Source organism: Crocodylus siamensis, chromosome 5 (genome assembly GCF_052110815.1).
Source record: "Crocodylus siamensis isolate JL-2025a chromosome 5, ASM5211081v1, whole genome shotgun sequence".
Taxonomy (NCBI): Eukaryota; Metazoa; Chordata; order Crocodylia; family Crocodylidae; genus Crocodylus; species Crocodylus siamensis.
Window position 1 is genome coordinate 50221228 of NC_143399.1, and position 51424 is coordinate 50272651.

Below are 51424 nucleotides of genomic sequence, written 5' to 3' on the forward strand. Positions count from 1 at the left end.
TAAGATAGTGATGGTCTTGTTTTTTCTTGGATTCCTGTTTTATTGGAAATCTTTGCCATCATCTACCTCAGGATAGTACAGGCATGTGTGAACTCTAAACTCTTTGCTCCCTCATCAACTTCATGGTATTACAGTCTTTACTGAAAAAATCACTGGCCTCAGGGAATTAGCAAACGAACAGGCCTCATGTCAAAGTGAGTGGAGTAGGGCGGATGTTTGGGAGGAAACGGTGATATATTAATTCATTAGTACAGTGCTTTCAATCATCCCAAAGTGCTGTGTAAACTATATATGCACAAAAATACAGATGAAGCAGTTCTTAACTGGCTATGTTAACACAACAGAGGACTGTGAAATAAAGACAAAATATCATATTACATTGAAACTGCAGCTAGAATTTTAGGTCAACAGTAAGTCATCCCTAAAGCTTTATTTTGTCTAAGTTGCTCTGGCTGCAGGTAATTTCTTATCAGAAGTACCACAGTATATTTAAGGCTTCCAATTGCCCTGGACCTTTCTATACTTTGATATTTTGCTCAATGAACATCCTAGATGATGTTTCCCCAGGGCTCTGCGTACAGTGCTTTGCTCTCTGTAGATCTCATGAACTTGGACTTCCGAACAGTGCAGCATGTTTACTTCTGTCCTGTGGGAAATCATTGAATTGCTTTTGACATTGCTACCTCTGGAACATATAGAAGAATTGGTTATCTAAGTGCTGGAATGTTTTTCTATCTGTATCTTCTCCCAACCTCTAAATCTACATCTTGAATTCTTTGTAATTGTACTGAATTGTATAACCACTAGGTAGTAAATAAAATTATTGAACAATCATTACAAACTTTGAGAGGAAACATTATAAACCTGAACACTGGTCACGGAGTGAGGAAACATCATAAACCTGAACACTGGTCAGGGAGTCAAGAAATTTAACCCAGTTCAAATCACCAACCTCTTTTTTTTTTTTTGGTCTTGGGCAAGTTAATTAATCTCCCAATTTGCATTTCAGTTCTGCAGAGTGGGTGTTCTACAAAACATTTCTAGAAGTGCAAAATATGCAAGGCTGGAATGTGTTTTAGCTTTTTCACAAAAAGCTAACCATTTAGTTTATTGTGACAAAGATGCCATTTCTTTTTTAACCTTACTTGTCTCTATTTCTTTATGCGTATGATGGGGGAACAACAACTTTCCCTTGGGTGTTAAATGATGTTTCCTAAGCACTTCCAGGAAGTAAAGGGCTAAGCATTGTTCAATTATGTTAGTCCTAAAACGGAGTCCTTAAATCTAAGTGTGATTAGAGAAGACTCGAGAGATTCAATTTTGTCTGAGCACACAGCAGGATCAGACTAGCTCTGTTTTGGCTAACAGAGATGATCACAGCTTAATCACATGGGACCTGAAGGCCATAAATCAATACCCTTCTGTCTGGAAAACCTTTCAGTAATATCAGCTGGCAATCTGCCAGTGCCTCTTAATTCCTGCCCAGATGGTTTATTGGAGATCTTTCTAGCGGGTCATACTGGGCAAGAGTTGGCCAACTTGCTGTAAGATGGGGCTGGGTCCCAACAGCTTGATGCTGTGTTAAACATCGGAAGTGCGTCTTACATTTGATGTCTTGCATTCAAAAGCTTGCCTAACTCAAGCCCGCCTATACGGCTGGTCCAAGAAGTGTTAGCAGCCGAGGAACTCCTTGCCCCGTCTGCCTGCCTACAATATCTGCATGGTCACGGCTTCGCCATCCCTCGTACACCACTTTAAACATTAGCTCAAGAGCTGAAGAGCAGGGGCCCCAACTAGGCACTGCTGCGGCCCATCTGCCCGGGAGCAAAGGCTGCGTTGGCCTGCTCTGGGGCCGCAGGGGGCCCAGCCTGCGTCTGACCGGGGCCTTATGCTTACACCACTACAGCCCGCCGCGCTCAGCGCCACCGGGCGGAGTCCGGCCCCATGGGCCGCGCCGGAGCGGGACAGACGGAGGCGGGAGCTCTGCCCAGCCCCCGCTCCCAGCTCACGCGCGGCAAGCTCACTCGGTGCGGGCGGCTCGAGCGCGGAGCCAGGCGCCCACCACTAGAGGCCACTGCGTGCCCCGAGGGGCGGAGGGGGACACTCCAGCAAGCGCCCCCCACTCTATGATCCCGCTGGGCGGACGCTGTGCGCAGGCACAGAGCGGCGTGGGGGCACGTGTGGGAGCGGCGCGGGGAGGTGGGGAGGGAGGCGCGAGGGGGCTGAGGCACAGGGCAGGGGCTCTGGGTCAGTGGTATTTAGTGCTTGCCCCTTACCTGACTCGCGGTCGCGTCCCCCCCCGCCTGAGTGCGGGCCCTGAGCCTCATTGCCCCTTGCCTTGTTTTTTCCTTCAGCGCAGCCATGTCGGAGCAGGAGCACCTCATGAAGTTGCTGCGGAAGGAGGTGCGGTCACTGCTGATGGCTGTCAAGGAGGGTCTGACCCCAGCCCAGCTGGAGCAGGAGTACCTGTTGATGATGGGCAAGCCTCTCCCGCTGCGCTCGCTGGGCTTCCGCTCCCCCATGGAGCTGGTCCTTGATATGCCCGATGTGGTCAGCATCTGCCCCTACAGACATGGCAATGTAGTCCTGAAAGGTGGGTGCTCTCCTCCTGGGAGAGAGGAGAGCATGACTGGGAACGCTTGCCCCAAAAGAGCCAGCTTCTTTCAAGTGTCTTGAGGTGATTGTAGCACACGTGTAAGATATGAGAGCCAGAAAGCAGGAGGATGTAGATAAAGACAGGCAGGATGAGGGTTGAGAGCATTGGCTGCCTTTCCCTAGGGATGTTTATACATGTGCTCTGGTGGGGGGGAGGGGAGGAAGAAGGGGCAGCACTTTAATTAGAGCAGCTCTGAGAATCTCTGTAATTAAGGCATCCAGAACATTGCATGTATCAGTGTTCCTGTGTTGAAATATGGCGGCAAGGGCACTTTAAAACATTGCCATTTTTCAGCACAGGGTTGCTGATGCACGTTACCTTACCACACTCCAGCAGACTCAGTTAATTAAGTTTGCTCCAACACGCTGTAATTGTAGTGTGTTGGAGCAGCCTTGCTACACAGGTATAGTGCCCTACGTATTCCAAGTATTTGTTGGAAAATGTTGTTTATTTCAGGTCCCTTGTGTTGACATAGTATTGATGTCAGTGGCATTAGTGGAATTGCAGCTTAGTATCTGCAGTTAGTACTAGAGGAGAACAAGTTGATCAGGAGGAGCCAGTATGGAGTCACCAAAACCAAGTCATGCTTGATTAACCTGTTCTCCTTCTGTGATAAAGTGACAGGCTCTGCGGATGAGGGGAGAGCAGTGGATACGCTGTCCTGTGACTCTAGAAAAGCTTTTGACACAGTCTCCCATGACATTCTCATTAACAAGATGTGGAAATTCAGATTAGATCAAAGTACTGTAAGGTGGATACGTAACTGGTTGCATCATCGTGCTCAGCAGATAGACGTCAATGTCTCAATATTTAGTTTGAGAGGCGGTATCAAGTGCAGTTCCCCAGGGGTTGGTTCTGGGTCCAGTATCGTTAGTACCTTCATTATTTATTTGGATGATGGGATTGAGTGCCTGCTTAACAAATTTGTGGAAGACACCAAGTTGGGTAGAGTTGCAGTTCTCTGGAGGGTAGGACTAGGATCCTGAATGACCTGGATAGACTGGCAAAATGGTCTACAGCCGTGGTTACCAACCGGTGGATCTTGATCCACCAGTAGCTCTCGGAGTCTCTTGCGGTAGATCTCAGAGCCTCCTGGAGTTGATTCAAGGCTGGGGTGGAGGGGCCGAGTGCCTGTATACATGCACGAGCGTGCCCCAACCCAGCAGGTCAGTCTGTGAGGGAGGGAAGGGGCAGGGGCTAGATTAGGCCTGTAGTGAGGGACAGTGCTGCAGAGGCAGGAGCAGGGATAAGTTGAGTGGGGCCCTGGCTGGGTGGAACTTACCTGCTGGGGAGATGCACCCCCAAATAATTTTTTCTCCCTCTGTCTCGATCTGCTCCACCCCCTTCCTTCCCCACAGACTTACCTGCTGGGCAGGGGGTGAGGGTGGCAGTGGCATACGGTAGATCTTGGGTTGCTTTTAAACGCCCAAGGTGATCTCCTACTTAAAAAGGTTGGAGACCACTGATCTACAGTTAACCAGATGAAATTCAACAAGGACAAGTGCAAAGTCCTGCACTTGGGATGGAATAATTGCATGCAGAGATACAGACTGCTTGGAAAACATGACTTTTGAGGAAAGCCTGAAAGAGCTAGGGTTATTTTGTCTGGAGAAGAGAAGACTATGGGGGGATTAGATAAGAGTCTTCAAATACCTGAAGGATGATTATAGAGAGGATGGAGATAGGCTTTTCTCTGTGGCCATAGGGGATAGGACTAAGCACAGTGGACCTGAGCTGCAGCAGAGGAAATGTAGGTTGGAGATGGGAGGAACTTTCTGACTATGAAGGCATTGAAACAGGCTACCTAGAGAAGTGGAATCTCCATCACTGGAAATTTTCAAGAGCAGGTTAGAAAGACACTTGCCTGGAATGGTTTAGTTACTTCTACCTTGAGCAGGGGGCTGGACTAGATGACTGTGTGAGGTCCCCTCTCTAACTCTGTGTTCCTGTGTTTTGGGGAAACCTGTGGTGGTCATCTTCCTCCCTGAATCCCACAAGTGGGAAAATAAGTGACTTACCCAAGGTTACACTGGGTACAAATGGCAGGATAGGGAGCTGAACCTGGGTCTCAAGTTCCCTAGGTGTAGAGGATGAGGCCTGTGAGGGGACAGCCCAGGGACATGGAGGGGGACATGTATACAAGGGGGTGACTGGGCCTGCGCTCTCACTTCTGGGCCATACTCTGTTGTGCATGCAAGCTCCATGACACCAACCAGTTATTCAGAGAGACCACACAAAGCTAGTTATATGCTTCCTTTGCGGAGAGTAGCCAGGACTACTCCTTAATATTATTGTTGTTGCTGGTGGCATTAGCTTTTCAACATGAAGGTTTCCTCAGTGCTGTGCAAGCTGTCTAGAGGGATCACTGCACAGCTGAGCTGCATCTCAGGAGTGCAGTGCATCAAGAATACTGTATCTAAAACTGAAGGGCAAATATAGGTAGAGTGTAATTTCACAAACTGAAATATCGTGAGGATGCTGTTGTTGACCCTTCTGATTTTGCGTCGGATGCCATGGTCGCAAGTAGTTAGGGCCTTTGGTTTAAACCTGTCATGTAGATTATGTTTTAGCTCTGTTGTGGGGCTTTGCTACAATACTGGCTCAGAGGGCAGGGGGACCTTTACTGAATGAAACACAACTTCATATAACTTCTGGGTTGTTTTTTCGGATTTTAAAGTACTAAGTAGGCTCAGTAGCCTTCCCTGCTTGGTGTTTGGTTTGCTGAGATCATGATGCTGACAGGGTATGTGCTTGTAAATTTTAAACCCGTTCCAATCTCTTTTATAAGAGGGAGAATAAAAATGACAGGTTATTAATGCCTTTTGTAACGAATGTTGAAGCTCAGCAATAACTTGGTTAGTTTGTTTTGCTGTTTGAAAGAGGATCTTTCCACTTGAATGGGACTAGTAAAGGAGAAGGGAAAGAGAGAATGTTGTCCAAAAGAGTGCTAATTGTTAGTTCCTATTGCTTTAGCCATTGCAGATGAAGACACTGTACGGATTGCAAATTTGGTTGCCAGACAGAAGAACAAGCCTAAGATGCGAAAAGCCACATGTAGGGCAAATTCCTCCTCCTTCTCCAGCTTTGGTCCTAGCCTGCCTCGGCGAGGGCAGACCCCTCCTGTCCTGCCGGCTGTGGTGAAAAGCGAATTGAAGGACTTGCTGACGCTCTCGCCAGTCCTGCTTTCAGACTTTGATGAAGCCTTTTCGAGGCGCTTTGGACGGGCGTTCCAGTACGTGCGTTACGGATTTTTCTCCATGTTTGAAGTGCTGAATGCAGCCTCAGAGATTATTGCTGTTGAACAGACCAGGGCAGGCTCTTTGCTGACATTGAAGAAGAGTCCCTCAGTTAAACAACAGGAAAAAGTGTTAGAAGGTGAGGCTGAACACATTTAATTTGGAGCAAGCAGTTCCAACTAATACCTGCTTACTGCTTAAAGTAAACTTACTGTATTTTTGAGGGAAAGAGGCCACTGGCCTATCAGCGCATCTTTACACATGTTCGGGTCGGGGGGTGCCTTAATTAGAGTGGCTCTGAGAGCTGCTCTGATTAAAGCACCCTTAGCATCTTGTGTATTCAGCATCCTGTGCTTCAAAATGGCAGTGGGAGTACTTCAACTAAACCTCATTTGATGAGCTGTAGTTAAAATGCCAGTGCTGCCATTTTGAAGCATAGGGACGCTGCGTACACAAGGCACGGAAGTTGCTGGAGTGCACTAATTATCACAGTCCATGGCTGGCTGGAGACCATGGCTGGCTAGAGCATGTTAATTAGCAGCAGCACAGTCGACTCAATCAGTCTGCTCTGACATGCTGTAATTACAGCACATCAGGGCAGCATCTCTACATGTCTAGAGGCGCCCTTTTGAGCACCAGTTCTTGTAGGAGTCAGCATAAACATTTTATGGTGCTGCTGTTGAAGCTTGATGACACAGTTGCTATTACAAAAGGGTTCTGACTCTGACTTCCCTTTTCTGAGATGGAAAGCAAATGGCAGCATAGTATGTCTAACCCATCTGAAAGATAGGTTCTGTACATACAATTGATTGTTATGATAAAAGGTGCCTCTTTGTAGTGGATCTAGATCAGTGGTGCTCAAGATTTTTCCCCCTTGGGCTGGAAGGATGGTGCTCAGACCCTCTGGGGGCAGGAGCTGGTGGGCTGGAACAGTGAGGGGGAGGAGGGCCATGGCTGAGCCCTCATCTGGCTGTGTGGCAGTGCAGGGGGAAAGCCATGGCCTAGCTCTGATACAGCCCTGCAGGGGTGGGGAGGGGTCATGGCCTTGCCTTGATCTGGCTGTATGGGGGAAGGGGTCACATTTGGTCCCGTGGGTGGGGGTGGAGGGGTTGTGGGGAGGAGAGAAGGGGCATGGCCTGGCCTGGCTCCACAACTGCCATGCAGGAGTGGGGAAGGGGGCATGATCCAACCCTAAGGCTGCTGTACACGGGGCAGTAAGGGAGCAAAAAATGGCCCTAAGCTTGCTGCGTTGGTGGGGGTAAGGAAAGAAAGGGGGTGTGGCTCAGCCCCAATCTGGCTGCACAGGATTTGGGAATTTGGTAGCAAGGGAGGAGGGCGGCAGTATTGATTGCCACCAAATTTCCCAAATGGGGGGAGCCCCTTTGGCCGAATGCCATAGCTCCGCAAGCCACATTGGGCCTACAGGCCAAAGCTTAACAGTCCCCCTCTCCTGATCTAGGTAATGTTGGTGTTCGACCAACTGGGGAGACCAAAAGATAGGACTTGCATATTCTAGCAGCTTGTTTTATACATTCTACGTGTAAATCTTATCTCTCTCTTGCACTACCTTAAGGTGACAAGGTGGGTCAGCCAAAGAGAGCAAAGAAGCCCAAGTCTGCTTCTGTGCCTGCCTCTGCATTTGGGAAACCTTCTCCAGGATTGGGGACAGAGAAGCTCCTTCAAGCTCCAAAACCCAGTTCAGAGCCAGTAGATGCACAAGTACTGAACTATGACAACAGAATGAAACAAGTGAGTGACTGAAGAAATAATCTATGAGGTTTTCTTATTATTTGGGAGATTAATTTAGTGATGTCATTGTCTCTGAGGTCAGTATTCACAACATCATTCTAGACTTTAAAAATTGGTCTCAAGATTTAGTCTAGAAATGAACAACCTGATGTTAGTTAGCATCATAATCCAGAAGGCTGTCAGTATCTTGATCAGTTTTTTCTGTCTCTGTGCCCATGCTAACTGTCATCTATCAGCCAATTTCAGTAATGAATATTGGCTTGCCACCTGGTTTTCCTTATGATGCTTTTCATTCAAAGATCTCAGTGCTAATGTTAATCAAGCCTCAACTCCCCTGTGAGCACAGAGAATTTGAATTTTTGCCAGTTTATGTAGAAATCAAGGCAATCAGTGGTAAACCTTGATTCCTACTCTTTTGCTCAGCATACTAGATTAGAGGCCTATGGGGCCATAAAAGAATGCAGGGTTTTTCAGTTGATCCCATAATTGGAAGATAACGTACTCCTCTGCTGTTTTCTGCCCTGATAGGCTTTGTGGTGAGATGGAATAAAACTTGATAATTTACTAGTATTAGGAAAGGGCTTGCTGTCTTGAAATGTTCACTGTGTGTTCTGCATTGTACAGAGAAAGGTATTGTTTTGACGCATCATGCGTATATGGCTCATTGAGAACAGACATTATAGTATTGGCACATGGTAAAAACACATGGCAGCAATACAAGTGGGAAGTGGTGCAGATTTTCCATCGATCTTTCAAATACTTAATGGGAAGTGTGTTAAGGAGGATTTTAAAATGAATACTGTTATACTGTTTTACATCTAAATAGAGGGAGTGTCATTTAACAAATGAGGGGAAGAGTTCCAAGGATAGAAAGTAGCCTGGAGGGAGATGGAAAGATGTGGATGGTAATGGATACAAGGGGTTTACCAAGGAAGCTTAGGTTGAGAGAAAGGGCAAGTCCAGAACTGTGATAAGCTGATTTAGTTCCTGCTAAGAGTTCCATGTGATATCAGCAAGCAGGGAAGAAAGTTCTCTTTCAGGAGTTGTTCAGTAATCCTTACTTTAAGACTTCCAGAAAGCTAACCTCTGAATGAATGGGCTGCTTTAGAAAGGGACAACACACAATTGGCAGCATAATGGCAAGCAGGTATGAGATGCCTGTACCTCAGAGCAAGTCTTTATTAATGAGTGAACAGCTGGAATCACTGGAAATTAGGAAAGCAAGAGCTAGGTGCCCTAAATCCCCATCTAAGCTGTTTTAACTGCCCCCTGTACATTTGGTGCATTTAAAAAAAATACTTTGCTAAATGCTGGTGTACTGTTTTCTTTCACTGCTTTCCTAAATTTATGTAATTTCTACTGACATGTATCACAAACAAAATTATTAATCCTTAAGTGCAAGAGCCCACTGCCACACCTGATTAGCTACTTAATGAGAATTTTTTTGACTGCTAGAATTCACCATTTTGTTTCTGATATGACTTCTTATTTTTTCTTTCATTTGAAGTTGGAGCAGGATTTTAAGATGATACTTGCACAGAAGGGACCTGGCGGGACAGTCAGCTCCGAACTAAAAAGAAAACTCCAAATTGTAAGTATTAGTATCTGGAAATTTGGGCAAAAACAAGTATTTATTCCTTGTACATTATCAGGAACAGCAGTGCAGCTTCTAAGTAGATATCCTGTTGTTTCAGATGTGGGGTCTGTCTTAGCCACAGATTTACTATGCTTAGTCAGTAGTAAGTGACCTGCTTGTCCTGTTCCCATTAGACTGGGATGTGGTGTTTCCTTTATATTTTTGCCTTTATCTGGATTAGAAAATCCAGGGAAGACTAGAGTTTTAGTCTTTACATGTGAAAGGAGGATTATTTAAATCGGGGGCGGGCAATTATTTTGGGCAGAGTGCCGCTTACTGAGTTTTGGCAAGCCATTGAGGGCTGCATGATGGGCAGCCCAAGACAGATAAATGTTAATTTAAAAAAAATTTTTGGGGCCCCACGGGCTGGACAGAATGGCCTGGTGGGCTGCATCTGACCCCTGGGGTGCATTTTACCCACCCCTGATTTAAATGTACATGTGTTGAGGTATACAGATTCAGAAATTTAAGTCACACTTCATCTGAGGTTTGGAATGAATACCAAAACACTGGTGGTTTAAAATTGCATGCTGTTGGGGAAATGGTAAAAAATAAGCATGAAAAGCCAGACTATTCTGTTTTGTAGAAATTCATTCACTCACAACTGTACTATTTATGCATCTTCTCTGAGCTATGACCCTCTTATCATTCCCTTCACACAACTGTTTGTTTATGTGTCCTTTTATGTTGTTTAGGTTGTAGCCCAGTATCCAGAGGGTTTGTTTGTATCAAGGCTACCTGGTGAGTTTGAGGTAAGTTTTACCTCTACCAGCTAGGGCTTCTAAAAAGAACTTTAACATTTTTAACAGTGCGTACTTTGTTTGGACTATACTTTCTCTTAACTTAGATGCAGCTGTGAATGCTCTGCACTTCTACAAATCTGACCACAGTCAGGCACCAGAAAATGAGGTGCACAGTCAGTGACCACTGCTGAAAGATGTTGGTTAAATAAATGCCTTGTGCAGCATCACACTGGAACTCTGTGTTAGAGAAGCACAGAACTCAGTTCTCCAGGATCATATCCGCGCATCTTAAACAAAAAAACATTTTTTCTCTTCCCATAGTTCCCTGAATTGGACAACTAGCATGGAAAACTTAAGCTTGATTGGTTAAAGTTTGGCAAAGTTAATACCAATTGAAAACAAAATCTTATGGGAAATATTAGGCACTTGTAATGGACAGTTCTGAGATAATACATCCCAGACTTATTAACTACTAAGTGGCCAAGAGGCTGTACCCTGAGTGGGCCATATCAGCAGGAGCTGCCTGACACATGGACCACAGTAGTATGAACCAAGGGCCCCTCAGGTTTTAGATTATCAAGGTTTACCAAGAAAACGTAGGCTGAGGGTCCCTGGCTGACATTATTGTGCTACTTTGTGGATTCTCTTCCATAACCTCCCATCTTGCCTTCACCATGCATGTGGGTGTCTCTCTTCCAACTGCTACGCTGGGTGTATGCATGGTTACCCCCCCACCCCACTGCTGCACCACCTATACATAGATTTCCCCTCCACATTTCCCAGCTCAGCTCGTTGGCTGTAGGGCACTCCTAGTACTGGGAGCTATGCTGCATTGCACCCTGCTTTCCTGGTAGACATAGGAATCAGAAGATATTGGAGAATCCCTGAGACTCTGGCTCCTGCTGCAGCTGCAGTGATAGAGAGAGCAGTGGGCACCTGGGGACTGAAGATTAACCCATCATGGGCCACATGCTGCTGGAAAGCCTTGGTGTTAACTCTTTTCTCTAGTTCTTTTAGTTTCACTCTTGTGCTTGTGCAAGAGAGTTTACAATTACAGTTCTTCATCAAATGTGCATTTAAAAAAAAAGGTTCCTTTCTGGCAACAGGCACATTTTAAAGAGAAGCTATCGGTGAAGGAGCTTGGTTTCTTCAGTGTGATGGAACTTGTTGGGGCACTTCATGATATTTTCCGTGTTGAATGCAAAGAAGGTGAACGAGACTGGATGGTCTTTGACCTCAAATCAAAGTGCTTAAAAGATAGTAAGTGTGGGTTTTGTGCATCCCTGGTTCATTGTAAAGTGGGAGTGACTGAAGAATGGCTGATGAGGCAGATGTTACTCAGCCAAGTCTATAATGAGATCTATGCCTCTGTGTTAAAGAGAAGAAATGTCTACAAGTCCCAGCATATAATTCTCTATCCCGATCTAAGCAAAATAATGCATGGAGGGTGGTGAAGCACTCTGTGCTGGGATCTTTTTTCCTTTGTTTCTTACCTCTTATTATTTTATTTGTCAAGCTAGAGTGAAATAATTTGTGCTGACATGAGATCAAGATCTCATTTAAATGAATTGACGTAGTACACTCCTGTCTTTTGCCTTTTATATCTGCTTGTCAGGATGATGGTATATCATTGGTTTACCGTTGATTCGTTCCTAAAAAATACTTCCACAAAAATAAACCTAGATTTAAAAAAAAAAAAGGGGGGGGGGCTAAAAAAAAGTAGTCTCAATTAATCATGATTTAAATTGCACAGCTAAAAACTCAAAATTATGTGCAGAAAAGCTCAAAATTATGCGGGTACTTTGTATGGATGGGGTGAGGAATTTGTGAAGGTGTGTGGGGTTTGGAACCTGGGGAGGGGGACCTCTGCATGCCCTGAGAGGATGCCCAATCTGAGCAGGGTCTCTGCAGAGCTGCCCCGGGCCTGGGGTGCACCTCCTGCCCTAGCATGGCCCCAGTGGTGGTGAGCTCATCTTGCCCTTGCCCAAGCAGTGGCAGCCACAGGCAGCCAAGGCTGGGGGCAGCTGCTCCAGACCGGGCCTGAACTTCCCCACTTACTTGCTTAGTGGGTCCCAAGCGGTCCCAACCCACCCTGGGGCCAAGGATGCCAGACAGCCCCGGCATGGCCCAGTGTCGCCTTCCCCTGGCACTGCCAGCCTGGCTGCTCGAGGCTGTGGATAGAAGGGGTGGGTGGGTGTGCCCTTTCCCCCTTTTCCCCCCCGCCTTCCTGCTGGATCTGCTGGGAGACCGCATCCTACCAGGACCCACACAGAGTTGCTGTGGCAGGGCTGCCTGACACTCTTAGATGACATGGCTCAGGCTTGGGGCGGGTTGGGACTGTCTGGGAGCTCTGTCACAAGCTGCTTGCCTGTCCCTGTGCATTCTTGGTCTAGGCCCCCAGGGAGTGGTGGCAACAGCAGCCCTGCGCCCTGTGCTCCTGCAGAAGCAGCCACTGCTGGTGGGCAGGGGTGGGATTACCACGGAGCTCCCTCCCTCAGCCCCTGGCCCATGCTGTGCCGCTTGCCCAGCCCCGGCCCAGTGCCACTGGAGCCCAAGCTGCACCCAGTGCCACTGCCAAGCCAGGCAGAGCCACTGCTCTCTTTCCTGTGCTGCCCAGGCTCCCACTGGGACTCAGTGGCTCTGTGTAGGTCCTGGCGGGAGCCCGTGTGGCACAGGGAGGAGAGCAGCAGCGGAATTAGGCATGGCTCAGGCTCTAGGTGCTGGGCTGGGGGCTGCAGTAGGTAGCTCCATGGAAATCCTGCCCTAACCCACTGGCAGCGGCAGTCTTTATGGGGGCGTGGGGCTGCCATTGCCACTGCTCCCTGGGGGCCTGAACTGAGGATGTGCAGGGAACCATGGGCTCAGAGATGGCTCATGCTGGAGCTCCCAGGCAGTCCTGACCTGCCCCGAGCACAGGCTGTGGGATCCAGGGATGCCAGGCAACCCTGCTGTGGCTCAACGTCGCCTTCCCCAAACCTCTGGCACTGTCAGCTCAGCTGCTTGTGGCCCTGGATGGGAGCTACGTGTGGGTGCATCCCCCACCCTTCCTGCGGCAGCCACCCAGAACCCACGCCCTACGGCTTCTCTGCACTGCCACTGCCACTGCTGGGTGGCCTGGAAGCAGTGGTAGTGGGGTAGGGCAGTCCATCTGCAGTCTTTAAAACCACGTGTGCAATTAATGTGTTAAAGTTAACGCGTTAATTGGTTCTTGCATTAATCATGCATGTTGACAGCAATTAATTGACAGCCCTAGTGCCATCTGTTTGAATTTTGTGTGCACATGATCTGCAGCCATTAATTCTTTCTCCTTCCTGCAGGGAAGTTTGGTTGGTCAGTGTATCCCTGATTCTGCTTTAATGAAAATGACCTTGGATCCTTATACTGAAGGGGTTTCAAAATATGGTGTTGCATGTCTAGCTCAACAAAGAGAGAATGTCTTCCATGGGAAGAATATCTTTCATGGGCATGTCTCCATGAGTGGGAACTTGTGTTTCCCTGGGAACAAGTAGCATTGGCACACCTTGTGCTATTGCTACTTGTTCCTGGGGAATGCCTGCACCACATGCTGTCTGGTTCATGGCACATTGCCCTGGGTGGGGTAGGGAAGGCTGGAGCCAGCAACTCTGCTAGCCCCATCAGTCTTACCTGTTGTCCTGGGGGCCTCCAGGAGCTGCAGCCATAGTGCTCCTGCAGCAGGGTGCCTGACCAGCAGCTGGAGTGTGGTTCCAGCCAGCCAGGCTCCAGTTTTGGGTGGTGTGCTACCACCACATGAGCCACCCTGCTTTTTTTAGGTGTGGGTTTTTTGACCCTGGGATCTCCTGGGGTCAAACCCCCCTTGCACTGCAAAGGAATAGGGTGGGAAACTCATGCATGTGTGGTGTCTGCAGCATGTGGCACTGCAGACGGGTCTGTGGGGCCTCATACAGCACATCTGCGCTTGTCTGGATGTGCCCCATGGGTGTAGTATATGGATGCACTTAAATGAGTATGTATATCTCAATTATAGGCAGAGCCTAGAAAAAGAATAACTTTGGCTCTTGTATAGATCTGAGTTTCATCTTCTCCCACTGCGTATTTGGTTCCACTAGATGATCCATCAATGGATGAGGTTGATCAGCATGATGCTTTGGCACTCTCGCTACCTCCAGCTGCTGAGCTCAAAGCCTCCAGCTGGGACTCTTCTGCTAAGGAAACTGAGGCTCTGGACCTGAAGAAAGTCAATGTGTTCAAAGTGGTAACAAAGGTAGTGAAACAGGTGAGAAGTCCCTGATCAAATAACACTTAAGTGTACCGCTAAATGTTTGGAAGCTGCAAATAGCATGGATCTGACTTCTGGGAATTTTAATTATCCCTTCAGTAGTATACTGTGGTTAGAGTTGCCCTCGTCAAGCCACTGCAGTTTGTTTGTTTCTCTTACTCAGCCTCTCCAAATCTGTCTTGACATGGTGGAGTCTCTAGCAGGACTACGTGTTTTTGTGAAAGATGTGTTGTAACTCAGGAGGTTATGGGCTACAAACAGAGGTTCCTAAGTGAAGTTATCTGCCCTCTGTCATGTAAGATTAGGCATAATTGTCCTTTTTAGCTATATTATCAAGGGCCATGTGTAGATGAAATGAGGCGTGTGCACAACACTTTAAAGTGGGCTAAATGCTTTTACACTGCTTTAATGGTGTTGGTATTTGCACACCTTGGTGGCGTGTTGTGCATTAATTCCAGCTGCTGTAGGAAATTTGGCGGCATAAGCACCTTAAATGACTTGGGGTGCAGCAAACTAACACCCCCTACCCCCCCCAGCATACCGGCCTGCCTGAGCTGTGTGGGGGCCTGGTGTTTCACTCCACAGCTGCAGTGCCCACCTGGAGGGGGGCCACCACTGCTGTGGAGGGAAGCACCAACCCCCCCCCCCCCCCCCCAAAGCCCAGGGACTGCTCCATCTACTGGAGAGGCAGGTAAGTCAGCGGAGTGTGTGCACATGGGTTTAATCAGTCCTAAATTGAAGCGGTGTTTTTTAAAACCGATGGCTTCAATTTAGGGCCCCTGTTTCATCTACACATGCCCCTAGAACTCTTAATTGGGTCCCTCTGTGTTTTTCTTAAATCTCTTGGTCATACGCTGCAGTTTCAGACTGTAGGAGATGATCTGGCAAGTCTATTTTCAGCTCACCTTTTGTTAGTTTTGCATTGCCTACTAATGGTAGTTACAGTATAGGGTGAGAGGTGTCTTTCCCTTCCTTCCTTTCCTCCCTCATTGCTTCAGCTCTCCACACTTTGAAATAATCTTTACAGCACATGCTTCTCTTGCTATTATAAGAAGCTATGTACACAGGTAGAAACTGGATCTATTTAGGTTGCTATTAAGTGCTGCCTCTAAGCTGCTATGTAGACCTAAATAAATAAACCAAAAAATATTTTACCACCTTTTCTGGGAGGAACTGGTTCTTTTTCCTGCTTTTAGGGTGAATTTTGGGTTTTTGTTCCTGTGTGCTTTTTGTTTTTTTCCCTTGGGTTTCACTGCCACACGGGAACCATTAAAAAATCAGGCACAGTCTTGTTCAAGGTGTCTGTCCCTGTATTTATTTTCCTTTTGTAGAATATCTTAGAGGGAGTTCTTAGCTTTTTGTGTCTCCAGAGAACACCACTTTTGGCAGGATTATAGTTTCTGCTGAGCCAGCTATCCCTAGTATGCATGTGGAAGCTAAGCAGTTGGAATCCCAGAAGCTTCTTCACATGCACTGTAGATCTGAGCACCTGAATTTATTGCTGTCTACCTTCCAGCTTTAGTAGGCTAGGTATAGGACTCAGACTCTGCATAGTGACACACAGAACTTAATCTTCCTCTCCATCACTGGTTGTATTTTTTTTATCTTATTTTATCTTATTGGAATGGTTACTTGTCATTTTGCAGTACTGCACGTGCAGCATCAGCACTTAAACAGGCATCTGAACACCAAGATCTTTTACTCCTTCTGTTTGCAGAATCTAGGTATAGAAGAAGCACTTTTAAACTTGGAGATAATGGAGCCAGAGATCCCACCAGATGCTGTTCAAGACAAAAACCTCTGTGGTCTCCCGCTACTGGAGAATAGCAGCCTGGTGGGAGTCTTTGTAGAGCACATTGTTTCTCCTAACCAGTTTTACATCCGTATCTGCAGCAAGGAAACATCAGAGATGTTGGAAGATACCATGATTGAGATGAGGTGAGAATGTGTTACATCAACTTGGTGACATGTTCTACTGTGTAAATTGCGTGTGTGTTTTCTTGTGTGCTATAGTAGCTGAGGGACTGATGCACCCAGGTTGCCTTTGTAGTTGGTAGCTTGATGTACGTGTAGAATCCCAGCTTTGATCACCACTTGAAAATATAGACATACAACATATGGGCACAGTGTTTACTCATCCATCTGTGACTGGCAAACAGGGACTATATGTAGTAGTAGTTAAGATTGTACTAGGAGGCCCTTCATCCACCTTTAGAAATATGAACATAAAAGAAATAGAGGAGGAAACTGTGCATTCCTAGGCTCTTTGACATTGCCTACAGTACTGTTGATGTTTTTTTCCAAGAAATGATTTTTCCCATCTCTGTTCCATACTAAAAAGCAGTTTGTGCCCTGATTTCATTATATATTGATATATGTCTTGGTGTATGTATATAGACATTTTTTTTTTCTTTTTACACACACACCCACACACACATCCCTTAACAGTGACCTCATGCTTTTATATTTGTGACCTCAGTGAATCAGGTTACATGTTGCTGTTTCCATGCATCTGGGAAGTTATTTTACCTTACTGCTGCTGAGGTCATTATTATTAATTTTATGGTAAACAGTAGTTTGATTATGTAATTGAGACATCTGTGACTTTTAGGTGTAGTTACAAAATACTTTTTTGATGCACACTATAACTGAAATTCTAGGCACATGAGAAGCAGCATTGTTTCAAAGCATAATTTCCTGATGGTGTGAGATTTCTCGTAGAAAGAGGCAAAAGAAAGGTGAAACATCCAGTGAACAAATACTTAACAGCATGACTTTTAAACACACATTCTTTTTGTGACAATCCAGATTTTTCTCCACGCAACCACTATGAAAAATTCAAGTGATGCTCAAATTGGGATTCTCTGTGTTGGTTTATGTTGGTTCGCTGAGATTTCAAGGGGATAAAGAATCAAAGCTCTTGTTAAAACTGAACTCTGTAATATACTCAAATTGAATGCAGCTGTTGATCCACTATCACTAACTGCAGTTTTTAAAAAGAAAGTTACGTCCCTATATGTATAGTTCTTTTCGTATTATTTTTACTCTTAGTCTTTGTGTTTGGTTGTGTGTCCATTAGTCAGTGTTTAAAGTCTATTGCACTGAGCAGTCACGTCATAAAAATGATATGGAAGGATTAGTCCCCTTTCTCTGTGTAGGAAGATATTTGCTTTTATATTGATTGTACAAGGTCTTCTTAGCTGTTTACAGTGAGTCTTCTGACAGTTCATATTAAGGATTTTTTAAGGGCAGATTTTTTTTAAGGAAGACAAGAATGCTCAGGGTGTTTCTCAAGCAGCCACATAATTCTCTTTATCCTGCTCCCTACTCAGCATGACCTGTTTTATCTGTCTTGCAGGAGATGCTATTCAAATAAAACTGTTTCTGATCGTTACGTCATGCCTGAGGCCTTGATCCAGCCTGATTGTCTTTGCTGTGTAAGGATTTCAGAGGACAAATGGTGGTACCGTGTCATCGTCCATCGGGTACTCAGTGAACAAGAAGTGGAAGTGTTTTACCCAGACTTTGGTAACCTGGGCACTGTCCAGAAGTCCTGGTTGAGATTCCTCAAGTATGTTAATTGTACATGAGGTTTTGTGGTTAGGTTTTGCCAGATCTTTCTTTCTCTTCTAGATTTTATCCCAGTTTCACTTGCTTTGGGGCAAGGTCTGTAATCTGTATATTCCACAAAGTATTGTAGACCTGCTATTATTTAGAGGTGTCAGCTGTTCTGGGGTGCTTGTGCAGTACCCGGAATCTTTATTTCCCCTTCCCTTCCTCATACTGCTATCAGTTTGAGGGCTGCCTCTCTTGTTGTCTCTTCATTTTCCTCTTCTGCCTTTCTTCAAGGGGGCTTTGGCATGGGTTGAACCAACAGTCTTCCCTGTCTTTGGCTTAGTAGCCAGTATGTAAGGATGAGATGCATGTGGATGGGGAAGATGTGTAGAAACTCTGTGTTGTACTTGCTTTGTGGATGCAGGCTGTTGTATTAAAGATTTTCTTCACTGATACCGATAGCCGTTTAGTTGCCAGGCATATTGGCTGATATTGATCCAATAACTGACTTACAGGAGCACAGCCAGGCAGTGTGGAGAGCAGCTCCCTGCAGGTAAGTCTGTGGAGGAGAATGGGTAAGGGGGAGAAGGAAGGAGTATGGAGGGGGGGTACAGATCAAGGCTTCCATGGTGAGGGGGAGGGATAGGGGCAGGGGCAAGGGGCACTGCCCAGCCAGGATGGTGAATGGGATGCTGGGGTGTGGAGTGGGATGGAATCGTAGGTGGCTTGTCCAGGGGATCAGCATCCTGGTACTTAAAAATGGCGTCTGGGGTGCTTGAACTGGGGACTACACTGTTCAACATCTTCATCAGCAACTTGGACAAGGGGGTGGAAAACACGTCCAAGTTTGCTGATGACACCAAGATGTGGGGAGAGGTAGGCACGCTCAAAGGGAGAAAGAGGCTGCAATTAGATTTAGACAGACCACAGAAGTGGGCGGATGGTAACAGGATGGGGTTCAATGTAGATAAATGCAGAGTGCTGTGCCTGGGGAGAGGGAATCCACACCATACATACAAGCTAGGGAGCTCCCCACTTGTGAGCACAGAGGTGGAAAGGGATCTTGGAGTCATTATTGACTCCAAGATGAACGTGAGCCACCAATGCCAGACTGCAGCCAGCAAAGCCAACGGCACCTTGTGGTACATCCAAAGATGCATCTCAAGCCAGTTCAGAGAGGTGATACTCCCCATCTATGTAACACTGGTTAGGCCACAATTGGAGTACTGCGTCCAGTTCTGGGCACTGCACTTCAAGAAGGATGTGGCCTACCTTGAGAGGGTTCAGAAGAGGGCCACCCCCATGGTTGGAGGGCAACAGGGCAGGCCCAACGAGGAGAGGCTGAGAGACCTGAACTGGTTCAGCCTCAGCAAGCAGAGGCTGAGGGCGGATTTGGTGGCTGCCTAAAAACTTGTTAGGGGAGATCAGCAGCAAGTAGGAAGGGTCCTATTCCCCCCAGCAGCACCTGGGGTGACGAGGAACAATGGCCAGAAGCTGCTGGAGAATAGGTTCAGGGTAGAGATTAGGAGGCACTGTTTCACTGTTGGGGTGGCTAGGATCTGGAACCAACTTCCTAGGGAAGTGGTCCTTGATCCTACTTTAGGTAAATTCAAAAAGAGGTTGGATGAACACCTGTCTGGAGTTGTGTGATTCCAGTGTATGCTCCTACGAGTGGCGGTGGATCAGACTAGATGATCTGTTCAGGTCCCTTCTGACCCCAAACTACTATGAAACTAAAGCTTGTCAAATGAGTTTTAGTTCAAGTGCTGCTGCCATCATTTTTAAGATCAGAGACGCTTTTAGGAGCAGAGCTGAGTGGGGTGAGGGTGGCGACAGGCTATGGGCTTGTGGCTCTCTGCTCTGCTACCTTTGCCCCTGGGAACTGTGTGCTTGCCACATGCCCCATCCAGCAGCAGAAGGCACAGCTTGCTGCTGCCACTGCTGCTGAATAGGCAGGGGATGTGTGGCTGGGGCAAAGGCAGCAGAATGGACAGCCCCAAGCCCACAGCAAGCAGTCCGTATCTGCTCTGTGCACAAACCTGGGGAATACATGCCCCTCCATGCCTCCCTTTGGTGTGCATGCAGTGGCAGGGAGCCAACCCTCACTAGGCCACTCATGGCTCTGTTCTGCTTCCTGCTTGGGGTCCCATTCACCATTCTGGCTGGGCAGCACCCCTGGAGCCTTCCCCACTCCCTCTCTCACTGTGAGGTTCCTCAATCTGCCCCCCTCATGCCTTTTTCTCACCCATTCCCCTCCACAGACTTACCTGCAGAACGCTGCTCTCCATGCTGCCCAACTGTATTCCTGGTCACGTGTATGCTGTGGCTGTGCGCATGCATGCAGCATCCAGGAGCTCTGGCCAGAAGTCATATTGTATTTATTGGTGAGATCATCCGCTACACTGGCCAAAAAAAGCCAATAGCTAATAGTGTTTTATCAGTGCTGATCCTATATGGCACTGATTTTTGGTGCACATCTAGTTGTATTTTAAGGCTGTTGTTTGGGTATCTTTCAAGAACATAATTTAAAAACACAAATGCGAGGTGACTTTGGATTATAAGATCAAGAAAACAAGTAGCTCCCAGCAGCTTTGTACTGTTCTGTTTTTTTTTAGATCCCAATATATAACCAAAGTAATGGATTTGATTCCTGTTTCAGATGCTGCTACTCAAAACTTCCTGCCCAAGCTATCCCTTGTTCCCTGGCATGGGTGAAACCTCTGGAGGTAATTGTCCATCTACAGTCTTTCCCCCTTGTACTCATAACAGGACTGTTAGGTAGACATTGGCATCTAATCAATCTGAAACAAACTCAGGAATATTGGTGTTGAGAAACTGGGCCTAATTTCACTCTTAATTTAGTTAAGAGGAAGGGTGGGCAAAATACGGCTCACGGGCTCCATCCCACCCATCAGACCCTTCTATCTGGCCCGTGGGGCCCCTAAAAAACTTAGAAAATTAATATTTACCTGCCCCTGGCTGCTTGTCAAAGATGACAAGAGCCAGGGGAAGCCAGCAAGGCTCAGCAGCAGCAAGGCCTGCCTAGCCCTGTCATCCCTCCCCCAACTGGAAGCCCCTGCCTAGCAGAGACTTCTGGCCTGGGACTGTGGAGCTGTTCCTGCCTGTGCTGGAAGGAAACTCAGGTAAGAAAGCGGGGGGGAGGAAGGGAGGGAGGCAGGGGAGGACTGCAAGTGATTGCTGTCTTCAGGGCTGGACCAGCTCCTGATGAGTCTCGCAGTTGTGGCTGTGCAGCTGGGAGCCATGTGGTGCAGAAGCGGCCCACATCAGGCAGGAAAGTGGAGTGGGGGAGTGGAAGTGAGCAGGTGTGCAGGATTGTGGGGCCTGCACTGGTGTCCCAGGGCCAGTGCTGGCGGGGCTCAAAGCAGGGCAGCAGCAGTGTGGGGTGTGGGCTGGCAGGGGTCTCTGGGCTGGGTTGTGCCAGCAGGGAGAGAGGGGAGCTGACCTGACTCCATAGAGCCCCTGCTGATTGGGACTCTACGATCCTGCTGCCCTGTTCTGGGCCCCCCAGGACACCAGCATGGGCCCCATGCTCTCTCTGGCTGTTGCTGCACACCTCCTTGCTCCCACTCCTCCCTGCCTCAGCCCTGTGGTACAGGTGGGGACCAGTGCGTGCAGCCCTGACTCCACATGCATCGCGCTCGCCTGTCTGGGCTAAGCAGTGGCAGCATGGGACGAAGAGCTGCTCAGTGTGGGGGGAAAGCAGCTCCTCCCCCTCCTCCTTGCTGGTGCTTCCTGTTACAGCTGCCTGAAGCCTGCGTGGGGCTTCCCTGTGCCTCCACTCCATCTCCGCCACCTCTGGGTTGCCCTGTGGGGCAGCGGTGTCAGTGCAGAGCCAATGCAGGCAGCCCTGTGCGGGCCCTGAGCGGCTACATTGGGAAGTGCCAGTAGCAGGGGCAGAGGGTCTGCTTTCCCTCTGCTAAGTAGCAGTTTCTTTCCCAGCTGCTGCTGCTTTTGAGCCTGGGCCCTAGCACCAGCTCTGGGCTTGCCCATCCAGGCAGAGCGGCAGCAACAGCTAAGCAGAAACTCTTGCTTGGCATGGGGGAAAACGACCTCTCCCCCTTACTACCCCGGGCAGTTTTTGGTGTGGCCACCCAGAGCCCGTCCTGTGCCAGGTTGCCCTGCGGCTGTGTCACTACTGCCTCTGGGCTGCCCAGCATGGCAGCGGTAACAATGTGGAATAGCCACAGGACAACCCAGAGGTGGCAGTAACAGAGCTACAGGGCAGCCTGGTGTGGTGTGGACCCTGGGCAGCTGCACCAAAAACTGCCTGCCAGAGGCAAGTTGGGGGGCTGCTTTCCCCTCATGCCGAGAAACAGTTTCTGTGCTGCTGCTGCTGCTCAGCCAGGACGGGAGAGCCCAGAGCTGGTGCAGCGTGTGCAGGGTCACAGCTGCTTATGCTAGTCCCTGCTGCTACCAGTGCATGCCCAGGGGTGGCAGGACACACCATGGTGTGACAGTCCAGAGTAGTCATAAGGGGACTGGGGCTGTGCACTGTTGGCAGTAGTGGGGATGCATCATAGGGCACACAGGCTCTGGGCTTTTGCAGGGTGGGGGCGGGTGCTGACCGGCTCAGGGAGGTGCATGCGTGGGGGGGTGCACACCCCACATGCCGTCAAACCCTTCCAGCAAACCCCACAGCCACACTGTCCCCCACACAATCACATACCCCACAAATGCTGTGCCCACATGCCCTCGCGCCTTTGTGGGGAGCCCCACTCACTGCTACGCACTCATCTCACCACACACACGCATACACACTCATAGCCACCCTCCCTCTCCACACACCCCACAGCCCCCACAAATCCCATACCCACTTACACACACATCAACCCATCACCACAAATCCCCCATACCCACCCACATCCACCCATCCCCCCGCACACTCCTGCACACCCCACGCAATATACAAGAGTAAGACTGCCTTTTGAGCTATTATGCAATCACTTCTACATATACAGCACAAATGCACAAAAATCAGGACAATATTTTAAAAAAATTAAATTTAAATGTTATGGGTGTTTGATTTTTAGTATATAATTTGTGGGGCTTTTTTTCTTATTCTAAGATGGCAAACACTCTTCCCAAAAGGAGTACTCCCAGAGGCAAGGGGAGGAACTTCCTGTGGCATTCGTCAGAGGTTGTGGGGGGCGGGACTTCTGGTCCCAAGATGGCAACTAGGGGGGCAGGGCACCTATCAATGGGTAGGGCTACCCTTGTGGCCCTCAATAGTTTGCCAAAACTTGGTAAGCGGCCCTCCATCCAAAATAATTACCTGCCCCGGTTAAGAAGAACTGGGCCCTGCAGGGGACAAAATCGGGTCGTATGTGCCTTTTTTATGTAAATAAGTTTTTCCTCCAGTCCTTGTTCCCTTTCAGAGCATTCATAACATACTTGTTTTCATTCTGTCTTAACATTTGTTTTTATGCTATTCATTAGGAAAGTATATCAGCTTGCTCTCCTCCATGACTCATTTGTGACCCTTTTGGAGCCTTGAGAAATGCAAGCCAGTTTCTTCTGCCTTTCACATTCTCATTAGATTAAGCTTTACTTTAGTGACAACCTCTTTAGCAAAAGAGGACCCCTTTTAGAGGTAGCCCATTGCTTCTTTACAGCAGGATTGCTGCCTTTTTTTTTCTTTGCACTCCAATAACTTAACAGTAGATGAATAAATTTCCATCAGACTTTCTTAGAACAAACATTATTTCACCTGTGTTGACAAGCATGAGAAATATGAACCTGGAAGAGGGGAGGATTGCAAGCAACCTTGCTAGCCTTACTTATTAAAGAAATTGAGGGTTTTTTGTTGTATTTAAAAATATGGGTTCTTCTATTAGCTTTAGGTTCTGAGCATTAAGTTTTGCATTTTCAATCATTTGTTTACAGCCTGGAGGGATAGAAAACATTTTGTTAAGTAAAATCTGAGATTTGTCTCCATTGTGTAACTTGGCTGAGACTTCAAGAAAAATGCTAAATACTTGAAGATATGGTAAAATTGCAAGGCATTGACCTTATACCCTTTGAAAATAGGAACTTGAAAGTATCACTCCAGTGATAACTGTATTATTGCAGCTCTTTACAAGCTGGGTGTCTAAGTTAATTTAGTGCTGGGAAGCTTGTCCGGTTCATTTTGGAGTATGTTGTGTGTCCCCAAATTTCTTGCACTTCAAACCTGGTCCATTTGTTTTGCAGCCTACAATGTACCTTGTTTCCTGCACTAAACATCCTTGGAGTGAACAGAAGAATTATTTGACTAGTGATGAGCTATTTACAGTAATCTGTTTATTCCTCATTTTTCCAAGGGAACCTGGACATCCAAAGCAGTTCTCCAGTTCCAGAAGCTGTGCAGCTTGAAGCCTCTGGTTGGAGTGGTGGATGAATACATAAATGGAGTTCTTCACCTCTTCCTGTGTGACACATCTTCGGATGATGATATCTACCTCCATCATGTCTTGAGATCAGAGGGCCATGCTATCATCTGTAGAGAGAACTTTCCCTCCAAGGTGAAGTAGGGCATAGGAGGCTGGTCTGGGCAGCTCTGTTGAAGGAAAGGATTATATTGTGGTATCTACTGTACATTCAGCTATAAGTAATAGGCATCTTTTTATATACCATATTTTCTTGTCTGCAGCAGCACCTTTTTTTCTAAAAACCATCTGCTAGAAATTTGTAAGAAATCTGTAAGGAAATACAGAAGGGCAGTTTCTGCCACTTACCAGACAAAAGCAAAAGTAAAGTCTGCACATGATCCACAGGGAGCAGAAGAATGAGCAGGCTTAACTCTTTAGCTGTTGCTCATGGCTAAGTACAGACAGTCAAAAAACCTGAATCTGAATCAGTTCAATCTTTGCAGGTTAGTCTAAGCTGTGTAGATTGAACGGATAAGCAAGTGAGCAAATATTTACTTTTGATTGCGGAAATGCAGCCACATGCCTGCAGTGGCCCAGGCCAGAAGCCAGAGGGCACTAGAACACACCTTGCTCAGCTAGAGCAGCTAGCTTGGGCCAAGGCTAGCCTGCCCACCCTGCAAAGCTACATCCATCCAGGCTTATCTTAAACGAGTTTCAGCCATTTTGAAAGCAGTTTATGTGCACTGAACTTCTGTTGTGTTTCAGATTTTAACTAGTTTCTGATAACTTATACTGGTTTATGTGTAATTTCTGTCCCTAGCCCTTCAGTTACTTACTACAAGGAAAGACTCCCTCCACTCCCTCTATTTTTTGCCTTTGAAGAGCAAAGTGTTTGTCTTATTGTGGGGCACATTGTATGTAAGAAAATATGGTAGATGATATTAAATAAAACTAGTTATAGGTGTTTTCAAAACCAGCCCAGAACTGATAACATTGAGAGAGGGTCTTAAGGTCAAGATTAATGTACCTGTCAGATACCTTTCTGCTTTATCATTAGGCCTTGCCAATTTTTTCAGCTTCTGACTTTTAAGAGCATATTATTTACCCAGAAAATTAATGAAAACATCCTCTTCCATTCATCTGAAATTCATCAGTTTTGAAAGGTCAGGAAGAATAAACTATTGTGGTATTCTGGCACTTTGTCTCTAGAAATAACCATCCTAAGTGAGACAGTAAGGTTCCTGCTGCTTTTTGTCTGATTGGTTTGTTCATTAGAAGTACAAGATAATCAAGTGTACTTTGTCTACATTAGCCGTGAAAATCAGTTTACTTTTTTAGTAAACAGGCCTTTCCATGATGGTATAAAAGATGCTAGTATGGCTGCCTTGGCAAGTGTAAATGAATTCTGCTATAAAGGTATATTTAAATTAATCACACCAAGTACCAGAGCTTAAGCAGGCACCTAGGCCAGGGGTGGGTAACCTTTCCCAGGTGCAGGCTGGAATGACTGTCCCTGGGTCAGAGGTGTGTGGACAGGTGGGTACTAGGATCTGACCACTGCTGCTTGTCCCTGTGGCATCATGAGGAGAGTGTCCACAGCCAGCATGCCCACCTACCAAAAGCCACTAAAGCCCCGTGTCCTTAGGTTGACAACCCTTGATCTAAGCCAGGGGTTGGCAACATTTTTGGATAGAGTGCCACAAGTACCCATGACCTCAAATTATAAGATATTGGCATGCAAGGGACAGATGACAAGGGAACTGTGAGGGGCTTGATCCTTTTTGTGGAAGTGCAGCCCTGGTCCCTTCCCTGCTGTGTGTCCCGAGGTGTGCATGCCAAGCAAAATGCCTTTGAGTGCTATGCTCTGACACCTGTGCCAGGGGTTGCCTACCCTTGATCTAAGTTATAAAATCATTTTGTGGACCATTTTTTATAATTCAGGCTTACCTGGACAATAACTGAAGAAGTCACTACAGTTTTAGCATGAACTGTATGTATGTACTATATGTAAAGTATGGCCCATGGACCAGATCCGCCTGCTAACTGATTGGATCTGGCCCACAGCTGCCCCTGCAGTGCTTCAAATGGGCCTAAGCCCTGCCTGGGACAGCCAGTGCTGTGTTCCTGCCTGCTCCTGCTGGCCCCAGTCGTAGCCAGTGTGCACAGCTTACCAGCAGGGTTGTTCCCAGTGCAGCAGCAGCTGCCTGGGTGCTGCTGGGCTCCCATTGTCTCTGGTGGTGGCTCCTTCTCCATCCCATGTTGTGTTGCTCCAGGCAGGAAGGAAACTTTATCCAGGCAGCTCCTACACTTGCACATGGAGCTCCAGCTCCTGCTCCTGGCTGCCTTGCACCATTGAAAAGCAGCTAGGAGCTAGATCCAGAGCCCCGTGTAGTGGGACAGGAGCCTCTCAGCTGGAACTTCCCCCTCACCCATAGTGGTGCAGCAGGAGGAATTTAGAGTCCCTGGGTGCCTATATATTTCAGGTTAATCAAGTCTATTGGAGTGTGTTAATTAACATACTCCAGCAGCCTCTGCATCACATGTATTCAGCGTCCCCACACTTCAAAATGATGGCAGGGGTGCTTTAATTAAGCTTGTTTAACAAGTTTTTAAGTAAAGTGCCCCTGCCTCCATTTTGAAGCATGGGATTACATGAGTCGCTGCAGGCGGTTTTATTAGAGCGGCTTCTGAGAGCCACTGTAATTAAATGCCTCCTCCACTCTAGAGCACATGTAAAGATGCCTCCTGTGATTTAAGCAGTAAACTGAATAGTACATCTTGTGCCAAGATTTATAGGATTTGATTTTTTTGGTGTATTCTATGTCCATCTGTCACTCACTGGATATTTTTGTCTGAAGAAAAACATCTTAACTTTTGTAGCAGATCATTCTCAAGTTACTAGTCTATGTTTCTAAAATCATTTAGAATTTTTCAGTATTGTAACTACTTCTGCTAATCACAGTACCTTTTCTTGTTCTGTACTGTATTTTTAATAGGGCTTTGAAGAACTGAACCCTTCAGCTTTGTATATTAGGCCTAGTCTGGAGCAGAATGCTGGATCAGCAGGGCAAGACTTTCACTCACAGCAACAGAAATGTATTAGTACAGTCCATGGGACAGCAAATCCAGAGATAGGTGAGAGTGAATCACATGACCAGGTGAGAGGTTTTTTGCTATTCTGTATCCATGATGGGGTTAAAAAAAACAGCTTTGGGTTGTGAGAGTCCACTAGATGTATATACTTTTGTTTTTAGCTCTTTGCAGTACAATATCAGACAAAAAGTGTGCAGATGGGGGACAAATATGTATTCTAGAGCAGTGGTTTTCAACCTTTTTTCATTTGTGGATCCCTAAAAAATTTCAAATGGAACTGCAGACCTCTTTGGAAATCTTGAATGGAGGTGCAGACCCCTTTGAATTGTAAGTGTGGGTATTTACATGCTTTTGATTGATCGTAGTCATCTCTTGCGAACCCCTTAGGCACAGTCTGCAGACCCCCAGGGGTCCACAGATCACAGGTTGAAAACCACTGTTCTAGAAGATAAGCATCTGGACTTCTCATCTTCTCTGCTCATCTAATCCTGTCAGCTAGTCTGATCCTGTCAGTTATTCCATACTCCTTAATTTCTTAAGTATAAAGAGGCTTCTTTGCCTGATGATTTGTTAATGTTCTCGTTGATGGACTCAAATTTTACTTCAATCTTGAGGTTATCTTAAAATCAACTTTAACTTCAAAATCTTCCCTTCCCTTCCCTTCCATATTGCTTTTATTTGGTTTAATCTTCCTTTCCTTTTTTTGAGGGGTTGGGATGGGCACAGCATTTCATTGCATTTTTGGCTATGTGGCATCACCTATTAAAGAGATGCCATAACCACCTACTGCCAACTCCAGAATTTGCTGTTAGGAATTTGACTTGATCATTCAAAGTTTAATTAAAAATTACTGAAAGTAAAGAATTTCTGGGTGTGGCAAGACATTGTTTTTAGGCAACTGCTTCACTCAGAAATATTTTGTTATAATGGTACCTAGTTCTGACAGTGCTTTTCACCAGTTGATCTCATGGTACTGTACCACGGAAGGAATTATTGTCTGTATCTTGCTTATGGGGAAATGTGTAAAAGTGGGGCATTGCAAATGTCACCCAGTAATGGCAGAACTGGGAATAGAACTTGTTTCCTGAGTCTAATGCTCCATCCATGAATAAAGAAATGTTAATAAAGATACATTATTTGCTCCTTTATTATACTGAATTTTACCAGTGCTTCTGTGGCACGATGTCATAGGGCCTGACCAGTTCTCAGGTAATGTCTCATCCTGTCATGTTGCTTTCCTATGATTTTCTTACTTTCCTATGTTCTATGATCTGATTAGTACAAGAGAGACTTTTCTGTTATGGTTTCAGAGATTATTAAAATGAGGGCAAATCTAAGCTTCACATTTCATAATTTTTAGCTTTACCCGGTTTCCTTTCTCTAACAGACTGGGTTTTTGTACCAGAGAAACTTGAGATGAACTGTCAGCCTTGGGTATTAATACCCCCCCAGTACTGAAAGTATGTCATATGGGCTGTAAGCTTCATATAATCACTTCGGTTTACAAATGTGAGAGATGTTTAGGGCTGACTTTGGGAGTAAGGGAGTGGCTCAAAGATTGGGGTTTGTTTCCTGGTTTTGCAACAGACTAACTCTGACGGTGGGCAAATCGCTTAAGCTCTATGGACTACGTTCCCTATTGATAAAATGAGAGAACAATCCTTTCTTTGGCATTTTGGAATATTTATTCAGAGTGAGTGGGGCCTTGTCTCTTACTGCATTTGTATGAACTGCTGATGGAATCGGACCTCATGTTAATTACAACCTTTATGTGCTACTGTAATGTGCACCCTTGAGGATAATGGTTTTGTCAGCATTTGAAACTTGACAGATAATTTCTTTTGCTCATCTAAATTCCTGCATGTATTATGCAAAATTGTTCTTTATAACTTTTGCTTATGTTATTTGAAATACTGTATGTTATGAGTAGGGGCCTACTGAAATCGTGATTTCATGATTTTTGTGGAAACTGATTTCAGGCAGTTTCTGTAGGGGGGGAAAAAAAGCTTGGGCTCTGTGAAAAAGCCTGGGCCCTGCAAAAAAGCATGAAATCACTTGAGCGAAGGGGGGGGAAACGAAATGAAAACTTCAAGAACAGAAAAGGATAGGAAGCCGTTGTGTCCTGAAACATGGGGCAGGAGGGAAGAAGGGAGCAAACCAGCGGCTGAGTCCCTGACATGTTCAGGAGCCAGCTAGGGAAGCTGGGAGGAATTTAAAATGCTCACAAGCATGCTGATGCAGCATGCTGCCAACCAAGGAGGATTCTTCAACGTGGCCACTGAAATTAAATCCTCTAAGTTGGCCAAATATGTTTTGGCGCTGAACCTTGCAAGACAGTATCCTGCTGGGAGCTTGCACGTAGATGGAGGTAGACTCTTCTGCAGTGTAACTCTGGATGTGTCCAGGAGACCCACATAGATTGGCACTAGGGGCCATAGGTGGAGAGAGAAAATATTTGGGGGAGCTGAGTGCATGCACGCCCCCTGTAGGTAAGCCTGTAGTGGGGAAGGGCAGATTGAGGCCCCACGGTGATAGAGGGAGTGGGGCAGGGGCTGGGGTAGGTGGTGGGACTGGGACCCTGGGTGGCTTGTCCAAGAGCATTGAGGAGGCCTTCTGCTGAGCACACCCTGGTGAAGGCCCCAGGGGGCATGTGACCCCCGGATCTGTGTGTGGCGCAGAGGCAGGTTGCCACTGGGGCTGGGTTCAGCACCCTCCACGTGGCAGACGTAACATTGTACTGCTCTTGGGGCGGCAGCAGCATGACGCCATGTGCTTGCCTCATGCAGGGCACAGAGCCCAGCCCACAGCGCCAGGCCGCCTCTATCCCTCACACACATCCAGGGGGCACATGCCCCCTGGGCCTCTGTCAGGTGTGCACAGCAACGAGAGCTCCCTTACTCCCTTGGACAAACCGCCTGGGCTCCCAGCGTCCCACCACCCACGCTAGCCCTGGGGCTCCAATCACCCCAGTCCCTGCCTCTGCCCCACTCTCTCCCTCACCACAGGGGCCTCAATCTGCACCCCCCACACCCTGTCCCCATGGCAAACTTACATTCTGTTCTGGGCAGTAGTGAAACAGGTCATATTCACGGATTTGGCCCAAATTGGGGACATTGATTCAATCCGTTGATTTGGATCACTGTCTCCAATTCAATTCAGCTGAATTTGAATCTGAAGATTCAATGCTGATTTGGAGAATCAATGATTCGGCCATAGACACAGCTTTAAATGTTTTTTTTCTACATACCTCGAGGTACCAGGCGCGGCTCGTGAATGCTGTGATGTTGGGGCGAATGAAGCATCCCACAGGAGTGTGTGGGGGGGGGCCACCATGTGCTTGGCAGCAAACCCAGAAGTGGACTGAAAGTAGTTCTGGTCCACTTCCAGGTCCACTGCCAGTTGCGCTGTGGGGGCCCCCTGCATCCCACTGGCTCAGCGATCAATCACGGGGTGGCCTTGGGTGTCCGCCAAAACCCAGGAGGCACTAGTGGCTGAGCTGGGGCATGTGAGGGGGGGGCCCCCCCCAGTGTGCTTTGCTGTGGACCTGGAAGTGGACCAGAAGAGGTTCTGGTCCACTTTCAGGTCTGCTGCTAAGCACGGTGGGGAGCCCCCCCATGCTCCTGTGGGACTCTCCATCCGCCCTAACAGCTCAGCATTCATGAGCCACCTGTTACCTTGAGGTATGCAGAAAAAATGTTTAAAGCTGTGTCTGTGTCTGAATCATCAGATCTCCCCAAACTGATTTGGCGGATTCTGCTTTGATTTGGAGAGATGAAAGGGTCTCCTGATTCAATTCGGATTTAGAGATTCAGCCACCAAATTGGGCCGAATCTCTGCTGAATCGGATCGGGGACTGAAGCTTCCCGCAGTCTTATTGGGCAGTGCTCTGCATGCTGCCAGGCTGCTGCAGGCTCTGACTGTGTGTCTGTACATATCCCTCCCCTCAGCTACAGCTGCCCAGAGCCCATGCCCGGGCTGCCCTAGCCCCTGCCACCACTGCCCTGCGTTTGGAGGGGCTAAGCCCTGTTAGCCCTGGCCTTCTACCGTCTAGGCTGGGGCACTGTTACATGTGCTCCAGGGGTGCGGGGTGGCACTTTTAATTAGAATAGCTTCAAGAGCCACTCTAATTAAAGTGCTGCAGTGTCTTGTGTATTAGTGTCCCCGCACTTAAAAATGGTGGTAGAGGCACTTAAACTAAAGCTTGTTCAATGAGCTTTCATTCAAGCGCCTCTGCTGCCATTTTTAAGTGTGGGGACTCTGATACATGAGATGAGTGAAACTGTTGGATCGCACTAATTATCATGGTCCAGCAGGGTCGATTTTAATAAAGTCTGTTCCGACGCACTATAATTGCAGCACATCGGAGTAGTCTGTGCACTTGTATGCAGGCACCCTTGGAGTCCAAGGCACACATGAAGAGGAGGCTGTTGCAAAGGCTGAAGGTTAGAGCAAGAAGCAAGGTACTCTCTCCTCCCTCTTTAAAAGGACCACAGGGAGCAGTCTTGCCTTCTGGCTCCCGTGTTGCTGTTTTCCCCTCCACTTCCTTGCCGCTGGCTTTTAAATCAGCCAGGCAGCAATTTTTGATAATGTCATCTGCTGGTGCCGCTCCCAGCCGCAATAAAAGTGGCTAATGAACCGCGTGGGCGGTTTGTCTCAGCACGGCTCTGGTTTTCCTGAAAATAGTAAGTATGCCCTGTTTTCAGGGCTTTTCATTTCCTTTTTCAAGTGAGTCAACCCTGCCTCGGGTCCCTGTGCGGAAGGGTTCTCCAGAGCCTCCGCTTGTGTCCCCCTGGGACGCTGTCCTTGTGAAAACAAGCTCAGAGGGTACCTGTTCCAGGCAATAGCTATAAAGCTGAACCAATGCTACAGGTATGACCTCTCACTGCCACCATGGCTCAGATGACCAACTCTCCAGTGCTGTTTGCATTTTGGACCCCAACCAGGTGCCTTTGCTGCGTTTTGACCCTCAGCTACTGCAGGCAACCCTGGAATGGGGGAAAGAGCCTGACAGTTAATGTGCTGCTTATGTGAACTTTATCAAAGAGTGCCAAGTGCCTGTGTTCTGGGACTCTCTGTGACCCGTTTTCACATCTTTACACCCTGGCAATGCACTACCTCAGCATTCCAGTGAACTCGATGGACTCTGACCATGCCATCTCAGTGTATGGACGAAGTGTTCACCCTACAAAGATGGAGATCAGGGGATTAAGCCTGCGGAAGCCATTAATTGATGCATTATTAAGCAAGTGACAGTTTGGGGCCATCTGACAATCTGGAGGGAGGGGTGGGACTACCAGGGCCCCTCAGCCAATTAGAGGCATGGGGGGGAGCTGTGTTCAGCCCACAAAAATGGCAGTCCTCTGTCCAGTCTGTGGTCTGCCTATAAAATATGCTGGCAGTCACCTCAAGTTGAGTAGACCCTTAGTTATGAGTTAGTTCTTGATATACCAAGTACATCTCTTTGCATGGGTTTTATATATCAAAAAATATATATTATATTACAAAAAATATAATAGAGCTTTACAATTGGGGTAAAAAAGAATATGTATGCAGAAAGCTGAAATCAAGTTGTTGTATCTTTCTAGGGATCTCAGGGTGACCAGAAAGAAACAGAGTTGTTGCAATCTGTAGCAAAGGTACCAAAAGATGCCTCCTTATTGAATACTCTCCATTCATGATTGAAAAGTTTATCTTAACATTTATGTAGAAAGGTATTACAAAAGAAACAGTAGTGCCAGTGACACATTTCAGACTTTTGGGCCATCTTGTTGAACTATTGTTAGTGGGGGGAAAAAATAACTTTTTATTAAAAATAGGTTATATTTGGTTTTAGAAATCTAGCATTCATATGTGTGTCTTTGAGGCTGAAACATCCTTGCTGTTTATGTTCATGAAATGCTGCCAGTTACGGATGATCCAATTGACTTTCTTTAAGTTAATCTTATTTGCAGTGATAGGTAAAAATGCATTAGTAAACCAATAACTCTAGAAAGGAAACATTAGAACCAGGGGTGAGGCGGAGGAAAGAGAGACCAGTTAATTTGGAATTCATTCAAATTTTTATCAGGAACATAGTGTGGTGGTAGTTGTTTTCACTTGCAGAGCTGTGTGTAAAACAAAGTCATGAAGATAATATATTTTTCTGGCCTCATCTGGGAGACTAGATGTCATGAGATATTGGGAAGGAGAAAAGATGGTGAAAACAAGTGGACGTTTGAGTACAGTTTATTGATTTTTTTTTTTTTTAAATAGCAAATAAATATGAACTCATTAGGATACATTTTATTTAAATACAAGCAAAAGTAATTAGTGAAGCAGAATGTCCCAAGAGACCAGCTTCTGAATATAAGTGCTTTAAATCTGACTGCATAAAAGAGAAATCTGTGCAACATGAAAGTTATCAAATATCTCATGCATGTTGGAACTTCCTGTTTTTATATTGATTGGTGCTACAGCACTGTTACTGGTGTGCAATATGTAAAAAGGCTTCAAATGTAGAAGTGCAGTATTTTTTGGTCTGTTTCAGTAATTATCACAAGCTTACTGAACCTTTTTCTGTGGGCGAAATAAAAGGGGACTACAGTTCCTTAGAAAACAACATGAATATGGATATAGACAAGGATAAAATAATTCCCCTCTGCCCTTTATTAATTTGTTTCCATGTTCTTCACAGAATAGAAGTATATATAGAATATCAAGTTCAGATAGCTGTTTTCTTCTTCAGAGTTTTGTTTCTTTTAAAAAATTTTCCAGGATGTTGGTAATTTTCCTCCAGAATTGCCTTACCTAGAGCCAGTCACTGTGTGTACGGACATCTGGGATGAGAATTGGTTGCCTCTGCAAACCCCGAACAAGCAGACTAACATGGGCCCTGATACAGTGGATACTGTGGTATCTTCCAGCCAGATTCCCAGCAATGAAGAACAGGATCAGATCCAGGAAAGCAAAGAGCTGCTTACACAGGTTACTTTTTGGGGAGGGAGGGAGATGGAAAAATGCATGATGGTGACACTTTCTCAATGGGTTCTAAAAATACTGTGCTTGAGGTACAGTTGCCTGTATGTGCTGGTTCCATGGAGAAATCTGGGAAGAACTCTAAAGGTATTAGTGGTAAGTGTTTCTCCATAAACTGGTTAGATGAATGACAAAGGCTGTGTAAATAATTTAAGTTAGTGATGGCTAATTTGGGCACTCTGGGGGCCAGCAGAAAATTATGTCATGCTGTAAATTCCCTAGGGTTTTGTTCAGTCTAATTTCAAAGACCTCATCACTTCTCTAAGGAGGTTATTCTGCAATCTAATACATCTCACTAATGAGAAGATTTTTCTTTAGTCAATTTATTCACATTATGTTTACCTTACCTATGCACTCATTTGAAATATCCCATATGCTTCCTTTTCCTTGTTGGTTCTTCCAGTTGTTAGTGACAATTTAATTATAAAGCAGTTCAGAATATTTTACCTAAAAACAATTAGAGGTGTGCTGATACTTTGGTCCGATATCGGATCAGCACTGATATAAAGAAAATTGAATGTATTGGAAATCGGCCTGATGTGGCTGATAATTTGGCCTGTTAAGTGCACATCTGCAGCACAGCATGTAGGCAGCAAGGAGCGCAACCTGGCAGCTTGGAGAGCTGCGTGCAGTTGGTAAGTCTGGTGTGGTGAGTGGGGGAGGGTGGAGGGGCAGATCAAGGCCCCTGCAGTGAGGGAGGAGTGGGGCTGGGGCAAGCGCTGTCCAGCTGGGGCAGGGTGGCTTCTGCCTTTGCATGCACCCTGGGAGGGGACTGGGGGGGTAAGGGGCAGGCCTGTGCTCCCAGATCTGTGTGGGGCATGTGCAGCAGCTTTAGGATGGGGCTGGGACTGTGCCAGGCTCTTCCCAGCTCTTGGAGGGGGGAGGGTTGCGGGGTGGATGGCAATGGTGCTGGGAGGAGGGCTACAGGGAATTTTGGGGCCCTGCAGCCTCCCTGTAACTCTCTCTCCCAGCGCCACTGCCACCCATCCCAAGTGCAGCCTGGTGCAGCTGCAGCCCATGCCACCTGCACCCTGTGCAGATCCAGGGCATGTGCCTCCCCCCGTGCTCTCCTGGGGTGTGCACAGTGACAGAAGTCGCCCTCCCCCCCACACCTCCTGGACAAGCCGCAATTCCATCCTCCACCCGCCCTGGCTGGACAGTGCTTATCCCACTCCCTCCCTCACCACAGGGGCCTTGATCTGCTCTCCTCCTCCCCTCCCCTCCTCTCCCCTTCCTTCCCCTTCTACCACAACAGACTTACCAGTTGCATGCGTGCTGTATCATAAATTGGATTAGTATTGGCCAGTATGCCTCCTTAGAAATTGGCTATCGGTATCAACTCCCACAATCTATTGGCGCACCCCTAAAAAAAGAAAAAAAAGAAAAATTGTTCATCTAATAAATGAAATATTTCTTGTTTTCTAGATGAGTGACTTATGTCTTATATGACTTATTTTCCTGGATACATTTTAAGGAAAGTAATTCCATTTTTGTTTAAAAGAATTAACAGATAGTTTTCTTGGTTTTCCTGGGAGCAGAAGGACTGGCCAACATGTGATTTACTAGATTAGGACAATTTTATGCCCGTGACTGTGAAACTCCAGAGTTGAGACCATAGCTAGCTTCCAGCTCAGAAGCCTAATTTATTTTCAGTGCCCCAACCAACATCCCCCACAAAACAAATTTTCTGGGCCCCCTCTCATCCTTAGCATGTGAAAGGCTTTTAAAGAAATCAGTAGAAGAGTTTTATGGCATTCTCAGTTTTCTCTCTTTCACTTCTGAAAAAGTGGTGATGTGGGTAAGCCTGGAGGAGAGGGTGGGTGGGTAGAAACTATCTTGGGGCACTGAGACAAAAAAGTATCTTGGGCCTGGGTGGGGAATAGGGATAGGCAGATCTGGAGTGGGCAAAGGGAAGGCATTCTATTAATATAAAAACAAAAAAGCTTAATATTATGTTACAAATACATGTGTAAGATTTTTAAAGGAGTTTTTCACAAGAACAAGTCTCCCTCTCCCTCTCCACCATCAGTGACCCTCTTCCTCCTCCCTCTTACTCCCCAACATCTTACCTATGTACTGTTGCCCCCAGGCTTCCTTTTACTAGAGACTCCCAAGTATTGACATGGCCCCTTGTCCGATTTAGTATCAAGTGAACTTTATCAGTAAACCCTAGGCTTATTACAAGCTTATTATCCTTGTAATACAACCTGGCAGGCAGTTCCTTTAGGTGTTACAACAGCACCTCTTGGTGGTACCGGCCTCACATCGTCTGCTGGGTGTGTGGGATGTTAGTTTCTAGATTCCTTGTTACTCAAAGCAACAATTCCAAGGTTGCTTCTGTCTCCCCAGAATGGCAACACAGAGCACACACTGTCTCTTTGTTTGTCCACTACTTTCTCATCTCAAACTTTTCAATCCTCAAATTTGTTACCTCATCTTTTTAGATAAGGTACTCCAATTGTATTCTGTTTTCGGTTTCCTTTTCTTTTAGGGAAACTACTGTACCTGGTTAGCCCACCGTACCAATCGTAGCTCTCACTTTTCCCAGTGCTTTATAAGGCACTCTGTACAATTTAATTGCTTAGGTCCAGGAAGGCCAAAAGTTACGCTAAGAGCCTGAGCATAACTCAGTTTGCCCGTTACATGTACAGTTTTCCTAAAGCATGTTCCATACACATCTTGCACCCACCTGCTGGAGTCTGCAGGAGATGATGTCCCACTTCGATCTTCTAAGATCTGAGAAGTAGCAGCTTTCCAGAACCTGTTTTTAACTTGTTTTGCTTGTTTATAAATTTTTGTTTGATATTTAGACAAGGGAGGGGTTTAAGTTCCTTCTGTTAAGGAACCTAACAGATTGTGCCCCTTCAGTGACGTGCTATGCTTTAAAGCTAACCTGGGTGTAGACACAATCTTAATTTAACTGGCATGGCTACCAGAAGTAGTGAAGCTGCGGCAGCCTAGACATCAGCCTAGACTATACAAACCTGCCTGAGGATCCTGGGCAATTATTAGGATAGCTAGTCCATGTTGAAGTCTGTGCTAGTTTATCTTCACTGTTGCTGTCTATCCTACCTCAGTTAACATTAGTGTTGGATGCCTGCCTGTGCTATAGTCACAGTTCTGGTGTCAGTGTATAGATGTAGCCTTAGTTGCAGTTTCTCTTCCTTCCACACAAACTATATGGGGACTTGTAGCAGGGCTATTGAGTTGCCTGCTACTGAAGATAGGGAATGGCTTAGCTGCCAGTTATTAAGGCAGCAGGTGCTAGTTGTTGGGAGCTGATTAGATCAGCTGACTGCCAGGGGGAGAGGCTTGGCCTTCATAAGCAGGGAAGGCTGAGGCCAGAAACAGTTCCCCGCTGGCAGCCGCAGGAGTAGGAGCTCTGCGGGTGAGCTGAGCTGAGCAGCCCGAGTCAGTGGTTGCAGCCTGACCACTCTGACCGGCTGCAGTGATGCAGGGGTAGAGAGAACCCTGATGGAGGTACAAGAGGAAGCCAGCATTGAGTGGAGTTGGCATTATGAGCTCGGGGCTTATGATGCATTATAGCCGGCTGGCTTCTAGTTTTGTGGAGTTGTGAGTATTACACCGGAGGACCGGGTGAGGCTGTAGGGGTGGAAGAGGCCTCAGCAGGAGCTCCCCAGTAAGGTGGGGGAGTTCCTGGCACCACAGAGGGTGCCGCGTTGTGGGGTTGTCCCGACCCCAGCCCACTGGGGCAACTTCGGGAGGAGTCTAGGAGAGGCGGAAGCCCAGTAGGGCACGGACCCAGGAAGGTGGGTCTAAGCAGTGGGGGAGTCCCGCCCCCAGCCCAGTGGGGGCATTACCAGGACAGGCCCCAATTGGGAAGAGCCCCAGTGGGGTGTAGGCCCGAGTCGGGCATAGACAGGCCCGAGTGCGGGCGGGGAGTGCAAGAGGTGCGACCAAGGGCCCCAGTGGGGGCATACAAGGCCCGAGTGCAGGCAGTGGAGCGCAAGGAGCGTGAGCAAGGGCCCAGTGGGGGCATAGAAGGCCCAAGTGTGGGCAACGGAGCTTGAGAGGCGACCACAGGCTCGAGTGCAGGCATAGAGACCGCGGGGAGCACGTGACGTAGGCCAGGGCGCGAGTGGCTGCAGAACATAAGGGAGGCAGGCCCGAGTGGGGCACTGCCTGTGAGATACGAAGTTCTGAGTGGGGCGTAAGCCCATAGAGAAGTCCGGGCTGGGCGAGAAGGGGCAGAGTCAGCAAGACGCCCAGGAGGGGGCGTGGGCATTGAGTAGGCCCCGGGAGAGGACCAGCACCGGGACTCGGAGAAAATCCCGGTATCGTAAGATAAGCCCCATGCCAAGAAGGGTAGGAAGGCAGCCTCCACTGATAATACTAAGATCAAAGACATGGCGGGCGAGATAGAGGGTGCATTCAAAGCCCAGGTTGGCATGGTAGGCAAGGGCAGTAGGGGAGGTCACGGCACCCCTAGGGGCCGCCCTGCCACAGGACTCTTCTTAGCTTATCTGCCCTCTTAAGAATGGCACTTTTCTGCTTGTGAAGAGACATTGGATAATATGTTATCACTTTTGGATCATGCAAATACCACAGCAGTTCAAATATTGGAATCTTCAGTGCAGAAGACTGTGAAAAAAATCCTGGAACCCATTGCAGGGTTGAAGGTAAATGCCTGCTGTCTGGCTTATTGTGCTGGGATGTTCTGGTTTTTATATTTATTTCAATGTTCCTAAAAACGTATTTTATGGTTTTTAGGCTCTGTAAAATCTTGGTTTTTGTTAAACTGAAATACTTGGCCAAATTAGACACAACAATATTGACGTCCAACTGCAGACCTATCTAGGTTCTTATTTTGGTGCTTGTCATCACTGAATACCTCTGAAGTTCAGTCTGTTATACGTGAGCACATCCATGCAGCAAAATAAAGATGGAAGCATAGCACAAGCTAGCATATCTCCACTAGCTAAATCTAAATTTCCTTGAGTACTGATACTAGACTTTAACCAGTATGGGCTTTAACGCATGCTAACAGCCAGCAAACTTAACCAAGACCCCCAGTGAGTTTGTATGCTAGTTATCAGCTTGCATTAAAGCCAGCATTATCATGTTTTCACGGCTGTTGTTACCCTTGGTACTTAGAGTATGCTCACTTGTGCTATACCCACACCTTCAATTTGCGGTGCAGGCATAATTCAATGTAGAGAGAGACAGAATGTTAATGTTTTACCTTTATCCAAGATGTTTGTGTTGGACTTCCATCTTGCTGATGCTTTGGTATGGTTGGCAGACTTTGCTAATAGAAGGTCCAATGTGGGATCTTGTAAGTCAGGGATAAGTGGTTGCATATAAGAATGGGTGCACTGACAGAACTCTGTAGGGAAGTGTATGCATTGGATTGCCATCAATAATGGTGATCACATTACCCTAACAAAGGGTGGGTAATCGAGGGAAACCCCTCCTCCCCCCCAAAAGTAATTCTGTTGTACATGCAGGTATGTGTCCAGACTCAGCAGTTCAGTATTAATGTGTTGATTGGGTCTGGTTGTGAAGAATGCTTGTCAGTGTCCAGAGAACTAGCCTGTTTATCAGTGCTGCCCTTGCATGAGTTCTGTGATTAGCTCTGTTGCAGATGGGCACCCTGACAAGTCTGCTTCATGCAATGTCACACTATGGGCCTGATCTTCCATTGTAGGATTATAGCAAGGTAGAGCTGAAAGGGATCTCACATGGTCATTTAGTACGTCCCCCTGCTCAAGGCAGAATCATCCCTAACTAAACCATCCTGGCCAAGTGTCCGTTTAACATGGTCTTGAAAACTTCCGTGGTTGGAGATGCCACAATGTCTTTAGGTAACTTATTCCAAATAGGGTCATGGAAATGAATTTAACAGTTGATTGCTAGAGAGGGAGAATTCTCTATATTAACAACCGGTGTCTGTGGCTCAGGGGGTAGAAGCCCTTAAATTTTAGTGTGATCTTCCATCTTACTGCTGAATAAATTTGAGGCTTGAGGCTAGGAGTCATAATTGTCATTCACATTCTCTGAATTCGAGGATGGTCTTTACCACAGCTCATTAATGGGTCTTGAGATGACTTAAGAGTCCAGTTCTTGAGAGACAGATCCATCTGCAGAAGTTGCAGAACTTTCTGCAGGGGAGAGTAGGCTTCAGGCTGGGTTTCCTCTGCTGTCTTCTCTGCTTTGAGGGAAAGATGCTTTACCTTGAAACAGGCTGTCATTTGCATGAGGTTTCAGTACCACTGAAGTCAGTCACCAATTAGCTTCTCCCAAGTCTTGATGTTGGTATTCGTTTCTTTGAGGTATGCTTTCCATGCATTCTTGTAGTGTTTCCTCTGGCCACTGTGAAATCTCAGCCATTGCTAAGGTGGGAGTAGAACACTTGTTTTGGGAGCTGAGTCAGGCATCCGGCACACAATGTGAAGTTGATGCTTGAGGATCACAGGCTCAAAGTTGGTAACATTGGCTTCAGCAAGGATACTGGCATTTGTGTGGTAATCTTCCCATTTGATGTGGAGGATTTTCCAGAGGCATCACTGGTGATATGTTTCCAGGTTGTTGAGATGATGACAGTAGGTCACCCACATTTCACATCCATAGAGGAGAGTAGGGATGATGACTGTATAGTAGGCCTGGATCTTAGTGTCTTTCTGTAGACTGTGATGAGTAAAGAAAGCCACACTGGAGCAGTGTTCCAAAGGAGGCACTTACGCACCATCTCCTGTGCTGGATCTCTTCATCAGTGTTAACTCTCTGTGAGAGGTGGCTACCAAGCTAGGGGAAGTGCTTGACTACCTCCAGAGTCTTTCCCTCAGTGGTAATTTCGGGGAGGAGGGGTCACATTCATGGCCTATGGCAGGCTGATAGAACACTTTAGTCTTCTCAATGTTGAGAGAGAGGCCCAAAGCTCAGTAGGCCTTTCCAGAAAGAACTAGCGCTGCCTAGAGATTTTCTTCAGCATGTGCAAGGATGGCATATTGAAGGTCAAGGATGGTTGTTTCACATACTTTGGTTTTTAAGTGAAAACGACCCAGATTGAAGAGCCTTCCATCCATTTGGTACTCAGTGTCAATATCAGAAGGAAGGTAGTCCTTAATGAGGACAAGGATGATTGTCAGAAAAATGGAGACTGGAATTGTGGTAATAACACATCCTTGTTTGACCCCATTTTGGACAAATGGATTTGTCTCCAATCCACTACACAGAACGGTTGTAGTCATCTGGCCGTGGAGGAGCTTCAGGACCTCCAAATCTGGCCAGTACTTTCTATAATGTTTCATGATTGATGGACTCAAAGGCCTTAGTGTAAGGTCAATGAAGGCCAAAAACAGGTCCTGGTGTTGTTCCTGACACTCTTCTTATCTCTGGCAGGCAACAAAGAAGATGTCAACTGCCCCATGGGATGTTTGAAACCACACTAAGATTGTGGCAGGACTTACTCAGCAAGGGGTAGAAGATGGTTCAGGAGGATGTCGGAAAGGACTTTCCCTGCTGTGGAAAGAAGGAGGGCCATACCTTGATAGTTCTCACAGGGCGAGGGATCCCCTTTCAGGGTGTTGGGTGATGGACTCAGTGGTGGTATCTACCACATTTGACTCTCAGTTCAGGAGTGCATCAGAGTGTTCTTTCCATCTCGTTTGGATAGATTAATTGTCTTTGAGGAGTGTTGAGCCATCCTGTGATCACAGAAAAGCAGGACTATAGGAATTTGGGTAGTAGATAGCTTTCATTGCTTGGGAAAAGCCATGCACATCATGTTTGTCAGCATAGAGCTGGATCTCTTTGATTTTTATCCTGCCACAACTCATTTTTTGATTTCCCAGATCCTCCTTTGATCTTCAGGTTTGAGGAGCTAATATATCTCTTTCTTCTGCTGAGTTGATGTGTTATCTTGCCAAGCAAAATGAGCCCTTCTCTTTGATTGAGGAGGGCTTGGATCTTGGTATCACTCTCATCAAACCAGTCTTGGTGTCAGTGGGTGGTATAGCCAATGGATTCAGCACAGGCCATATTGATGATGGTTTTAAACCCCTTTCAGATTTCCTCTGTGTTGCCTTCATTTGTAGATGGGGCAGACAGCTTTTCATAGAGACACCGTTGGAGATTCTTACAAAACTTTGGGTCTTAAAAGAGATTTGGTGTGGAGAGTCCTTTGCATTGCTTTTGATTTGTTTTCAGTGTTTCAGAGCAAGATGTTGATCTGTCACATAGTTATCAGTTCCTCTCATGGCTCATGTAATATGGACATCCATGCAATGACAAGCTTATTTAACAAAGTCAAGGAGGTGCCAGTGCTTAGAGTTAGTGTGTCTCCAGATGGTCTTGTATTTGTCACTCTGTCTGAAGATGTTGTTTGTGATGCCAAGACCATGTTCCACACATTTGCTCAGGAAGAGGATGCTGTTTGAGTTGGCTTTCCCTACTCCTTCCTTTCCAATGGTGCCACTGCAGAGTTCCAGGTCATATCCGACTCTGGCATTGAAGTCAGCAAAGAGAATAGTCCTGTTCTCCTTGCAAATATGTCAGTATGTGGGCAAGGTTGGAGCAGAACTATTCTGTGACATCATCATCAGGCAATGCAGCTTACATGCTGAGGACAGTAGCGTAATAATTGTTGCTGAGTTTAAGGTGGAGGGTTGTAAGTCATTTATTAATGCTCACAAGGAGCTCTAAGTTAACTAATAAGCTGTTTCTTGATGATGAAACTGATGCTGTGAATGTGTCTTTTCTTGGCTGGTTTTCCTTTCCAGAAGAAAGTGTAGCCTCTACCTACTTCCCTCTTCTGGTCATCTTCTCTGTCTTAGAGCTGCAGTGTTGATGTTGTATCTTGCTAGTTGCCTGGAGATGATGGCAGTTCTTCTGTCTGGCCATTCATTGTTTTGGTTATCCATCAAAGTGTGAATGCTCCATGTTGCAAAAATCATTGTCATCTTATGATGTTTTCAACTGCAGAGAGAGTGAACCTGCTGGACACAGTTGTCTAGACAGGAGCAGATAAGACTGCCTAGGCTTAGGACACTTTTTCTAGCCTCTTCTCTGTGTGGGGGTAGCAGAGGGAATCCTGACTAGGACTGCTTAGTCATGGTAGCAGCTTCTGAATTGCACCACTTTCTCATCTCAGGTGCAAGATAGGCATCAGGCTATCATTGCCTGTATGCAGTATTCTGGCTGGAGACTGGCAGATTCACTATTCCTGTCTCTGTCATCACTGATACATTATAACAGGAATTATTGGAGGTTGATACAGGAGAGCGTGTTGTTTCCTGTGGTAGAAGCCTGAATGTGACTGTCAGAGATCGTCGTCCCCAGTGGATCTAACAGATGCCGCCTGCCAGTTGCCTAGGGTGTCATCAGCTATAATTGGGGTCTTACATGCGTACGTTTCGCCTGCCACGACTTGATCTTAATGGAGTTGGTTCAGATGCCTTCATGTGTAGTCCAATTATGAGTCTCCCCGGCGTCTTGTGAGGTCCCGAGTTTCTGAGGGCTCCGCCACCCCTATACCCTTGCCCGTTACACTGGGTGGTGGCCAGCCAGTTGGTCTGGCCACATATCCTTAGTTCCTCCCAGATAATTCACAAAAGAAAGGTCAATCAAAACAAACACAACACCCAAGAAGGTTTCCCTGATCGGTGTAGCTGCTCCGTCTGTCTGCAGCCTTCCAACTCGAGCTTGACCTTCAAGGGGTCAAGCACCCCTTTGTTGGCTCTCGGAGAGCCCTCTTGTAGGACTTGACAAGATTCCTTTTTAACAATTTAAGTTCACTACTGAACTGTGCCCCATTACAGGGACTATGGTACCCAAAGTCAGTAGTGCCCCTCGGCCAGCTCCCGGCCAGTAAATAAACAGTTCTACTCCCGGCAGGGGCCAGTAAACTGGGTTCCCAAACCCCTGTGGGGTTTTGCTCTCTGCCAGAGGCTCCTACCAGCGTTCCATGTCGCATTCAGCGTTCCCTTCAGTGTGCGCCGGCCTGCTCCACCTCCTCCTCCTCTTTCCGGTTCTGTGTTGCTGCTGCTTTCCGATCCCAGCGTCTTCTTTATACTGGCGGGGAAGATATCGGCCCCTCCCTTCCCAACACACCTGGGTAAGGGGAATTTCTGCCAGGCTCCTTGGGGCTGCGGGCCTGGGGCCGCTGACCCCCTGCTTAGCCCGGGAGCCTTGGAGCCTGCTGGCTCCTTCTCTCTCTCACAGTGACCTTAACATGAGAATGCTGGTGCATGGAGACAGCAATCCCATGATTTTGACAAGGTGGAGATCTGGGCCCTGTGGCAATGGAGACAACAGGAGACCTCCATCTTGCTGCAACGTTCTTCTCTCTTTACAGCTGTTAAGATCCTTACATTTTCTTCTACCTGATCTGCCATTGAGAACTTAGGGTTGGACTGTGGTTTGTTTGGAACCTCCTCTCAGGACTGTTTGCCCTGAGTGACCCTGCCAGGAGTGTGATACTCTGGGTGACAGCTCTGAAGATCACTGGGATGTGCAAGTCTCTCCACCACTACAAGGTCTAAGAGGAGACAAAGAGGAGGAGTCATAATGGTGAGCCTAGGAAGGATTTTTTATCAAGCTCACTTTGGGCACGATGACCACTGCTATTGACATTGGTAGCTGGAGGACAATAAATACAGTCTGAGTAATAGTGCTAGTATGCCATTTCTCTACAAATGCAGGGCTACATATCAAAGTTCCAGTGCTGAAGGTCAAGAATTATGAAATGTACGTGGAACTACAATTAGTCTTCCCTTGTTATTAAGCAGGGAAGAAGAGAAGGGATGGAGACAGAAGAGGATGGCTCGTGGATGTTGGATTTGTCATCTTCTAGCTCAAATATGCTTATTTCAACATTAAACAAGTGATAAATCAGTAAACCACACATAGGAATTTCCTGCTGGGATCAAAACAGTCTGGTAGAAGTTACATTCTGACCTTGAGCATTTATTGGTTGGTTTATACCCTGAAGCCTTGATGGTTTCTGGCCCATACCTATTTTTGTGCTATCTCATTTAACTGTAGAATAGTTTCATTGTTGACTATTAATATGGAATCCCCTTTTTTTTTTTTTTTTTTTTTTGGACTCCTTCTAATCTCCTGGCTTTAATGAAATTTTGGTGGTCCTAAATTCTACGGATGAATTATGTATAAGTAGCATTTTCTGTTATCAGTTTTCATTACTTGTCTTTCTAGTTTTTGTATTAGGCAAAAGAAATGCCTGTCATACCTCATCTGTTATGCATTATTCTGTATACTTCTGTTGTCTCTTCTGTAGACTTAATAGCCTTAGTGTCTTTGGTCTCTGCTTGTGCCACTTTTTCTATTCTGGTAACTTCTTCCTTCACCTGTCTTTGGATCTCTCTTATTTCTTCTCTTCCTCTTTTGTGACATTGTCAAGAAGTCAATGCAGGTTGCCCTCAGTGTCAGTGCCATTAAGATAGTTTCATGATTGTTAATCCTATTTTTATTGCCCCTAATGTTTGATTTGCTGCTTTTGCTGCTGCAATGGATGGAGCTACTGGCATCAGTGTGCTGCTCACATCTCTTCTTAGTGGTTGCTTAATTTGGACCCAGTTGCATTAGAGTAGTTCTCCATGTTCTTTCAAAATGTGCTTTACCTTGCATTTGTCAACACTGAATTTAATTGGCCTTTAAACTACTCGGTCATCTAACTTCTGTCCGTCTTCAAGAGATCCATGGTCTCCAGTTTTGACCAACATAAATAATTTTCTGTTATCTACAACTTTCAGTCATTTGATCCTTCACTATTTACAAGAAGTTGAGCAGCCTACTTAATCTCAGTTCAAATTCCCTTGCTTGTACTTGCTGCCTTTTGTTAGCTCTCTCTTGGGCCTCTGTCAACTTCGGAGTGATTATGGTCACACAACATTTTGTTGATATTTTGCAAAGAGATGAGCAGGGATAGTAGTTTGTAAGTTTTAGTAAGCAACTGTCCACCCTGGAACCTGTGGAGGAGAGGCTGTCTTCTGTTTTATGGAGGAGATGCTGTCATAATTTTGTTTGCTCAAAAAAATAAATCCAGGTGCTAGAAATCCAGTTATGCCTAAGCACTTAAATATATTTATCAGGGTAGCTGCTGAATTGTGCATGCATTAATCTTTATTTCTCTTCTGTTCTATATTTGATTGCAGACACCAGACTCTCTTGGAGAGTCTTCAGATCCTGCTAGTTTATCCAAGTCACAGGAAGAATTTTATATTTCCCTAATCCATTCCCAGCAGCCAGCAGAACCAAGTCAAGCTGAGTTTGGTTGGAATGAAGTACTTCCTGACAGTGCCCAGTGTCTTACAGCAGCACCTGCCTCCGCTTCATGTACAGCAGTGCCCTTATCTCTGGACAAACTCAATGGTATGGATGGATTTATTGAGTAGATTTTAGTACATCTGATTACTAGAAGTACATTAACATACGTATCCCACTGCACAGTTTGAATCCTGGCCCTAGTGCCCTAGATACTTTTGTTAATGTTAATATAGATCCTGATGCTGTACCTAAAACCTGTTACAGCTGGAGGCCAGACTCCTGAAATTTGTTTACTGGTGTGTTCTCCTGTTGCACTGAATGTGTGAGAACTTGAATCTTTCCATCTCTGCAATGGACAGATGATAATTTGTAACTGTGGGTTGATGCTGTATTTCTGGCTTGGCCTCTTACACAATGAAGTGCACTCATAAGTATCTAAATAAGGATGAATTGAACTGCAGTGTATTATGTGATATTGCCTTGCCTCTTTTGGATATTTAATGTTTCTTCTGTTGCCTTTATCCAGTTGTTTCCCAAAATGCTTTCCTCATGCATTAGTGTATATTTTTTTTAACACTGGGAAATCCTAAGACCATTGAAATTAAGGGTAACTGAAGCCTTTTTACCTTGCAAAGCTCCATGCAAGTTTCTGTCTTATCTTTTATTGAATGAGAATGGATGGATTTTATTTTCACAACACCTCCGTGTGGCATCTCCATTTTGTAGGGTAAACTAGTTACACAGCATGTTTGGAACTATTGGGAGTCAAAGCCTCCCACATGTAAGCTTTTGCCCTATGCACTAGACCAGGGGTTGGCACCCTGTGGGCTATGAAGAGGTCCAGGGTAGCCCACAAAGGTGTGAGCTACCACAGAGGATTGGTGGCATGGAGCTGCACTGTGCTCCCCATCCCCTCTGTGGCATTCCTCTCCACTGTGGAGCCTGCTGCTCTGTTGTGTCTATGCTTGCCCTCAATGCAGAGGGGTTGGGGATCAGTGGTGAGGGTAAGTGCAGGCATCTGGCTGCTTGCAGGGGTGGGGGTAAAGGGGAACCCACAATGCAGGACTGCCTGTGCCTTGTATCTCATTCCCAATACAGATGAAGTCATTTCAGAGGGAGTGAAGAATGAGGACCTCTCTGGGACCCAGACTTTCACATTGTGCAGCAAGACCAGCCTCCCTGATCAAGGGACTGTGGAGCAGAACCCCCCATTCTTAGCTGCTGAGCTCCAGGCTTTCCAGAAGCTCTACATTCCTCGTAGCTTGCCCACTGCAGTACTGGGAGCTGCAGCACGCCTAGCCACCTCCAGTGGCCATTTCTGCTGGTTTCCTGGCCTGAGAAAGATGGATGAGTGAAGCAAGGGGTGAAATCCCAGCTGGATTGCTTCCAATTGCTATTTTACAGCATCAGACAAGTAGCAGAAATTAAACAGAGGATTTCTGGGTGGGAGATGCGGTTATGCTCTTGGACCATAAGGTTTCCATCCTCCTAATAACTTAAGGCGTATCTGCATTGTCTCTCTGCTGTGCCAGGTACCACCATCAAGAAGTTCATCCCACCCACACACATATGCCAGCAACCACACCCAGATGGCACTGGATGTGTGTCTGGTGCTGCTCTGAGGCCACTACTTTGCTTGATTTTATTTATTTATTTATTTATTTATTTTTATTTTTTGGAGTTGGCATGTGTGGAGCAGGAGCAAGCAGGTCAGGTGGGCTTCTTGGTAGGCATGGAATGGAGGCAGTTTAAAATAGATGCTTAGAATCTATATCTCTATTTGCCGGCCTGTATATAAGCGACAAATGTTATTGTTGTTTTCAGCGTGGTGGGTTTTTCTGCTGTTGTACTTATGTTAGTTATTCTTTTTAAAGAAAAGTTTAAACATTGTCTTGTCTGAGTGTCACCTTATATTGTGTGAATATTTAGGTTCCTGAGAGGTGAGAAACAGAAACCTGAGTCATATTAAGCAACCCTTATTTAGAAAGAGCTCAGCTAAAATCCCCTCTGAATCCACTTGCTTCCAAACCATGAGTCCTAAATAGAAGGCATTTCTAGTGCTCCATGACTTGTTAGTAATGCTGACCACCTTGAGGCTTTTGCCATTTTTGAGGATTTTTTTATTTAAATCTAAATCCAGGGGATTAACCCAAACACCCCCCTTCATCTGGTTTCTCCTCCATGCTGCAGCTATTTAATGTAGAAACACAACTAAAAATGGCATCATCTTGCATACTAGATCTGCTTGGGTATATTCGACTAGTATCTGGTGACATCCGTAAAAATATTACTGTTCTTTTTATGTCTGCTGACACCCTGAGGAGGGAGGCAGAGCGTGCTGAATTCTCTTTAGTCTTGCAAGCAGTTCTGTTTGTTGGTTGCACGAAGTGCCTCTCAGTTGTCAATCTCCAAATATGGTGTTAGGGGTTGACTTTGACTGGGCATGTCCGAGCTTCTTACTGTTGCTGCTGATTCAGAGAGAAAGAACCTAGCTTGATTCTCTGCTGTCTAGTTAAGTTAACAAAATAAATAAAATTACCCATTTGAACAAGTATGCACCTTTTTTTTTAACTAGGAATCAAAGGGCAAGTTTGTACCCCTGCAGTGCCACTTTTAGGGACATGGCAGATTAGAACCACAATGTAAGGATAACACTCAATATCTTTGCTTACACGAAGACAAAATGCTGCTTTCAAATGAGGTAGATGAGTTGAAAATTCACTTGATTCCAGTGCTGATAGAGTTCAACAGCTTGAGCTCAATTGAAACAGGTTGTTTGAACGTAGGGTCCTGCCAAGGGACAAACTGTAAGGAGGGACCTACCTAATTCACAGTGGCTGCCCGCTGATTTTGTGGGCAGAACATGGGGCCCAGCTGTCATTTTGTGGGTGGAGCACAGCAGGCCCTATCGCACTTCTGGCTGAGGGGCCCTGGTGGCCCTATCTTTTGCCACTGATTGGCTGCAAGGGACACTGATCATGTGACCCCACCCCTCACTGCTGATTGGCTGAAGGGGCTGCCCATCATGCAGCCCTGCCCCTTAGCAGAGATGGGTGGAGGAGCGAGGCCTTGTGACAGGCAGCCCTCACAGCCAATCAGTATTGGGTGAGGGGCAGTGGTGGCAGCCCTTTGAGCAGGCTGTCCTCCCCCATTCCCTGCCTGGGCGCTGCAGTGCCCTAAGGGAGCCAGCATTTTATTTTCTGTATTCTACCCCCCCACCCCGATTTTCATGGGTATTGGCTGGATTTCATGGAATCTTGAAAATCACAAATTCAGTAGGTCCCTAACTGTAAGTAGTTATGGTTTATCCAATAAATGGAATCAACAAGGCCATTTACTATGGACTGAGACTGTTCTCTTTACCACATTTTAAAACTATTTAAAGAACTTTGAAAAATTTGGAAATAAGACTTTTTGCTCTATGTTTTTGCTGAATCAAATCTGCCGGTTGTCGTAATAGCTTATTACATGCCCTAACTCTGAAGACCTGAGTGCACAGTCCTCCTGGCTCCTGCATCAGCAGCATGATGGTGATGGAGTGAGGCTGTAAAGGAGCCAGCCAGGCAGCTAGCTGTATTCTTGATTTGTTTTCATTTTGTTTTTTAATGACTGGTGTCTACTAGGACACTTGAGCCAAACAATGTTAATGTAGCAGTTTTTCATCGTCATTGGATTAGACATTTTTTGTTGTTCCTGTTTACTGTGTACCAGTTCAGCCTGTGAAATGACTAACTTGTGTTGGGCTCCAGTAGTTTTAGTGGGCAGCAAAAAAATAAGCAGGAGCAAGGAATGAAATTTTCCATTTAATTCAGGCAGCCTGAAAGTTGGCTGGCAGAAATACCAAGTCCATTATATATGGAGTGTTCTTAATCCAGATTCCAGCACAAGAAAGAGCTTGGAGTGCCACCAGGGTGCTGGCTCTGTACATTGTAGTGCATTTGCTGAAGTCTGTGTAGATGAAATTAAATCACAAAGCATGTTAAAAAAGGCCAACTTCCCTGGTCATTTTGGGAGATGATGATCGCCAGTGTTGAAATGGTACCAGGTAATAGCACAGCAAGAAAAGAAATATTTCATGTTGGACAGTAAAACTATATTAAAACAGCCCTGCTCATTTTTGTTTCATAATACATTTTTATTAGACCAATTGTATAGTTGGGAGAGATGTTAAACAAACTTTTTGGCATAACATTCACTTCCTTGGGTGACCTGAGGAAGACCAATCTTAAATCTTAATTTTTCGTGAAAGGAATTCTCTTAAACAAGCTCATTGAGAACACCAGGCAATGGCCAACTGGCTAGTAACCAGACTCAGTTTAAACATGTAAGTTGTATGTAAAAGGTTTTCTACCCTTTTGAGTCCCATGAGCTCTGACTTGGCTGGGATTTAAAGCTGAAACAGTGCCCATTTTGGTTTCCGCGTATGCATGAATCTAACTCTAGGGAAAAATGTTTTTCTTTCCCTTGCCTATTTCAAGAGAGAAATATGCCAGATTTTTCCTAATGGAAATACACTTCCTAATGAAAATGTAATTTGCATCTGGAGAAAGAAATGCTATGTGCTAAAAGAAAAACTGAAATTAAATGTAGAATTATCAGTTCTCAGGTCTCAAAGACAGCATCTGACCTGAAGGTAATTCTCATAGCTGGAGGAGTCTATCTGATTTCTGGTTCAAGATGGAGTAACCAGGGACCTCCATACTTTTACAGTAGGTTTTCTAGAGCTAGATACACACCACTTTGTAGCTTGGAGCGTTGTTGTGAAAACATGCCTCAGTGTGTCCTTCCCATTGTGCTCCACCATGTCCTGTAAACCATTGTAGTGAGGGTGGCAGCATAGGGCCACCATAGACAGTTCTGTTGCTCTTCC

The 51424-nt window shown here is 46.2% G+C and overlaps 1 protein-coding gene across 5 annotated transcripts; it reads left to right on the forward strand.

The window, feature by feature from the left end:
* The first annotated feature begins 2011 nt into the window (after positions 1-2011).
* On the forward strand, positions 2012-50152 carry TDRD5 (tudor domain containing 5). 5 transcript variants are annotated; one of them, XM_090047573.1, is made up of 18 exons: positions 2012-2148; positions 2355-2593; positions 5630-6031; positions 7466-7641; positions 9149-9232; positions 9973-10029; positions 11127-11280; positions 14109-14275; positions 15996-16216; positions 17637-17849; positions 20493-20559; positions 24154-24354; positions 27198-27359; positions 31683-31736; positions 32880-32930; positions 34048-34257; positions 46443-46659; positions 47653-50152. In XM_090047573.1, exons 2-18 carry the CDS (start codon positions 2362-2364, stop codon positions 47907-47909), a joined length of 2925 nt encoding a protein of 974 aa, XP_089903699.1. In that variant the 5' UTR covers positions 2012-2148; positions 2355-2361; the 3' UTR covers positions 47910-50152. The 5 variants fall into 5 exon arrangements, 4 of the variants coding, with proteins under 4 accessions (XP_089903699.1, XP_089903698.1, XP_089903700.1 ...); XM_090047572.1 differs by lacking the exon at positions 2012-2148 and adding an exon at positions 2182-2247; XM_090047574.1 differs by lacking the exons at positions 2012-2148; positions 31683-31736 and having other exon boundaries at positions 2254-2593; positions 47653-50151.
* The last annotated feature ends 1272 nt before the right edge of the window (positions 50153-51424 follow it).

Excerpts from the sequence above, each read along its gene's own strand:
- TDRD5 (XM_090047573.1), top strand. The coding sequence starts at position 2,362 with ATGTCGGAGCAGGAGCACCTCATGAAGTTGCTGCGGAAGGAGGTGCGG. Across the intron at positions 6,032-7,465 it reads ACAGGAAAAAGTGTTAGAAG|GTGACAAGGTGGGTCAGCCA; the intron begins GTGAGGCTGAAC and ends CACTACCTTAAG. Across the intron at positions 34,258-46,442 it reads GCAAAGAGCTGCTTACACAG|ACACCAGACTCTCTTGGAGA; the intron begins GTTACTTTTTGG and ends ATTTGATTGCAG.